Source organism: Bombina bombina, chromosome 4 (assembly GCF_027579735.1).
Source record: "Bombina bombina isolate aBomBom1 chromosome 4, aBomBom1.pri, whole genome shotgun sequence".
Classification (NCBI taxonomy): Eukaryota; Metazoa; Chordata; class Amphibia; order Anura; family Bombinatoridae; genus Bombina; species Bombina bombina.
The window spans coordinates 19,127,210-19,199,298 of NC_069502.1; the positions used below are offsets into that span (position 1 = coordinate 19,127,210).

Consider the following 72,089-nt stretch of genomic DNA (forward strand, 5'->3'; position numbering starts at 1 on the left):
TTCCTGCAAGGACCTACACCTTTGTCTTGTTTACTTTTGTTGCTTATGTCATATTTCAGCTAGGTTGGCACTGATGGGGTTAAACCCATGTAAAATATAGACGTTCATGTCAATCAGGCCATAAGAGTAATAATTCCTTTACCTTGAATTTTACTTGACATAAGAGTGACATTTTTTGATAACCTTAGGTTCTAATAGGCTACTCAGTATACCTGTGCTGAAGCAGATCTGTTCCATTGCAGGAAGTAATTTAGCTAAAGGCTTTATAAATAGGAGCCTAAATCTATGAGTTTCTGAAATGCTATATTAAAATAAAAAATAAGAGGCGGAGCCAGCCCTGAGCCTGAATGGTCGCACGATACCATAGCTCCGGCTACCTATTGCTAAAAAATTATATATTTGACCGTTCAGCTCAGTGGAATCGATCATTACAGAGTGCCTGATAACCCATAGCTCTTGCTGGAGCAGCCTGAAGATTGTGGGACATATCTATGTAAAACTACTCAACGAGATCTTGATGTGTTGTTTCCCAGGGCCCATGATGGTAGCCATCTTTTAGCTTCACCAAGGGATTCACGCAGGAGAGAGTGGTCATTAACAGCACTCGCTAGCAACTATAAACCACTAACTATGAGCTTTTACGCTAGACATACTTGGCAATGCTGGTATGGCAGCTTCTTACCACATGAGTCTTGGACCTCCACACCGTTCTGACTGCATAACAACAATGACAAGCTGTGAATGAATAGTAGCTTGCTTGCATCTAAAACGATAGTCTTACAATTAGACTACTCTAGCTCAGCAGCCGATTCAAAATAGCGTCAAACTACTCTCAGTAGAGCAACAACACCCACGACACCAGCATGGGGACCTACAGTGAACATATAACTACCGATAAATATCTTGACATCAAGGACCATCTCAGGATCCTAGCTGAAGAAGTGGATGCACTTTTTGCACCTAGCTGTGTTATACCCATGGTGGCTAATTATTTACCATTGAGCCAGAAGCTGCAAGACAAGGACTCGCTTTCCCAGATGGGAGGTTCTGAGCATCTGGATACCAGGTCTTACATCTCTACCAGAACCGTTCAGTTGAGCATACCAAATTTAATGAATAAGAGTAGTGACACCCACCCGCCCTCGCCTCCAGCCGACATCATGGTTCTCACTGAGAGTAGACCCTTCCGTATCTACAATCCATCAGAATGGATAGTGGATAAATCACATTGCAATGGCCTTCATAATGCATACCCAGCATCACCAATACCCAGTGCAGATAATAGAAGGTACAATCATGCAATCAAGTGCTTTGGCATCTTCCTGGCCTGCGAACTGGAGTACTCCCTGGACTGGAGATATCCTGAAGTGGGTCTCATACAGACTGGGATTGTTTAAGAGATCTACGGTTCATATTATCCAGGACTTTCCTTGACGAATATGCCATGTATATACTGATCTCATGCCATGACCGATATCACAGTATGTAGTAAGTTCTCCTTAGAAGTGTCTCTCCACATGAAGATGTTTTCTGATACTCTCGAGACACTTAATGATCTTGTCCTTTACTCAGGGGAATATGCTTATCCCGTTATCAGTGCGAAAGTTGGAGTAAGCTAAAAGACATAGCACATAAGCACTAGTATCATGAACGGTACTGTGATCTGTCAGCATTTAGCGCTAAGCTATATTTTTGAAATGTATTATTAATAACACTCCCTTCACCTCACCCACTTAAGTTTATTACCCTATCTAATATCTCTCGCAATATAGGTTTCAAATTCCACTAATAACGGCACCAAGCCTGATGTCTGGAGGACCTTGAGCTGTTAATTGCTAATACTCTTTTTCTCTGTTTCACATTGACAACAGAGGAACGATTACATGCTCTCATTATACTTACATTGATTCCCAGGAGTATATAAATGGTGGGTAGCAAGCTCTTTCTCACTTGGAAGTGAATGTGTTATTATAAGCATTAACGTGTTAGATAAACCTCTGTTGCTCATCTTAAGATACTGAAGTAAAGAGGCATGCTATATATATAGTGTTATAGTCTTGACATTATGCATGTGTTCATAATCTGATACCACATTACTTAGCTCATTGCTTATATTGCTTAGTATAGTCTCAGATACCAGAGTTTTTGTTCTTAACACACAACTCTTAATGCAGCATACCATAAGCATATGTTTAACTACTCATACAAATGATAATTGCAACCCAGTCACACTGTATATTTGTCTGTTAACTTGATTGCCTATGTGGTGTAATGCTATGATGGTACAGCCACTCACAGAAAATGGAATTATCTGAAATGATTGATATCTCTTGTTATCTAGTATTCCCCGCATTTGTACCGCTATGCTCACTGGCCTGTAGACACGCTCTCACTACATGGGCTCACTTGCTGAGTATCTCATAGTTGCCCGTCATTATATGGTCCTTTCACCTTGTACCAGAAACGTTCTTCATACAGGGGCTGCACTATTATTTCTGCTTTATATAGATAGATTGCAGCCAGAAAAGTAAACTTGTCTCAGACATACTTAGGTGTGTTGTAGTGAGCTGCCTTTTTAGCCATAATTACGCTGGATCGTTACATATCATGAGATTAACATAGCTACATGAAGGTACAATCCTATACTCATACATACTATTTTATCGAAAGTGATCCAAAAGCTAGTCACTCAGGATGTACATAGGAGCCTTACTATAGTATAACCTAGACAGCCTTCTCAATCCCTACTTAAACCTGAAAGTTCACCATATGCTATGTTCATATTGTTTTTATTACTTTTCTTACTTGTAACTGGACTCTTATTATTGTGTTATCTTTAAATATCTCAATAAAAAAAAATGTATTAAACTTGCACGGTTTAAGCACAAAAAAACCCCAATTTAAATAATTTATTGTCAGTTACCCACTCTTCCTTGTTTCTTGAAGTGCAGGCCTGTTTCTGGCTTCTCTTGCAGTGTTTCTGACACTGTGTGTTCCTCCCACACGACCTCTTATGGGCAAACTTGTGAACATCAGCACTCTGCAACTACAGTCAACTTCCTGTCTCACAGTGATGATGTAACGCCTGTTTACTGTATAACCATCGCCCTGTCCACTCTGTCTTCACCTTTGCATGAGTCCAGATTTACCAAGTGCACTTCTGTTTATTGTTTGCATTCTCCGTGTTGACCCTGGCTTTGGCTGGCCTTGTTCCTGACTCCGGCTATTGTATCTGTTGTTTCTGCTGTGTTCCCTGACCCAGTTGACTACCTGCTTTGGCATCTGACCCCTGGCTTAGTACTGACTACATTCTGGATTTACCTATTGTTGTTTTTCATTTTGTTTATTGTTAATTTTAATAATCTATTATTTAAACAGCCTCATGGGAGCTACTGTCATTTCCAAGCTTGATCTAAGGGGTGCATATATTCTCATGACGATCAAGTAGGGCCACGAGTGGAAGACAACATTTAACACCAGGAGCAGTCATTACAAGTATCTGGTAATGCCCTTTGGATCGTGCAATGCACCCGCTGTCTTCAGGGAGTTCATCAATAATGTCCTCTGCAACATGTTACAACAATACGTGGCACTCTATTTAGATTATATTTTATTACTCTCCTTCTCCTTTAATTTGAACATTCTGGACATCAGAAGCATTCTCCAATGTTAACATGAGAATGGGGTTTTCTGTAAGCTTGAGAAATGTGAATTTCACCAGTCCCAGGTTACCTTTTTGTGCTACGTTATCTCCTCTGAGGGGTTTTCCATGGTTACCCAGGTGTCAGCTGTTTTACAATGGACTCCTCCTGCTAGCCTCTGCTCCATCCAATGTTTCCTTGGTTTTGCCAACTATTATCGAAAATGTATCAGAAAATGTTCCTCACCTTTAAAACCTATCACTGACCTGACTAAGAAAGACAGTGATCTACACCATTGGTCTTCCCCTGCTATTAAGGCTTTCGAAGCTCTTAAGTCTGCTTTTGCTACCGCTCTGATACTGTCTCACCCCAACCCTGCTTTACCTTTTATCCTTGAGGTTGATGCATCTGAGACAGGAGTAGGCACCCTCTTGTCTAAATGTCCTATGCCAGATGGACCCCTACACTCTTGCAGGTTCTATTGCATAAAGCTATCTCCAGCAGAGTGCAATTTTGAGATTGGAGATAGAGAATTATTGGTTATAATTCAAGACATTTGCTTGAAGATACTACCGTTCTTGTTATTATTCATCATAAGAACTTAACCTGATGGGCTCCTGTTTCTTTCATGATTCAATTATTTAGTCTCGTATTTGCCCGGGTCATAAAATTTGTAGGCTAATGCATTGTCTCATCAATTTTCTGAGTTGTCCATTGAAGACTCCATTCCTATTCTGGTTATTCCTCCAGATCATATCCTGGCTACTATGCACACTAATTTAGCCTCTCCCTTGGGAAACCAGATTCTGTCCACTCAACCTATGGCTCCTCCTGAGAATTTGAGCATCATACTATTGCAAACCTACTATAACTCCAAAATTGCTGCTCACCCTGGTAAAACTCATATGACTTGTGCCATTTCCATACTGATGCCACTGCTTATGTGTCTGCCTGTTAATTTGTGCCCAAAGCAATTCCCCTCTGCACCTTCCTGTGGACCTACTTCAACCTGTTCCTAATGTGGGAGCACCCTTATGGGACACCTAGCCATGGACTTTATCGTTATACCATTATCCTCATGGTTGTCAACTGTATTTCCAAAATGTCCCATTGCATACCATTAAAAAAGTTGCCCACAATATTCCTAAGGAGATAGTTTTGGAACGGGGTAGCAAGTTTGTCTCTAGGTTCTGGCGGGCCATTTGCACTCAGTTTGGAATTTGACTCTCCTTCTCCTCTGCCTACCATCCACAGTCTAATTGTGCCGCTGAGTGTGTCCAACCAGGCCCCTCTGCTGCTATGTTTCAGACCACCACGAAAATTGGGCTGATCTACTACCCTGGGTAGAGTTTGCTAGGAACAATGCAAACAACTCGTCCTCCCAAATGTCCCCCCATTCATGGCCATTTGTGGGTTTCAGCCATCAGTGTTACCCAATTCATTTATGCCTCAGAACATTCCGGCTTTGGATGATCATCTTCAGGTGCTCCACTTCACATGGATACAGATTCAGAATTCCTTTCATGCCTCTATGCATCGCCAAACGCTTCAGGCGGATCGAAGGAATCTTCACGCTCCTTCCTACTAGGTCAGGGAGAGAGAGTAGTTGTCTTCCTGTAACCTCAACCTCGAAGTGCCTTCTCCAAAATTGGCACCTTGTTACATGGGGCCTTTTCATATTTTCCATATGGTTAAACTGGTTGCCTACACCCTTGATCTCCCTGCTAGCATGTGTATCTCCATTTTCAATGTATCGCTCCTTAAGCTGCTAGTGTGCAATTGTTACACTACCAATCCCTCTCTTACATTCCAGTTGGCAACAATGAGGAGTACAAAATATGCAACATCCTCAACTCCCATCTTCCTGACATTGATAGACAGCTTGTCTCTGAGCACATTTCACCTGTGATGATGGATTAAGATTCTGCTACTTTTCTATGAAGATAAAAAAGCAGCAAACAGTGCCCTGATACTGATTTGATATCACATGTTCTAGGACATGTAAATCTTTTTAAAATTATTCAAATGTTTTGTTTTAACAGGAAGTCATGAGATACATGACTGTACGGAACCACTTACTGCAAGTCCCATGCTTTTCCTTGTGTACTTTAGTTTCATGTTTGGGATTGGCATTCATGGGCTTTTAAAGGGATACCCCAAAAAAGTATATGTGTGCTTGTATGCGCATTGAGCGTGTATTTGTGCTTGTATGCGCATTGAGTGTATATTTGTGCTTGTATGCGCATTGAGTGTATATTTGTGCTTGTATGCGCATTGAGTGTATATTTGTGCTTGTATGCACATTGAGTGTATATTTGTGCTTGTATGCACATTGAGTGTGTATTTGTGCTTGTATGCGCATTGAGTGTGTATTTGTGCTTGTATGCGCATTAAGCGTGTATTTGTGCTTTTTGTATGTGCATTGAGTGTGTATTTGTGCTTGTATGCGCATTGAGTGTGTATTTGTGCTTGTATGCGCATTAAGTATGTATTTGTGCTTGTATGCACATTGAGCGTGTATTTGTGCTTGTATGCGCATTGAGTGTGTATTTGTGCTTGTATGCGCATTGAGTGTGTATTTGTGCTTGAATGCGCATTGAGTGTGTATTTGTGCTTGTATGCGCATTGAGCGTGTATTTGTGCTTGTATGCGCATTGAGCGTGTATTTGTGCATTTTGTATGCGCATTGAGTGTGTATTTGTGCTTGTATGCGCATTGAGTGTGTATTTGTGCTTGTATGCGTATTGAGTGTGTATTTGTGCTTGTATGTTCATTGAGTGTGTATTTGTGTTTGTATGCGCATTGAGTGTTTATTTGTGCTTGTATGCGCATTGTGTGTGTAATTGTGCTTGTATGCATATTAAGTGTGTATTTGTGCTTGTATGCGCATTGAGTGTGTATTTGTGCTTGTATGCGCATTGAGTGTGTATTTGTGCTTGTATGTGCATTGAGCGTGTATTTGTGCTTGTATGCGCATTGAGTATGTATTTGTGCTTGTATACGCATTGAGTGTTCATTTGTGCTTGTATGCGCATTGTGTGTGTATTCGTGCTTGTATGCACATTGAGTATGTATTTGTGCTTGTATACGCATTGAGTGTTCATTTGTGCTTGTATGCGCATTGAGCATGTATTTGTGCTTGTATGCGCATTGAGTGTTTATTTGTGCTTGTATGCGCATTGAGTGTGTATTTGTGCTTGTATGTGCATTGAGTGTTCATTTGTGCTTGTATGCGCATTGAGTGTGTATTTGTGCTTGTATGCGCATTGAGTGTGTATTTGTGCTTGTATGTGCATTGACTATGTATTTGTGTTTTGATGCGCATTGAGTATGTATTTGTGCTTGTATGCGCATTGAGTGTGTATTAGTGCTTGTATGCGCATTAAGGGGGGTAGTTATCAACGTGTCAACTTTCCTGCCTTCGCCGCCGCGGACCTGAAAACATACGCCTAAGTTATCAAATAAAGCTGTAAAAAAGCTGCGGGGCAATGAGCAGCGGACTGTGAGAGTTATCACTCATCCGATCTCGCTGCTCTTCGGCTGTTTGACAGCTTTCTTGCTAGCCTGTCACTAAGCAACCACACTAAACTACACTGTTCTACCCCCTATACCGGCGCCCCCAGAGCCCCCCGCAACTAAATAAAGTTACTAACCCCTAAACCGCCGCTCCTAGACCCTGCCGCAAGTCTTATAAATGTATTAACCCCTAAACCGCCGCTCCTAGACCCCGCCGCAAGTCTTATAAATGTATTAACCCCTAAACCGCTGCTCCCGGACACCGCTGCCACCCACATTATACCTAGTAACCCCTATCCTGCCCCCCCTATACCGTCGCCCTCTATAATAAAGTTATTAACCCCTATCCTGCTGATCCCGCACCTCGCCGCAAATAAATAAATAGTTTAACCCCTACACCGCCGCTCCCTGAACCCGCCGCAACCTATATTAAATTTATTAACCCCTATCCTGCCCCCCCTACACCGTTGCCACCTGTAATAAATTTATTAACCCCATCCTGCCCCCCACTACACCGCCACCACTGTAATAAAATTATTAACCCCTAAACCTAAGTCTAACACTAACCCTAACACCCCCCTAACTTAAATATTAATTAAATAAATCTAAATAATATTTCTATTATTAACTAAGGCCTAGATTTGGAGTTTGGCGGTAGCCGTGAAAACCAGCGTTAGAGGCTCCTAACACTGGTTTTAGGCTACCTCCGGTATTTGGAGTCAGTCAAAAAAGGGTCTCACTTTTCAGCCGCGACTTTTCCATACCGCAGATCCCCTTACGTAAATTGCGTATCCTATCTTTTCAATGGGATCTTTCTAACTCCGGTATTTAGAGTCGTGGCTGAACTGAGCGTTAGAAATCTAACGACAAAAGTCAGTAGTTAAGAGCTTTTTGGGCTAACGCCGGTTCATAAAGCTCTTAACTACTGTGCTCTAAAGTACACTAACACCCATAAACTACCTATGTACCCCTAAACTGAGGTCCCCCCACATCGCCGCCACTCGATTAAATTTTTTTAACCCCTAATCTGCCGACCGCCACCTACGTTATACTTATGTACCCCTAATCTGCTGCCCCTAACACCGCCGACCCCTATATTATATTTATTAACCCCTAACCTGCCCCCCACAACGTCGCAGCCAGCTACCTACAATAATTAACCCCTAATCTGCCGACCGCAAAGAGCCGCCACCTACATTATAGCTATGTACCCCTAATCTGCTGCCCCTAACACCGCCGACCCCTATATTATATTTATTAACCCCTAATCTGCCCCCCACAACGTCGCCGCCAAGTACCTACAATAATTAACCCCTAATCTGCCGAGCCGACCGCACCGCTACTCTATTAAATTTATTAACCCCAAAGCTAATTCTAACCCTAACCCTAACACCCCCTAAGTTAAATATAATTTTATTCTAAATACTTACCTGTAAAATAAACCCTAATATAGCTACAATATAACGAATAATTACATTGTAGCTATTTTAGGATTCATATTTATTTTACAGGCAACTTTGTAATTATTTTAACCAGGTACAATAGCTATTAAATAGTTAAGAACTATTTAATAGTTACCTAGTTAAAATAATAACAAAATTACCTGTAAAATAAATCCTAACCTAAGTTACAATTAAACCTAAGACTATACTATCATTAAATTAATTAAATAAAATACCTACAATTACCTACAATTAAACCTAACACGGGGGCTGGCGATCCATCATCCGGCGGCTGAAGAGGTCCAGAAGAGGCTCCAAAGTCTTCATCCTATCCGGGAAGAAGAGGCGATCCGGACCGGCAACCATCTTGATCCAAGCGGCATCTTCTATCTTCATCCGATGCCGACCGGCTCCATCTTGAAAACCTCCAGCGCGGATCCGTCCTCTTCTTCCGACGACTTCCCGACGAATGACGGTTCCTTTAAGGGACGTCATCCAAGATGGCGTCCCTCGAATTCTGATTGGCTGATAGGATTCTATCAGCCAATCGGAATTAAGGTAGGAAAATTCTGATTGGCTGATGGAATCAGCCAATCAGAATCAAGTTCAATCCGATTGGCTGATCCGATCAGCCAATCAGATTGAGCTCGCATTCTATTGGCTGATCGGAACAGCCAATAGAATGTGAGCTCAATCTGATTGGCTGATTGAATCAGCCAATCGGATTGAACTTGATTCTGATTGGCTGATTCCATCAGCCAATCAGAATATTCCTACCTTAATTCCGATTGGCTGATAGAATCCTATCAGCCAATCGGAATTCGAGGGACGCCATCTTGGATGATGTCCCTTAAAGGAACCATCATTCTTCAGTTGGACATTGCCGGATGAAGATGGGTCCGCGGTGGAGGTCTTCAGGATGGAGCCGGTCCTCATCGGATGAAGATAGAAGATGCCGCTTGGAAGATGATGGTTGCCGGTCCGGATCTACTCTTCTTCCCGGATAGGATGAAGACTTTGGAGCCTCTTCTGGACCTCTTCAGCCACCGGATGATGGATCGCCAGCCCCCGCTTGGGTTGGATGAAGATTTTGGAGCCAGGACGGATCGGTGATACCTGGTGAGGTGAAGACAAGGTAGGATGATCTTCAGGGGCTTAGTGTTAGGTTTATTTAAGGGGGGTTTTGGTTAGATTAGGGGTATGTGGGTGGTGGGTTGTAATGTGGGGGGGGGGGTATTGTATGTTTTTTTTTACAGGCAAAAGAGCTGAACTTCTTGGGGCATGCCCCACAAAGGGCCCTGTTCAGGGCTGGTAAGGTAAAAGAGCTTTGAACTTTAGTAATTTAGAATAGGGTAGGGCATTTTTTATTTTGGGGGTCTTTGTTATTTTATTAGGGGGCTTAGAGTAGGTGTAATTAGTTTAAAATTGTTGTAATATTTTTCTTATGTTTGTAAATATTTTTTTATTTTTTGTAACTTAGTTCTTTTTTATTTTTTGTACTTTAGTTAGTTTATTTCATTGTAGTTATTTGTACATATTGTATTTAATTAATTTATTGATAGTGTAGTGTTAGGTTTAATTGTAGGTAATTGTAGGTATTTTATTTAATTAATTTAATGATAGTATAGTGTTAGGTTTAATTGTAACTTAGGTTAGGATTTATTTTACAGGTAATTTTGTTATTATTTTAACTAGGTAACTATTAAATAGTTCTTAACTATTTAATAGCTATTGTACCTGGGTAAAATAATTACAAAGTTGCCTGTAAAATAAATATTAATCCTAAAATAGCTACAATGTAATTATAATTTATATTGTAGCTATATTAGGGTTTATTTTACAGGTAAGTATTTAGCTTTAAATAGGAATAATTTATTTAATAAGAGTTAATTAATTTCGTTAGATTAAAATTATATTTAACTTAGGGGGGTGTTAGTGTTAGGGTTAGACTTAGCTTTAGGGGTTAATACATTTATTAGAATAGCGGTGAGCTCCGGTCGGCAGATTAGGGGTTAATAATTGAAGTTAGGTGTCGGCGATGTTAGGGAGGGCAGATTAGGGGTTAATACTATTTATTATAGGGTTAGTGAGGCGGATTAGGGGTTAATAACTTTATTATAGTAGCGGTGCGGTCCGCTCGGCAGATTAGGGGTTAATAAGTGTAGGCAGGTGGAGGCGACGTTGTGGGTGGCAGATTAGGGGTTAATAAATATAATATAGGGGTCGGCGGTGTTAGGGGCAGCAGATTAGGGGTACATAGGGATAATGTAAGTAGCGGCGGTTTACGGAGCGGCAGATTAGGGGTTAAAAATAAAATGCAGGTGTCAGCGATAGCCGGGGCGGCAGATTAGGGGTTAATAAGTGTAAGGTTAGGGGTGTTTAGACTCGGGGTACATGTTAGGGTGTTAGGTGCAGACTTAGGAGGTGTTTCCGCATAGCAAACAATGGGGCTGCGTTAAGAGCTGAACGCGGCTTTTTTGCAGGTGTTAGGTTTTTTTTCAGCTCAAACAGCCCCATTGTTTTCTATGGGGGAATCGTGCACGAGCACGTTTTTGAGGCTGGCCGCGTCCGTAAGCAATTCTGGTATCGAGAGTTGCAGTTGCGTTAAAAATGCTCTACGCTCCTTTTTGGAGCCTAACGCAGCGATTCTGTGGACTCTCAATACCAGAGTTATTTTAAAGGTGCAGCCAGAAAAAAGCCGGTGTTAGCTACGCGGGTCCTCACCGACAAAACTCCAAATCTAGCCGTAAGTGTGTATTTGTGCTTGTATGTGCATTAAGGGCGCGATCCGATATAGGTCGTAGTTTTCGGCGCAAGCGAGGTAACCCGCGTCGCCCGCAGTTTCAGCTCGCAACTCGAGCTATCCAATATTCACCGCCGTCAGATGCTAAACTGGCGTAAGTCATGAAAACCGACGAGCAGCCAAAATGTGCGCAAATACACCTTTTAGTCGTCGCAAGTACTTGCGCCTGTTTTTTGTTCACGTAAAGTCTCAATAAAGTGTAGTTTTATGCAAATTTGCCTACGACTCGTAAAAAATAACGCCAGTTCTAAGAGATGCGCCACGTAATGACGAGATTCAAAAATCATACTTAAACCCCTGCGCAGCCGCCATTTCTTTAGTGTGTTTGGTTGGTTCTTGGAGCTACAGCACACTACAGCGAGTAGAGAGATTAGTGGTAAGAGTAGTGAGAAAGGAGCATCATCAAAAGTTAGTTAGGTCGGATTGTTGGTTGGATTGTTAAGCCAGTACATTTACTTACACTTTTTTTCATATTGCACACATTTTGCATACACACATATACAAAATACACAACACTTTTTTTTGATAACACCCAACACTCTTTATTTATCTTTTACAGTTTGAAAGGCTGAGTTTCTGGTTGTGATTGTGTGTGATTGAAGTGGGAGTGAGTGTGAGTGTGTGAGTGTGTGTAGTGTGAGGATGTCAGGGAGAGATAGGGCTGGGGGGAGGATGGAAGGGGAGTCGCAGGGAGAGGATTATGTACAGGAGGAGCAGCAGGGTCCCCGTCAGGGAGTGAGCGGAGTGGGGAGAGGGAGAGCCAGAAGGGAGGATGGGAGTGGGGTTGCCCAAAGGCCAGGCACACTGAGAAGAGGGATAGAGGGTGCACATGGGGATAGAAGGGGGGAGGAGGGAGAGGATAGGGAGGAACCCACACCAGGGACATCCCAGGGAGGGAGCCAGGCAGCCCAGGACGAGGAGCGTATGAGGTGTCCCAATTTCAGTTTTGCCGAAAACCTCGCTCTCGTCCAGGCTGTCCTGGAGAACCATAATGCCCTCTTTGGACAAGAGAAGGGCAAAGGAGTTGCCCGGAGGCGTAAGGATGCTTGGCAGAAGGTGGTGGAGGCCGTCAATGGAGTGTCCCAACAGAGGAGGAATGTTGACGGGCTTAAGAAGAGATGGAATGATTGCAAGAGGAGGGTCAAGGAGAGGATGGGCCAGGAAGCAATCTCCCAGAGGGCAACTGGAGGTGGGCCTCACTATGAGGCAGAATACAATGAGTGGCAGGAGCTCATTCGTCAGTCCCTGAGCCTCACAGCAGTCCGTGGCCTTCCAGGGGCTCGTGACTCAGGGACTGCAACATCAGCACAGCATGCTGGTGAGTAACATCCCACACACTAGTATTATATGTATTTGTGTTATAACATCCTATATTGTCACACATTCATGTACACAATGAGGATCATGGTATTTTGATTACTAACAACTAAATATACAATGATATTTAACATTAAAGGGACATGAAACACAAAGATCTTTTTTCATTATTCAGATAGAGAATATACTTTTAAACAACATCCATATTTACTTCCATTATCTATATTTAATTATTATTTTGAACATCTTAGTTTATTAAATATCAATGCACCTGGGTGAGGCAATCACACGAGGCATTGATGTACAGCCACCAATCAGCAGCTTCTGAGCCTATCAATAAATGCATATCAGCTAAGAATATCAAGATAATGAAGCATATTAGCTACTGGAGGTCAATTACAATATTTTTCGAATTCCATGCTTGTCTAGCTGAATCATTAAATAATCAATATGTTTTGCATGTCCATTTAATGTGACTTAACACATTGAAATTCATGATCTGAGGTAGAATAGTGAAATACTAACATGTCTCAGAGTAACACAGGCCACAAGCCACATGTAGACCTTTCAGTAAATGGACACCATAGTCATCACAACCATAGTGTCACTTAAAGAACACATTTTCTCCATCACTGACATGTACACAGAACTATTGTATGAAACACATACATGTATAATTAGCATATTACAAACCCTCATATCACAAATCTCAATGTGCACAAGCATGTTATAGAGTTAGACATGAGAATGTGGATAGGCCCTAGCATGTAAATTGTATGCCCACATGGATAGATATGTGACTGTACTAATCACTCTCATCATTTGACTCCTTCACAGAACCTCCAGTCACCAGGGTGCCTATGCCCATGAATCCCCCAACACCGGTTCTAAATATATGTCCACCACAACCACCGGTACAGATACGACAGCAGGAGTATGCCAGGCATGAGATGTCTTGGACTGCGTCCATTGAACATCCACATATCATGCCACCTGCATTAGAGGAGGATACCTGGCAGGACCCGTGGCAGGAGGAATATTCCTATGGCTTGGAGGGGGAGCCCCACCAGCCCCAAAGGGTAGATGTATTTCCCCCCCCCCCCAAGAATATCAGGGAACCACAGGAGTATACCAGCAGGCTGAGTGGATGCACACCAGCGGACATTGGGACTATCGGTCCATCCCGACATCTGGACCATCATCTTCAGTTGGAAGGGCTCCACCAACTGTAATACATCGCCCTGCACCTCCAGCTCATATCCCTGTTGCTGCACCTCCTGCTGAGATATCTCTTCCTGCACGTCCAGCTGCTGTTTATGTTCCGGCACCTCCAACAGAGGTTATTGTTGCTGCACCTCCATCAGAGGTTATTGTTGCTGCACCTCCATCAGAGGTTATTGTTGCTGCACCTCCATCAGAGGTTATTGTTGCTGCACCTCCATCAGAGGTTATTGTTGCTGCACCTCCATCAGAGGTTATTGTTGCTGCACCTCCATCAGAGGTTATTGTTGCTGCACCTCCATCAGAGGTTATTGTTGCTGCACCTCCAGCTGAGGTTATTGTTGCTGCACCTCCATCAGAGGTTATAGTTGCTGCACCTCCAGCTGAGGTTAATGTTCCGGCACCTCCAGCTGAGGTTGTTGTTCTGGCACCTCCAGCTGAGGAACACGTCATTGAAAGAGAGCATATTGTCCCTGCTGATGAAGAGCCCATGGATAATTTGACTTCTGCCATGGGTGATGAATATATCTCACTACAGAGGAGGCAAACTTTGACCTGTGAGACTCTAACAGAAACATGTCAGAATATGCAGAGGGAACAACACAGGTTCCATAGAACACAACACCGTTTGCAACAGAGGTCGAATGAGCTGCAGAGGGACATGGCAGCATCGCTATCAGCTATGGTCCAAAATCAGAACCAAATGCTACGTGTAATCTCGGACATGCAAATCCAAAGTGACCAAAGATGGAGGGAACAGAATCAACTGTTGGGGGCTTTGGTGGAGCATTTCACCCAACAGCAGGACATGGCATCAAGTATCTCCTCTGTGACCAGCACTCCTAGTGTATCCACACAACCCAGGAGAGGCAGAAGACCCACACCAGGCCCCTCATCTAAGAGGCCTAAAAAAAAAAAAAAATATATTCTATTTCTTTGAAATTCTTGTCCTCTGTTATTTACTATCTAATTGTCATACACATCCATGTGAGTTGTGTTTTAGTACAGTAATATTGTTAAAACATATAATAATACCTGTGTTGAAATGGACCAAAAAGGTATTATTATAATGTTTATGACATATTCATGCTCAATAAACAACATGACATGGTTGTGTCTCAACGGTACATATAGTAATATTAACTTCTAAGATGTACATCAAGGTTTCTCACATCCAATATAAATTTACATGTTGGTATATATAACTAATAATATATTTAAAGAATGTGTGAACATAAGGTATAAATATCCATTATCCTCATTCTTAATGATAGTGAACTAAACATGAATTAAACAAATTATAAATATACAGTAATTAGGGTTGTTAAAGGGACATTAAAGCAAATTATTTGACTTCATGATTTTGAAGGTGAAGATAATTTCTAAATTAAACTATAATTTCATTCTATTATTTCTGTAGCTTCATTCTATTGATATTCTTTGCTGTAAAAAATATCAATATGTGTTTGGTAGCTGATGATTAGTAGCTGTATATAGATGCCTCCTGCAATTTCTTCACTGTGTGCATTTCTATGTCTTCATTAAAGTATATCTAAATTAATAATGAAAATAGGTAATTGATGTCAATTATAAGGTTTGTTATAATTTATCTTCTCTATCCTTAATCATGAAACAATATGTTTGGGTATAGTGTCCCTTTAAGGGAAGGGGGTTGGGATGTAGTACTTTCACTTACATGCAGTGGAAATCCAAACCTTTACATTCTGCAAGACATGATATATACACATGCAATGGTTGGTGAGGTACTGTCAAACATCATAATACATGTGAATGTTACGGTTTACTGTAATTATGAATAAGTAACTTACAGGTGAAGTATTCCTGGATGACATAATCCCTCACTTCATTCCCCCTCAGTGTCCCCCTGTCCACATCCTCAGGTACAGGAACCAGCTGCTGCTGCTGCTCTGGGTCAATGTCCCCCAACAAACGTGTGTCCACAGCAATGTTGTGTAGAATACAGCAAGCATTGACAATGGAACACACTTTGTTGGGGTTATACTGTAGTGCTCCGCCTGTAACATCCAGACACCTGAACCTGGTTTTTAATAGGCCAAAGCTCCTTTCAATGACATTCCTTGTTCTTATGTGTGCCTCCTGGTACCTGAGTTGTGGCTCTGTAATGGGGTGCACCAAGGGGGTTAATAGCCATGGTCTGCAGCCGTACCCTGCGTCACCTGTCATGTAACATATGTGTTTGGATTACTACAGGTACATCATGTGCTTTAAAAAGGGACACAACATGAATCACATATAAAAGATACATTTCAGCAAAATATTAATGGAAGTAATCAGGATAGTTAATTAAAATTAAAAGGCCTATCTGAATAATGGAAGAGAGATTTATACTAGACTGTCCATTTAATAAGAACCTGCAATTGTGAGCAGCTTGATAATTAACTTTTATTAGATCATTTTCTCCATTCTATAGATAACTCTTGATGACAAGCATATTAGATATGCTCAATTGCTGCTGATTGGTGGCTGCACATTGAAGCCTCATATGATTGGCTCATATATGTGAATTATAATTTATAAAATAAATATATTTAAAGAATGAATAAAATGATATAAGAGAAGTGAATTATAATGCTGTTTAACATTGTATTCTCTATCTGACACATGAGATGACAATATGTGTTTAGTGTCCCTTTATTAGAAATATACAGACAGAATGAAGGTACTCACCAAGCAGCCATCCTCCCGAAAGTGTTCCATTTTCAAACATATTGAATAAGGAGGTCTGGCGCAGGATGTAGGAATCATGTGCACTCCCTGGGAAGCCTGCATACACATGTAAGAATTTCAGATTGGTATCGCAGACCATCTGGCAATTCAATGAGTGAAACCCTTTCCTGTTAATATAGAGGATTGTCTCCTCATGTGGGGCCACAATACGCACATGTGTGCAATCAATTGCCCCCATGACATTAGGAATACCCCCCAGTCGATAGAAGCCTTGTTTAAGACGGTTCCATTCCTGGGGGGTATGGGGGAAATGAATGTATCGTTGTGTCTGGTTATCTAGAGCAGTCAGAACCTCCCCTAGAATCCTGGAGAAGGTAGACTGCGCTAGGCCAGACACAAGCCCCTCTGTTGACTGGTATGAGCCAGTTGCCAGGAAGTGTACAACACACAACAGCTTCTGCATACCAGTCAGAGCTCGGTTCCTATACGCTTGAGGGTCAATTTCATCCTTCAACACCTCATATAGGTTAATGAGGCTTGCAGATGTCAAGCGATATTTTTCCCTGACCTCCACTTCTGTCATCCCAAACAGGGTGACCCTAACCCTGTGTACCCTTGGTGCTCTTCCCCTCTGCTGATGCCTTCGTCTTATAGGCCCTGCTGGCCTATGGGCAGCTGCAGCAACAGCAGCATGGGGAGCACCAGGAACAGGGACAACAGCAGGAGGATCAGGGAGGGCAGCAGCAGCAGCTGGAGCAGGGACAGCTACAGCACCATGACCAGGGACCTCAGCAGCAGGGATACCATCCAAAACTGGGGCTTGTAGGGGTTCCAGCACCCCTTGTGCCCCACGACGCTGTCTCACTCTAAATGCTATATACTGCAAGGGAAACATGGTGGCTAATGAGGGTGTGCATTTGCAGGTGTTTTAAGGTTGCAGGTGAGGGGTTGTGCTGTTTGTGATTGGTTTGACACACTTGCAGGGGCAGGAATAATAAATGCTTTTAAGAGGTTAACTATTTGTGAACAAGCTGCTGCTATGTATATTGTTAGGCATGCATTTGTTAGGCCTTCTGAGAGTTACGTTGGTTTCTAAGTCAGTGCAAGGGTACCTGCGCCTTCAATTTGTGGCGAGCTGAGAATGGCGTAGATTTAGAAAAATCTGTGCGCGTAAGTCCTTACGCCGTATATAGGATAGCAAATTGCGCGTGTTTTATATGTCAGTCTATGGGCCAAAAAACTACGGGCGACGCCAGAAATCTACGCGCGTAACTTCTAGCTTACGCCGTATATAGGATACCAAATCCGCGCAATTCTTGGCGTCGCCGGCTTTTGCGGGCGACGATTTTTATCGGATCGACCCCTAAGTATGTATTTGTTTTGTATGCGCATTAAGTATGTATTTGTGTTTGTATGCGCATTAAGTATGTATTTGTGCTTGTATGCGCATTAAGTATGTATTTGTGCTTGTATGCGCATTAAGTGTGTATTTGTGCTTGTATGCGCATTAAGTATGTATTTGTGCTTGTACTGTATGTGCATTGAGTATGTATTTGTGTTTGTATGCGCATTAAGTATGTATTTGTGCTTGTATGCGCATTAAGTGTGTATTTGTTCTTGTATGCGCATTAAGTATGTATTTGTGCTTGTATGCACATTGAGTGTGTATTTGTGCTTGCATGCGCATTAAGTATGTATTTGTGATTGTATGCGCATTGAGTGTGTATTTGTGCTTGTATGCGCATTAAGTGTGTATTTGTGCTTGTATGCGCATTAAGTGTGTATTTGTGCTTGTATGCGCATTGTGTGTGTATTTGTGCTTGTATGCGCATTAAGTGTGTATTTGTGCTTGTATGCGCATTAAGTATGTATTTGTGCTTGTATGAGCATTGAGTGTGTATTTGTGCTTGCATGCGCATTAAGTATGTATTTGTGCTTGTATGCGCATTGAGTATGTATTTGTGCTTGTATGCGCATTAAGTATGTATTTGTGCTTGTATGCGCATTAAGTGTGTATTTGTGCTTGTATGCGCATTAAGTATGTATTTGTGCTTGTATGAGCATTGAGCATGTATTTGTGCTTGTATGCGCATTAAGTATGTATTTGTGCTTGTATGCGCATTAAGTATGTATTTGTGCTTGTATGCGCATTGAGTGTGTATTTGTGCTTGTATGCGCATTAAGTATGTATTTGTGCTTGTATGTGCATTGAGTATGCATTTGTGTTTGTATGCGCATTAAGTATGTATTTGTGCTTGTATGCGCATTAAGTATGTATTTGTGCTTGTATGCGCATTAAGTATGTATTTGTGCTTGTATGTGCATTGAGTATGCATTTGTGTTTGTATGCGCATTAAGTATGCATTTGTGCTTGTATGCGCATTAAGTGTGTATTTGTGCTTGTATGCGCATTAAGTATGTATTTGTGCTTGTATGAGCATTGAGTGTGTATTTGTGCTTGCATGCGCATTAAGTATGTATTTGTGCTTGTATGCGCATTGAGTATGTATTTGTGCTTGTATGCACATTAAGTGTGTATTTGTGCTTGTATGCGCATTGAGTGTGTATTTGTGCTTGCATGCGCATTAAGTGTGTATTTGTGCTTGTATGCGCATTAAGTATGTATTTGTGCTTGTATGCGCATTGAGTGTGTATTTGTGCTTGTATGCGCATTGAGTATGTATTTGTGCTTGTATGCGCATTAAGTGTGTATTTGTGCTTGTATGCGCATTAAGTATGTATTTGTGCTTGTATGCGCATTAAGTATGTATTTGTGCTTGTATGCGCATTGAGTATGTATTTGTGCTTGTATGCGCATTGAGTATGTATTTGTGCTTGTATGCGCATTGAGCGTGTATTTGTGCTTGTATGCGCATTGAGTATGTATTTGTGCTTGTATGCGCATTGAGTGTGTATTTGTGCTTGTATGCGCATTAAGTATGCATTTGTGCTTGTATGAGCATTGAGTGTGTATTTGTGCTTGCATGCGCATTAAGTATGTATTTGTGCTTGTATGCGCATTGAGTGTGTATTTGTGCTTGTATGCGCATTGAGTATGTATTTGTGCTTGTATGCGCATTAAGTATGTATTTGTGCTTGTATGCGCATTGAGTGTGTATTTGTGCTTGCATGCGCATTAAGTGTGTATTTGTGCTTGTATGCGCATTAAGTATGTATTTGTGCTTGTATGCGCATTGAGTGTGTATTTGTGCTTGTATGCGCATTGAGTATGTATTTGTGCTTGTATGCGCATTAAGTGTGTATTTGTGCTTGTATGCGCATTAAGTATGTATTTGTGCTTGTATGCGCATTAAGTATGTATTTGTGCTTGTATGCGTATTGAGTGTGTATTTGTGCTTGTATGCCCATTGAGCGTGTATTTGTGCTTGTATGCGCATTGAGTATGTATTTGTGCTTGTATGCGCATTGAGTATGTATTTGTGCTTGTATGCGCATTGAGCGTGTATTTGTGCTTGTATGCGCATTGAGTATGTATTTGTGCTTGTATGCGCATTGAGTGTGTATTTGTGCTTGTATGCGCATTAAGTATGCATTTGTGCTTGTATGCGCATTAAGTATGTATTTGTGCTTGTATGCGCATTAAGTATGTATTTGTGCTTGTATGCGCACTAAGTATGTATTTGTGCTTGTATGCGCATTAAGTATGTGTTTGTGCTTGTATGCGCATTGAGTGTGTATTTGTGCTTGTATGCGCATTAAGTATGTATTTGTGCTTGTATGCGCATTGAGTATGTATTTGTGCTTGTATGCGCATTAAGTATGTATTTGTGCTTGTATGCGCATTAAGTATGTATTTGTGCTTGTATGCGCACTAAGTATGTATTTGTGCTTGTATGCGCATTAAGTATGTGTTTGTGCTTGTATGCGCATTGAGTGTGTATTTGTGCTTGTATGCGCATTAAGTATGTATTTGTGCTTGTATGCGCATTGAGTATGTATTTGTGCTTGTATGCGCATTGAGTATGTATTTGTGCTTGTATGCGCATTGAGTATGTATTTGTGCTTGTATGCGCATTAAGTATGTATTTGTGCTTGTATGCGCATTGAGTATGTATTTGTGCTTGTATGCGCATTGAGTATGTATTTGTGCTTGTATGAGCATTGAGTGTGTATTTGTGCTTGTATGCTCATTGAGTGAGTATTTGTGCTTGTATGCGCATTGAGTATGTATTTGTGCTTGTATGCGCATTGAGTGTGTATTTGTGCTTGTATGCGCATTGAGTGTGTATTTGTGCTTGTATGCGCATTAAGTGTGTATTTGTGCTTGTATGCGCATTGAGTGTGAGAAGAGTTGAGGTTTCTACACTTGAAATCAGGAATTTCCTTAATGTTTGTGCTGAGTACTTAAATTCTGGCATGAAGAGTAAATAGCTACTAGAACTTATTGCAGTAAATTAAGGTTGGATTTTTTCTCTATTTGAAAGATAAAGTCAGCATTACCAGTTTTATTCAGCTGACATTTTACACTCTGCCCCTGTTGTTCCCAGATCCCTCGTTCTGTCTGCTCTGAGAGCTGCATCCCGGGATACAGACGGGTCCCACAGGAAGGACGACCCAAGTGCTGCTATGACTGTGTCCCATGTGCAGAAGGCGAGATCACTAACGTACCTGGTAGGTCATATGCAGCGTATGATGTCTACACATGAAAATAGCATCAAACAAAATGTAGAAAATGAAAAAATAAAATACAATTTGACAAACATATAATCATAAAATAAACCAAGTGACTATCTTAAGTCTCTTATATTTAAATGCTCATGCACGGGATAGAGTAGGGTCAATTACCCAGATAAATAACATATAAATCCCAGCAAATGAGTCTTAGGTAAATAAAGATTTCATTTTATCCCAGCTTAAACAAATTCCACCATAGTAGATAGAACAACTCAGATACTGATACTGGAAGATCCCAAATGTCAGTCAATCCACATTCACACAAACCCCAGCCACCAAACAGATCCACTGACCGGAGCTCAAAGTTACAAACATTCCAAATCATTCAACAACATGATATAGAAAACAATAATGCACAGGAAAGTATGGATAAAATATACACTTTCCAAATATGAGCAAAAACACCCCCCGGCATGCCAAGGGGGTGATGAGACCACACCAGCTGCTGTGTGGAAAAAATGGAGAGTCTCTGAATTTGATAAATCCCCAGAGGGGTCTCCTTAAGAGTAAAAAGACACACCAGTCTTGTCAAACAATGTGATCATCAGTTCTTATGATGCAATGAAAAAACTGTATATTCACACCTGCGCAAGTGACAGGATGTATCTTTAAAAGAATGAATATGACTTGCAACAGTTGCTATTTGAAAAGCCAAAGACTGAGCCACGTGTGAATCATATGTATCTATATAGCTGTATACACTCTTGAAAGGCTGCTGAATCTCAGTCCTTCATATATCAACAGTATAATTCTTCTCAAGCTTTTTGAAATTCAGTCGTTCAAAGCAGACCATTAAAAAATGACAACCCTTCTTTTTCACAGTTGTGTATATTTGATATGATATTAACCGCAGTCTTTGCATCTGTGTATGTCGCTAGTTGCAACTAGTAATATATTCAACCTTACTCATGGTCATTATAATCTAAGTTATCTCAGAGTTGAAACTGCAGTGTCTGTGCCAACAGAAGAAAATAAAGTTCCAATTTCAACCGGCTATGACTTATCAAGAAACTGTTCGGCCACAAAACCAACCTCACACTGATCTACTTCACTCACAGCGTACACCTTACTTCAGTCGATCTGATTTATAACACAATTCAGTTGTTAGAAATTAGTAACCATGTTACCTGATATGTCCAGTGTCTCTATGAGACTTCAGTGTCGCTGTGAGACTTATTCCTTTATCAAGTGTGGAAATGGAATATATTCAGACCACTTCGGTCTCTTACCTCATCGTCTTAGTCATACCGGGATATAGGCATAAAGGCACTCGTTTGTAACTCCAGCTCTGGATACCAGCAGGTACAGGTGATGGCGTCTCGGTTATCCGACGCGCATTTTGGGAGTCCGCCCTTTGTCAAGGATTATGCAGGTGTCTGTGATAGGTGCTTACTTAACAGATAGAGGTTCAACAGGATTGGTTAACTCCACAAACACCTCTCCTACGTCACACCCCATTCACAGCACCAACAATTGCGCAAATGTACTTTGAAGCTCCGCTGTGGATCTGCCTTTTGCCTACAATAATCCACATATATATCGTAATACAAAGTTCCACTATCCCACAGTCATTCATTTTAAACAAAACACCACAGAGTATAATTTAAGTACTAACCGCAATACTTAATATTTTAACCCGTCTTACATATCATCTCTGATTCAACCTATGTTAGTCTAGATTGACTGCTCTAACACATTGAAAAATCCCCTCTCCATTTTTTCCACACAGCAGGTGGTGTTGTCTCATCACCCCCTTGGGATGCCGGGGGGTGTTTTTGCTCATATTTGGAAAGTTTATATTTTATCCATACTTCCCTGTGCATTATTGTTTTCTATATCATGTGTTGAATGATTTGGAATGTTTGTAACTTTGTTCTCCGGTCAGTGGATCTGTTTGGTGGCTGGGGTTTGTGTGAATGTCGATTGACTGACATTTGGGATCTTCCAGTATCAGTATCTGAGTTGTTCTATCTACTATGGTGGAATTTGTTTAAGCTGGGATAAATTACAAGTCTATTATAAAACAGATTTACCATGGAAGGTTTAGCGCGGCTGACATCCCTTTAATGTTGGCTTTACAACTGCATTAAACATTGCTTATATTACAAGTTGATGCCACCTTCAGCTTTAGCACAGTTGACCTAGTGCACCTTCCGTTTTTAGTGCTTGAGAGAAAAAAGAGAAGGCTTTTTTAGTGCTCCCCATAGAAGTCTATGAGGAAATAAAGTTAGCATGGGTGCAAAATCAAACCTCCAGATGTTCCGCTCGCATGCTATCTTTTTACTTTCAACTTACCAGATGAAACGTAGGAGTGCTACTGATTTACCTTGAGCAAAGTTAGAGCTCAAGAGCAATAAAAAAATGTATCGCTCCACTTGTAATCTAGATATTGTAAACAGGTCTTGTCCCTAATTGTAGTTCTCCAAATAATTTGTTCTGAGCAGGTAGTGCCTCCTTGTTCCAAACCTTTTTTTAGTTCTCTAATCTCTCATCAATAGTATAAATCAGAGACAAAAACAATGCAGACATTACCAACAGAACCTCAAAGAAAAAACAAATACAGAGCAACACAAAGCGGCCTATCTATCAAGCTCCGAACGGAGATTGATGCCCCGTGTTTGGCTCGCCAGAAACAGCAGTTATAAAGCAGCGGTCTAAAAACCGCTGCTCCATAATCCTGCCCGCCTGCTCTGAGCAGGCAGACAGACATCGCCGGAATTCAAGCCGATCGAGTACGATCGGGTTAATTGACACCTCCCTGCTGGCTGGCCGCGAGTCTGCAGGGGGTGGCGTTGCATCAGCAGCTCTTGTGAGCTGCTGGTGCAATGCTGAATACGGAGAGCAAGACCTATGATAAATAGGCCTCATACACTTAATCTAAATTTACATCAACAAAGTCCCACGTCTTTCTTATGTCCCCATATTATTTAGGAGCCAGTTCTAGTTAATAAAACCACATAACTATTTGTAATTGACCTGTTAAATGCTACAGTGTAAGAGACGGTAATCAAACCAAGGATGAGTTTTATGCTGTTTGTTTATAATGTTTGATTTAGAACAGTTGTAATTATGGGGAAGGGAGTTAAAGGGACACTAAACCCAATTAGTTTCTTTCATAATTCAGATAGAGCATCCATTTTTAACAACTTTCTAATTTACTCCTATTGTCACATTTTCTTTGTTCTCTTGCTATCTCTCGGCTAGATTATGAGTTTTGCGGTAAGAGCGGCTCGGTACTAACTTGCAAGTTATTGTCACCACTCACCTCCCTATAGCGCTGCTATTACAGGTTTATAAAGACCCGGCGTTAGCAGGCAATATGTGAGCCTCGAGCAAAATTGAGCTTCATACCGCACTCCGATACCAGCGCTGCTTTTAGCTGGTTTTACGTGCTCGTACATGATTTCCCCATAGACATCAATGGGGAGAGCCGGCTAAAAAAAAGCCTAACACCTGCAATAAAGGAGCGTAAAGCTCCGTAACGCAGCCCCATTGATTCCTATGGGGAAACAAAAGTTATATTTACACATAACACCCTAACATAAACCCCGAGTCTAAACACCCCTAATCTGCACCCCCTCGACATCGCCAATACCTACATTACACTTATTAACCACTAATCTGCCGCCCCCACCTACCTACACTTATTAACCCCTAATCTGCCACCCTCGCCACCGCCGCCAACTACCTACACTTATTAACGCCTAAACTGCCGCCCCTGACATCGCCGCCACCTACATTACACTTATTAACCCCTAATCTGCCGCCCCCAGCTACCTACACTTATTAACCCCTAAACTGCCTCCCCAACATCGCCGCCGCCTACATTACACTTATTCACCTCTAATCTGCTGTCCCCGACACCGCCAACACCTACATTACATTTATTAACCCCTAATCTGCCGCTCCAATGTCACTGCCACCTACCTCCACTTATTAACCCCTAATCTGCCGTCCCCATTGTTTTTGAAACCTACCTACACTTATTAACCCCTAATCTGCCACTCCCAACGTTGCTGCCACTATACTAAATTTATTAACCCCTAAACCTAACCATAAGTCTAATACCCCTAACTTTAATATAATTAAAATAAATCTAAATAAAAAATACTATCATTAACTAAATAATACCTATTTAAAACTAAATACTTACCTGTAAAATAAACCCTAAGTGTAACATACCTGTACCTTTAAATCCTAAATACCTCCCATTCTCCTCTCTCCCTTTAAATTCCCACTTCCTGCTAATCAAATTACTTGGTTATTGAGTCTACCTTGTGCCTAGCAGTGCTCTCTATCTCTTGTGCCTAGCAGTGCTCTCTATCTCTTGTGCCTAGCAGTGCTCTCTATCTCTTGTGCCTAGCAGTGCTCTCTATCTCTTGTGCCTAGCAGTGCTCTCTATCTCTTGTGCCTAGCAGTGCTCTCTATCTCTTGTGCCTAGCAGTGCTCTCTATCTCTTGTGCCTAGCAGTGCTCTCTATATCTCTTGTGCCTAGCAGTGCTCTCTGTCTCTTGTGCCTAGCAGTGCTCTCTATATCTCTTGTGCCTAGCAGTGCTCTCTATCTCTTGTGCCTAGCAGTGCTCTCTATCTCTTGTGCCTAGCAGTGCTCTCTATATCTCTTGTGCCTAGCAGTGCTCTCTATCTCTTGTGCCTAGCAGTGCTCTCTATCTCTTGTGCCTAGCAGTGCTCTCTATCTCTTGTGCCTAGCAGTGCTCTCTATCTCTTGTGCCTAGCAGTGCTCTCTATATCTCTTGTGCCTAGCAGTGCTCTCTATCTCTTGTGCCTAGCAGTGCTCTCTATCTCTTGTGCCTAGCAGTGCTCTCTATCTCTTGTGCCTAGCAGTGCTCTCTATCTCTTGTGCCTAGCAGTGCTCTCTATATCTCTTGTGCCTAGGAGTGCTCTCTATCTCTTGTGCCTAGCAGTGCTCTCTATCTCTTGTGCCTAGCAGTGCTCTCTATCTCTTGTGCCTAGCAGTGCTCTCTATATCTCTTGTGCCTAGCAGTGCTCTCTATCTCTTGTGCCTAGCAGTGCTCTCTATATCTCTTGTGCCTAGCAGTGCTCTCTATCTCTTGTGCCTAGCAGTGCTCTCTATCTCTTGTGCCTAGCAGTGCTCTCTATCTCTTGTGCCTAGCAGTGCTCTCTATATCTCTTGTGCCTAGCAGTGCTCTCTATCTCTTGTGCCTAGCAGTGCTCTCTATCTCTTGTGCCTAGCAGTGCTCTCTATCTCTTGTGCCTAGCAGTGCTCTCTATCTCTTGTGCCTAGCAGTGCTCTCTATCTCTTGTGCCTAGCAGTGCTCTCTATCTCTTGTGCCTAGCAGTGCTCTCTATATCTCTTGTGCCTAGGAGTGCTCTCTATCTCTTGTGCCTAGCAGTGCTCTCTATCTCTTGTGCCTAGCAGTGCTCTCTATCTCTTGTGCCTAGCAGTGCTCTCTATATCTCTTGTGCCTAGCAGTGCTCTCTATCTCTTGTGCCTAGCAGTGCTCTCTATATCTCTTGTGCCTAGCAGTGCTCTCTATCTCTTGTGCCTAGCAGTGCTCTCTATCTCTTGTGCCTAGCAGTGCTCTCTATCTCTTGTGCCTAGCAGTGCTCTCTATATCTCTTGTGCCTAGCAGTGCTCTCTATATCTCTTGTGCCTAGCAGTGCTCTCTATCTCTTGTGCCTAGCAGTGCTCTCTATCTATTGTGCCTAGCAGTGCTCTCTATCTCTTGTGCCTAGCAGTGCTCTCTATCTCTTGTGCCTAGCAGTGCTCTCTATCTCTTGTGCCTAGCAGTGCTCTCTATCAGTGTTCCCTCTAAGGACAGTTTTGTGTGCAGCCCAGCGGTGAAACAGTTAACAAGAGAACCATACCTCGCCATCTGCATTGTGCAGTGCTTGCTAATTGCAGGGTGTGGTTACCTAATTAACTGTTTCACTGCTGGGCCGCACACAAAACTGGCCTTAGAGGGAACACTGCTCTCTATATCTCTTGTGCCTAGCAGTGCTCTCTATCTCTGAGAGTTGTTTCTGCTTATTGATCTTTGTTTCCATTGAATCACTGGAAGTTACTTCATCTGCACACAGACACTGTCAGTATACAACCAACTTTCTACTTCTTATTGTTACCAGCAGTCCGGAATTCATCTCCCCCTTTCACAGACACTGTCAATGCACCTCCAGATCAAGTCATTTCCCCTGCACGCTGTTCAGTCTCTCAAAGACACTGTCAGTGCACCTCCAGCTCAAGTCATTTCCCCTGCATGCTGTTCAGTCTCACGCAGACACTGTCAGTGCACCTCCAGCTCAAGTCATTTCCCCTGCCTGCTGTTCAGTCTCCCACAGACACTGTCAGTGCACCTCCAGCTCAAGTCATTTCCCCTACATGCTGTTCAGTCTCCCACAGACACTGTCAGTGCACCCCCAGCTCAAGTCATTTCCCCTGCATGCTGTTAAGTCTCCCACAGACACTGTCAGTGCACCTCCAGCTCAAGTCATTTCCCCTGCATGCTGTTCAATCTCCCACAGACACTGTCAGTGCACCTCCAGCTCAAGTCGTTTCCCCTGCACGCTGTTCAGTCTCCCACAGACACTGTCAGTGCACCTCCAGCTCAAGTCGTTTCCCCTGCACGCTGTTCAGTCTCCCACAGACACTGTCAGTGCACCTCCAGCTCAAGTAATTTCCCCTGCATGTTGTTCAGTCTCACACAGACACTGTCAGTGCACCTCCAGCTCAAGTCATTTCCCCTGCATGCTGTTCAGTCTCCCACAGACACTGTCAGTGCACCTCCAGCTCAAGTCATTTAGCCTGCATGCTGTTCAGTCTCCCACAGACACTGTTAGTGCACCTCCAGCTCAAGTCATTTCCCCGGCATGCTGTTCAGTCTCTCACAGACACTGTCAATGCACCTCCAGCTCAAGTAATTTCCCCTGCATGCTGTTCAGTCTCCTACAGACGCTGTCAGTGCACCTCCAGCTCAAGTCATTTCCCCTGCATGCTGTTCAGTCTCCCACAGACACTGTCAGTGCACCTCCAGCTCAAGTCTTTTCCCCTGCACACTGTTCAGTCTCTCACAGACACTATCAGTGCACCTCCAGCTCAAGTCATTTCCCCTGCACGCTGTTCAGTCTCCCACAGACACTGTCAGTGCACCTCCAGCTCAAGTCATTTCCCTGCATGCTGTTCAGTCTCTCACAGACACTGTCAGTGCACCTCCAGCTCAAGTCATTTCCCCTGCATGCTGTTCAGTCTCCCACAGACACTGTCAGTGCACCTCCAGCTCAAGTCTTTTCCCCTGCACGTTGTTCAGTCTCTCACAGACACTATCAGTGCACCTCCAGCTCAAGTCATTTCCCCTGCACACTGTTCAGTCTCCCACAGACACTGTCAGTGCACCTCCAGCTCAAGTCATTTCTCCTGCATGATGTTCAGTCTCCCACAGACACTGTCAGTGCAGCTCCAGCTCAAGCCTTCTCCCCTGCACGCTGTTCAGTCTCTCACAGACACTGTCAGTGCACCTCCAGCTCAAGTCATTTCCCCTGCATGCTGTTCAGTCTCCCACAGACACTGTCAGTGCACCTCCAGCTCAAGTCATTTCCCCTGCACGCTGTTCAGTCTCTCACAGACACTGTCAGTGCACCTCCAGCTCAAATAATTTCCCCTGCATGCTGTTCTGTCTCCCACAGACACTGTCAGTGCACCTCCAGCTAAAGTAATTTCCCCTGCATGATGTTCAGTCTCCCACAGACACTGTCAGTGCACCTCCAGCTCAAGTAATTTCCCTGCATGCTGTTCAGTCTCTCACAGACACTGTCAGTGCACCTCCAGCTCAAGTCATTTCCCCTGCATGCTGTTCAGTCTCCCACAGACACTGTCAGTGCACCTTCAGCTCAAGTCTTTTCCCCTGCACGCTTTTCAGTCTCTCACAGACACTATCAGTGCACCTCCAGCTCAAGTCATTTCCCTGCATGCTGTTCAGTCTCCCACAGACACTGTCAGTGCACCTCCAGCTCAAGTCATTTCCCCTGCACGCTGTTCAGTCTCTCACAGACACTGTCAGTGCACCTCCAGCTCAAATCCTTTCCCCTGCATGCTGTTCAGTCTCAAAAAGAAATTATAACATAGTAACATAGTAACATAGTAGCATAGTAACATAGTAACATAGTAGATAAGGTTGAAAAAAGACTGAAGTCCATCGAGTTCAACCTATACAAATCTAAAATACTTACAAAAAGCTCCAGTTAAGCTTAAATAACCCCATTAAAATGTGACCCATTTAATACTAGCAATCATATCCATGAATTTTTTTTATATACAGAAATTTATCCAGACTATTTTTAAATGTATCTATGGTATTGGCATTCACTACCTCCTTTGGTAATGAGTTCCACAATTTTATTGCTCTTACAGTGAAAAAACGTTTCCGTTGCAGGAGATTAAATCTCCTTTCCTCCAACCTTAAATTATGACCTCTTGTCAGAAACTATTTTCTTGGAATAAACAGAGCTTCTGCCATCTCTGTATATGGGCCTTGAATATATTTATATAAAGTAATCATGTCACCTCTCAAGCGCCTTTTTTCTAAAGAAAACAGACCCAGTTTGGCTAGCCTCTCCTCATAGGTTAATTTCTCCAATCCCCTTATTAGCTTTGTGGCCCTTCTCTGAACTTTTTCTAGTTCTGCAAAATCTTTTTTAGCAATTGGTCCCCAGAACTGCACTCCAAACTCAAGGTGAGGTCTTACCAGGGCTTTATATAATGACAGAATTATGCTTTCCTCCCTTGAATCAATGCCTCTTTTAATACATGCTAGTATCTTATTAGCCTTTGAAGCCGCTGCCTGTTCAGTCTCCCACAGACACTGTCAGTGCACCTCCAGCTCAAGTCTTTTCCCCTGCACACTGTTCAGTCTCTCACAGACACTATCAGTGCACCTCCAGCTCAAGTCATTTCCCCTGCACGCTGTTCAGTCTCCCACAGACACTGTCAGTGCACCTCCAGCTCAAGTCATTTCCCTGCATGCTGTTCAGTCTCTCACAGACACTGTCAGTGCACCTCCAGCTCAAGTCATTTCCCCTGCATGCTGTTCAGTCTCCCACAGACACTGTCAGTGCACCTCCAGCTCAAGTCTTTTCCCCTGCACGTTGTTCAGTCTCTCACAGACACTGTCAGTGCACCTCCAGCTCAAGTCATTTCTCCTGCATGATGTTCAGTCTCCCACAGACACTGTCAGTGCACCTCCAGCTCAAGCCTTCTCCCCTGCACGTTGTTCAGTCTCTCACAGACACTATCAGTGCACCTCCAGCTCAAGTCATTTCCCCTGCACGCTGTTCAGTCTCCCACAGACACTGTCAGTGCACCTCCAGCTCAAGTCATTTCTCCTGCATGATGTTCAGTCTCCCACAGACACTGTCAGTGCACCTCCAGCTCAAGCCTTCTCCCCTGCACGCTGTTCAGTCTCTCACAGACACTGTCAGTGCACCTCCAGCTCAAGTCATTTCCCCTGCATGCTGTTCAGTCTCCCACAGACACTGTCAGTGCACCTCCAGCTCAAGTCATTTCCCCTGCACGCTGTTCAGTCTCTCACAGACACTGTCAGTGCACCTCCAGCTCAAGTCATTTCCCTGCATGCTGTTCAGTCTCTCACAGACACTGTCAGTGCACCTCCAGCTCAAGTCATTTCCCCTGCATGCTGTTCAGTCTCCCACAGACACTGTCAGTGCACCTTCAGCTCAAGTCTTTTCCCCTGCACGCTTTTCAGTCTCTCACAGACACTATCAGTGCACCTCCAGCTCAAGTCATTTCCCCTGCACGCTGTTCAGTCTCCCACAGACACTGTCAGTGCACCTCCAGCTCAAGTCATTTCCCCTGCATGCTGTTCAGTCTCCCACAGACACTGTCAGTGCACCTCCAGCTCAAGTCATTTCCCCTGCACGCTGTTCAGTCTCTCACAGACACTGTCAGTGCACCTCCAGCTCAAGTCATTTCCCCTGCATGCTGTTCAGTCTCAAAAAGACACTGTCAGTGCACCTCCAGCTCAAGTCATTTCCCCTGCATGCTGTTCAGTCTCCCACAGACACTGTCAGTGCACCTCCAGCTCAAGTCTTTTCCCCTGCACGCTGTTCAGTCTCTCACAGACACTGTCAGTGCACCTCCAGCTCAAGTCATTTCCCCTGCATGCTGTTCAGTCTCTCACAGTCACTGTCAGTGCACCTCCATCTCAAGTCATTTCCCCCGCATGCTGTTCAGTCTCCCATAAACACTGTCAGTGCACCTCCAGCTCAAGTCATTTCCCCTGCATGCTGTTCAGTCTCTCACAGACACTGTCAGTGCACCTCCAGCTCAAGTCATTTCCCAAGCATGCTGTTCAGTCTCCCACAGAAACTGTCAGTGCACATCCAGCTCAAGTCATTTCCCCTGCATGCTGTTCAGTCTCCCACAGACACTGTCAGTGCACCTCCAGCGCAAGTCATTTCCCCTGCACGCTGTTCAGTCTCCCACAGACACTGTCAGTGCACCTCCATCTCAAGTCATTTCCCTGCATGCTGTTCAGTCTCCCACAGACACTGTCAGTGCACCCCCAGCTCAAGTCATTTCCCCTGCATGCTGTTCAGTCTCTCACAGACACTGTCAGTGCACCTCCAGCTCAAGTCATTTCCCCTGCATGCTGTTCAGTCTCCCAGAGACACTGTCAGTGCACCTCCAGCTCAAGTCATTTCCCCTGAAGGCTGTTCAGTCTCCCACAGACACTGTCAGTGCACCTCCAGCTCAAGTCATTTCTCCTGCATGATGTTCAGTCTCCCACAGACACTGTCAGTGCACCTCCAGCTCAAGCCTTCTCCCCTGCACGTTGTTCAGTCTCTCACAGACACTATCAGTGCACCTTCAGCTCAAGTCATTTCCCCTGCACGCTGTTCAGTCTCCCACAGACACTGTCAGTGCACCTCCAGCTCAAGTCATTTCCCCTGCATGCTGTTCAGTCTCCCACAGACACTGTCAGTGCACCTCCAGCTCAAGTCATTTCCCCTGCACGCTGTTCAGTCTCTCACAGACACTGTCAGTGCACCTCCAGCTCAAGTCATTTCCCCTGCATGCTGTTCAGTCTCAAAAAGACACTGTCAGTGCACCTCCAGCTCAAGTCATTTCCCCTGCATGCTGTTCAGTCTCCCACAGACACTGTCAGTGCACCTCCAGCTCAAGTCTTTTCCCCTGCACGCTGTTCAGTCTCTCACAGACACTACCAGTGCACCTCCAGCTCAAGTCATTTCCCCTGCATGCTGTTCAGTCTCTCACAGTCACTGTCAGTGCACCTCCAGCTCAAGTCATTTCCCCCGCATGCTGTTCAGTCTCCCACAAACACTGTCAGTGCACCTCCAGCTCAAGTCATTTCCCCTGCATGCTGTTCAGTCTCTCACAGACACTGTCAGTGCACCTCCAGCTCAAGTCATTTCCCAAGCATGCTGTTCAGTCTCCCACAGAAACTGTCAGTGCACATCCAGCTCAAGTCATTTCCCCTGCATGCTGTTCAGTCTCCCACAGACACTGTCAGTGCACCTCCAGCGCAAGTCATTTCCCCTGCACGCTGTTCAGTCTCCCACAGACACTGTCAGTGCACCTCCATCTCAAGTCATTTCCCTGCATGCTGTTCAGTCTCCCACAGACACTGTCAGTGCACCCCCAGCTCAAGTCATTTCCCCTGCATGCTGTTCAGTCTCTCACAGACACTGTCAGTGCACCTCCAGCTCAAGTCATTTCCCCTGCATGCTGTTCAGTCTCCCAGAGACACTGTCAGTGCACCTCCAGCTCAAGTCATTTCCCCTGAAGGCTGTTCAGTCTCCCACAGGCACTGTCAGTGCACCTCCAGCTCAAGTTATTTCCCCTGCACGCTGTTCAGTCTCTCACAGACACTGTCAGTGCACCTGAGGCTCAAGTCATTTCCCCTGCATGCTGTTCAGTCTCTCACAGACACTGTCAGTGCACCTGAGGCTCAAGTCATTTCCCCTGCACGCTGTTCAGTCTCTCACAGACACTGTCAGTGCACCTCCAGCTCAAGTCATTTCCCCTGCATGCTGTTCAGTTTCCTACAGACTCTGTCAGTGCACCTCCAGCTCAAGTCATTTCCCCTGCATGCTGTTCAGTCTCCCACAGACACTGTCAGTGCACCTCCAGCTCAAGTCATTTCCCCTACATGCTGTTCAGTCTCTCACAGACACTGTCAGTGCACCTCCAGCGCAAGTCATTTCCCCTGCATGCTGTTCAGTTTCCCACAGACACTGTCAGTGCACCTCCAGCTCAAGTAATTTCCCCTGCATGCTGTTCAGTCTCCCACAGACACTGTCAGTGCACCCCCAGCTCAAGTCATTTCCCCTGCATGCTGTTCAGTCTCCCACAGACACTGTCAGTGCACCTCCAGCTCAAGTCCTTTCCCCTGCAAGCCGTCAGTGCACCTCCAGCTCAAGTCATTTCCCTTGCACGCTGTTCAGTCTCTAACAGACACTGTCAGTGCACCTCCAGCTCAAGTAATTTCCCCTGCATGCTGTTCAGTCTCTCACAGACACTGTCAGTGCACCTCCAGCTCAAGTAATTTCCCCTGCATGCTGTTCAGTCTCCCAGAGACACTGTCAGTGCACCTCCATTTCAAGTCATTTCCCCTGAAGGCTGTTCAGTCTCCCACAGGCACTGTCAGTGCACCTCCAGCTCAAGTCATTTCCCCTGCACGCTGTTCAGTCTCTCACAGACACTGTCAGTGCACCTCAAGCTCAAGTCATATCCCCTGCATGCTGTTCAGTTTCCCACAGACACTGTCAGTGCACCTCCAGCTCAAGTAATTTCCCCTGCACGCTGTTCAGTCTCCCACAGACACTTTCAGTGCACCTGAGGCTCAAGTCATTTCCCCTGCACGCTGTTCAGTCTCTCACAGACACTGTCAGTGCACCTGAGGCTCAAGTCATTTCCCCTGCACGCTGTTCAGTCTCTCACAGACACTGTCAGTGCACCTCCAGCTCAAGTCATTTCCCCTGCATGCTGTTCAGTTTCCTACAGACTCTGTCAGTGCACCTCCAGCTCAAGTCATTTCCCCTGCATGCTGTTCAGTCTCCCACAGACACTGTCAGTGCACCTCCAGCTCAAGTCATTTCCCCTACATGCTGTTCAATCTCTCACAGACACTGTCAGTGCACCTCCAGCTCAAGTCATTTCCCCTGCATGGTGTTCAGTTTCCCACAGACACTGTCAGTGCACCTCCAGCTCAAGTCATTTCCCCTGCATGCTGTTCAGTTTCCCACAGACACTGTCAGTGCACCTCCAGCTCAAGTCATTTCCCCTGCATGCTGTTCAGTCTCTCACAGACACTGTCAGTGCACCTCCAGCTGAAGTCATTTCCCCTGCATGCTGTTCAGTTTCCCACAGACACTGTCAGTGCACCTCCAGCTCAAGTCATTTCCCATGCATGCTGTTCAGTCTCTCACAGACACTGTCAGTGCACCTCCAGCTCAAGTAATTTCCCCTGCATGCTGTTCAGTCTCTCACAGACACTGTCAGTGCACCTCCAGCTCAAGTCATTTCCCCTGCATGCTGTTCAGTCTCTCACAGACACTGTCAGTGCACCTCCAGCTCAAGTCATTTCACCTGCACGCTGTTCAGTCTCTCACAGACACTGTCAGTGCACCTCCAGCTCAAGTCATTTCCCCTGCATGCTGTTCAGTCTCTCAAAGACACTGTCAGTGCACCTCCAGCTCAAGTCATTTCCCCTGCATGCTGTTCAGTCTCTCACAGACACTGTCAGTGCACCTCCAGCTCAAGTCATTTCCCCTGCATGCTGTTCAGTCTCTCACAGACACTGTCACTGCACCTCCAGCTCAAGTAATTTCCCCTGCATGCTGTTCAGTCTCTCACAGACACTGTCAGTGCACCTCCAGCTCAAGTCATTTCCCCTGTATGCTGTTCAGTTTCCCACAGACACTGTCAGTGCACCTCCAGCTCAAGTCATTTCCCCTACACGCTGTTCAGTCTCCCACAGACACTGTCAGTGCACCTGAGGCTCAAGTCATTTCCCCTGCACGCTGTTCAGTCTCCCACAGACACTGTCAGTGCACCTGAGGCTCAAGTCATTTCCCCTGCACGCTGTTCAGTCTCTCACAGACACTGTCAGTGCACCTCCAGCTCAAGTCATTTCCCCTGCATGCTGTTCAGTTTCCTACAGACTCTGTCAGTGCACCTCCAGCTCAAGTCATTTCCCCTGCATGCTGTTCAGTCTCCCACAGACACTGTCAGTGCACCTCCAGCTCAAGTCATTTCCCCTACATGCTGTTCAATCTCTCACAGACACTGTCAGTGCACCTCCAGGTCAAGTCATTTCCCCTGCATGGTGTTCAGTTTCCCACAGACACTGTCAGTGCACCTCCAGCTCAAGTCATTTCCCCTGCATGCTGTTCAGTTTCCCACAGACACTGTCAGTGCACCTCCAGCTCAAGTCATTTCCCCTACATGCTGTTCAGTCTCTCACAGACACTGTCAGTGCACCTCCAGCTGAAGTCATTTCCCCTGCATGCTGTTCAGTTTCCCACAGACACTGTCAGTGCACCTCCAGCTCAAGTCATTTCCCATGCATGCTGTTCAGTCTCTCTCAGACACTGTCAGTGCACCTCCAGCTCAAGTCATTTCCCCTGCCTGCTGTTCAGTCTCTCACAGACACTGTCAGTGCACCTCCAGCTCAAGTCATTTCCCCTGCACGCTGTTCAGTCTCTCACAGACACTGTCAGTGCACCTCCAGCTCAAGTCATTTCCCCTGCATGCTGTTCAGTCTCTCACAGATACTGTCAGTGCACCTCCAGCTCAAGTAATTTCCCCTGCATGCTGTTCAGTCTCTCACAGACACTGTCAGTGCACCTCCAGCTCAAGTCATTTCCCCTGTATGCTGTTCAGTCTCCCACAGACACTGTCAGTGCACCTCCAGCTCAAGTCATTTCCCCTGCATGCTGTTCAGTCTCCCACAGACACTGTCAGTGCACCTCCAGCTCAAGTCATTTCCCCTGCACGCTGTTCAGTCTCCCACAGACACTGTCAGTGCACCTCCAGCTCAAATCTTTTCCCCTGCATGCTGTTCAGTCTCCCATTGACAGTCAGTGCACCTCCAGCTCAAGTCATTTCCCCTGCACGCTGTTCAGTCTCCCACAGACACTGTCAGTGCACCTCCAGCTCAAGTAATTTCCCTGCATGCTGTTCAGTCTCCCACAGACACTGTCAGTGCACCTCCAGCTCAAGTCATTTCCCTGCATGCTGTTCAGTCTCTCACAGACACTGTCAGTGCACCTCCAGCTCAAGTCATTTCCCCTGCATGCTGTTCAGTCTCTCACAGACACTGTCAGTGCACCTCAAGCTCAAGTCATTTCCCCTGCATGCTGTTCAGTCTCCCACAGACACTGTCAATGCACCTCCAGCTCAAGTCATTTCCCTGCATGCTGTTCAGTCTCTCACAGACACTGTCAGTGCACCTCCAGCTCAAGTCATTTCCCCTGCATGCTGTTCAGTCTCTCACAGATACTGTCAGTGCACCTCCAGCTCAAGTAATTTCCCCTGCATGCTGTTCAGTCTCTCACAGACACTGTCAGTGCACCTCCAGCTCAAGTCATTTCCCCTGTATGCTGTTCAGTCTCCCACAGACACTGTCAGTGCACCTTCAGCTCAAGTCATTTCCCCTGCATGCTGTTCAGTCTCCCACAGACACTGTCAGTGCACCTCCAGCTCAAGTCATTTCCCCTGCACGCTGTTCAGTCTCCCACAGACACTGTCAGTGCACCTCCAGCTCAAATCTTTTCCCCTGCATGCTGTTCAGTCTCCCATTGACAGTCAGTGCACCTCCAGCTCAAGTCATTTCCCCTGCACGCTGTTCAGTCTCCCACAGACACTGTCAGTGCACCTCCAGCTCAAGTAATTTCCCTGCATGCTGTTCAGTCTCCCACAGACACTGTCAGTGCACCTCCAGCTCAAGTCATTTCCCTGCATGCTGTTCAGTCTCTCACAGACACTGTCAGTGCACCTCCAGCTCAAGTAATTTCCCCTGCATGCTGTTCAGTCTCTCACAGACACTGTCAGTGCACCTCAAGTCATTTCCCCTGCATGCTGTTCATTCTCCCACAGACACTGTCAGTGCACCTCCAGCTCAAGTCATTTCCCTGCATGCTGTTCAGTCTCTCACAGACACTGTCAGTGCACCTCCAGCTCAAGTCATTTCCCTGCATGCTGTTCAGTCTCTCACAGACACTGTCAGTGCACCTCCAGCTCAAGTCATTTCCCTGCATGCTGTTCAGTCTCTCACAGACACTGTCAGTGCACCTCCAGCTCAAGTCATTTCCCCTGCATGCTGTTCAGTCTCTCACAGACACTGTCAGTGCACCTCAAGCTCAAGTCATTTCCCCTGCATGCTGTTCAGTCTCCCACAGACACTGTCAGTGCACATCCAGCTCAAGTCATTTCCCTGCATGCTGTTCAGTCTCTCACAGACACTGTCAGTGCACCTCCAGCTCAAGTCATTTCCCCTACATGCTGTTCAGTCTCTCACAGACACTGTCAGTGCTTCATCAGATCATCACATATGGCTCTCCGGTGTTACCGCAAGTACTTTGTATAACAAACTGCTTTGTCAAACCTCTCACATATTACAGTGTGAAACATCTAATAATGTACTGAACTATATATACTGTACCTCGCAAATCAATGTGTTTAACCCTATCCGCTCTAAACCGTTACTTTGCTACCAACGTTATTTCAGCTATCACTTGATTATCAACTATAACTTTATTGTAACCCTGCTTCTCACACTGAAATGAACTAACTCTGACTTGTGATTATCAGGGAGTAGTTTTCCAAGTGAAACTTTGTTTCTTTCTATTCAGTATCACTGCTACATTTCAGGCACTTGCTCATTAACCAATTCAATAGTGAGCAGAGTTCACCTGTATCGAGTAGCTACAAACTCACATTTATTCACTCACTGAATAGTTCTAGTCTAAAAAATATGTTGTATCGTGACACTAAGCTAGCTACAATATAACAGTTACATTGTAGCTAGCTTAGGTTTTATTTTTATTTTACAGTCAAGTTTGTATTTATTTTAACTAGGTACAATAGTTAGTAAATAGTTATTAACTAGTTACTAACTACCTAGCTAAAATAAATACAAATTTACCAGTAAAATAAAACCTAACCTGTCTTACACTAACACCTAACCTTATACTACAAATAAATAAATTACATTAATTAAATACAATTAACAATATTACACAAAATAAAAAAGAAATTATAACATAGTAACATAGTAACATAGTAGCATAGTAACATAGTAACATAGTAACATAGTAGATAAGGTTGAAAAAAGACTGAAGTCCATCGAGTTCAACCTATACAAATCTAAAATACTTACAAAAAGCTCCAGTTAAGCTTAAATAACCCCATTAAAATGTGACCCATTTAATACTAGCAATCATATCCATGAATTTTGTTTATATACAGAAATTTATCCAGACTATTTTTAAATGTATCTATGGTATTGGCATTCACTACCTCCTTTGGTAATGACTTCCACAATTTTATTGCTCTTACAGTGAAAAAACGTTTCCGTTGCAGGAGATTAAATCTCCTTTCCTCCAACCTTAAATTATGACCTCTTGTCAGAAACTATTTTCTTGGAATAAACAGAGCTTCTGCCATCTCTGTATATGGGCCTTGAATATATTTATATAAAGTAATCATGTCACCTCTCAAGCGCCTTTTTTCTAAAGAAAACAGACCCAGTTTGGCTAGCCTCTCCTTATAGGTTAATTTCTTTAATTTATCTAGTCACATCTTAACCAATGAGGAGATCTGTATTTTAAGCAGAGGACTTTCATTTTGTCCTTCAAACAAACATAATATGTTTGAGTTGTTTGTTGACCTCAATAGGTTTATCAGAAAGTTAAATTTACAAAGATATTTTTGTGATAAAAAATTAAAGTCATCAAATCAATTGCCTATCATTACAAATGACATGCCTGAAAGACCTACTAGAGATATTGTTTATTGTGAACCTGAAGAATTTTGTGAATCACTGTTCGATGATTACATACATTCTAATCTAGCACCCAGTTCCAATTTTAATCCCCCAACTACATGTCCCAATATTACTCTTTTTCAAAATCTAGTGTTAGAAGAGTTCGGAACTATGAACCTTGAAATAAATAACTATAATTTGAATAAATTTGAATACAAGGCTCTAGCCAATTTGGCAAAGAATAAAGATATAGTCATTAGGCAGGCGGACAAGGGGGGAGGGGTGGTTCTACAAGATATGTCAGATTATATTGCAGAAGCCGATAAAATTCTGTTAGATCCTTGTTATTATAGGGAATTGAGTTTTAATCCCACATTAACATATCTGGCTAAACTCACCAAACTAATAGATAAAGGCTTTACAGAAGGAATTCTAAATAAAAAAGAGAGAGATTATTTGATACCCATGTCACCCAATTTGGCTTATTATTACCATCTTCCGAAGATACACAAAGACCCAAAGTGTCCACCAGGGAGACCTATTATTTCTGGTATCGGAAATCTTACTTGCAATTTATCCGAGTATGTAGACACCTATCTGAAAAAACCGGTTATGGGTCTAGAATCTTATATCAAAGATACTCCAGACCTTATATCGAAGATCTCTAAAATTGAAAAAGCAGGGCGAGATCTCATCTGGTGTACATGTGATGTATCCTCTTTATATTCAAACATCTGTCACAATCTAGGCCTAGAAGCAATAGATAAGTTTTTAAAAAGAGATCAATATCTACCGTCTAAACAAAGACAGTTTCTACTAGAGGCCATTTCTTTTGTGTTAAAACACAATTATTTTGTGTACCAGGAAAGGTTTTTTTTACAAATCAAGGGAACGGCCATGGGCACCAGGTTTGCCCCCAGTTTTGCGAATCTTTTTATGGGGGTATTTGAGGAGAATTATATATACAAGTCTCCTTTGGGGGCAGGCCTGGTGTACTATGGCCGTTTCATTGATGACCTGTTACTGATATGGGATGGCACTGAAGACTCCGCAAAGGAATTTATTATATCTTTAAATAACAACAATATGGGCCTTAAATTAACATCAAATATTAATAAGAACTCCATAGAATTTCTGGATCTAATATTGAGCTGGGATGCAAATGGACGAGTAACCACCAAAACATATTTCAAATCAGTTGATACAAATAGCTATTTAAACTACAAAAGCAATCATTACAAAGCCTGGGTTAAAAATATACCGTATAACCAGTTTTCCAGGATACGTAGAAATTGTACTACTTTAAATAGTTATGATGATCAGGCAGAGACTCTAAGATCAAGATTTCTAGAAAAAGGATACCCAAGAGTCCTAATTGAAGAAGGTTATAGAAAAGCTAGGATTAAAGATAGAGAGGAATTTTTTAAAAAGAAAAATGAAGGCATTATGAATATTAATGGCAATAGTGTTAATAAATCCACAAATACACAGCCCAAATCTAACAATTTAAGATTTATCACCAAATTCAATAGTAACCACCATAGAATTAAACACATTTTGTGTAAACACTGGTATATTTTAAGAAATGACTGCATTCTTAAAAACATTTTAGAAGAGTTCCCTATCTGCACTTTCAAGAGAGCTCCTACACTAAAAAATAAATTAGCACCAAGCAAGGTGGTAATGAAGAAATATATTAAAGGGAGCAACACAAGAACCACCACAAATAGTTGGCCAATGGGCAAAAGGGGTTTTTACAGATGCAATCGACCGAACTGTGGTCTTTGCAAATATACTTCAGGTAATAGGATTAAATTTCAATCTGCTTCCACAAAGGAAGAATTTGAAATTAATTCTAGATTCACTTGTGATTCAAGTTATGTGGTATATCTCCTTGAATGTCAATGTGGAATTCAGTACATTGGTAGGTCCTCAAGACCCCTAAAGAAGAGATGGGGGGAACATAATAGAAATATAAAGAATGGGGTGGCCAACCATAGTGTTCCAAGACACAGTAAAAACTGTCACGACGGACAAACTGATCTTTTTAATATTTTTCCATTAGAACAGATTGCTCCTAAATGGGGTAGGAATAGGTTAACCCATCTAAGACAGAGAGAGACTTTTTGGATTTGGAAGCTTAAGACGCTCCAACCCCATGGCTTAAACGAAAATATAGACATGGCCGCTTTTAATTAATATATAAGACCTATATATTAATAGTTGCAGTATTTGTCAATGATAGCAACAGTCATGTTATAATTTATTCGATATATATTATTTGATTTATGTTTATACTTTAGAATAATTTATATTTTATGTTATATTATTAATTTTTATTAATTTTTATTATCAGTCTAGTATATGGTTATCTGTCCGATCACAGCGGTGTCAAATTCAGATAATGCATATAGATGTTTAGACAAGAGTGATAACATTTGTATTTTGAGTATGTTTTTATATTAATTATTATATGTAAATGCATGATCAACTAACTCTAGTAAATTGGTGCCAAAAATAGGTAATACTATAAATACGTGAGAAACAGTACTACTTGGTAATACAATACTCACGATTTTTTTTTACACGTCAGTTTAAAACTATCATGTGTACGGAAAATATACATCACACAGACGATAGCGGGCACGTCATTAACCAAGCCCCCTAGTGAGAACCTATTACATCTGAGACAAATCGAACTTAGGCACTGATTGGCTAAGGTTTTTGTAGTTGCTCACGCATGCGCCCTGGGTCGGGATAGACGCCGATATGGGGCTATAAAATTTTGCTACTTTGTATCTGAAATTACACCTGAGGAAGCGGTCTAAGTAACCGAGAAACGCGTAGTGTAACATTGTTTTTAATAAATATACATTTTTAACTAATCAGTACAAGTAGCACGGCTATTTCTAGCAACTTTGTATATCCAATATTGGCAGCCAGACTTGCACTCATCTGAACACTGAGCTGCAGGGAGATCTAAGTGTGCTGTATTGGAGCCCATGTGTAAGCCGAACAAGTGAACCTGGGATCGAAGCTATCAGTGAGCTGGACAGCTGACAAGTGTCCAGGAGGCTCTTGTGGCACTTCTCAAGTGCCTTACATCTTGTGAGTACATTTCATTTGTTGCGCTATATCAAATGATCACACTGATACACACTATTGTGGCACTTTTGTGTTTTTTTGTCTTAAACAGCACAGTATAGACGCAGTTCTGATACATTTCAGCTAGCTGGACGGCTGCTAACAGTTCAGAAGGCATGTGTGGCACTTCTCAAGTGCTGGAAATTTTGTAAGTAGTTTTTATTTGGGGGCAAGGCCTACTGAATTCAAAACGATACACACCATTTGGCGCCTCTTCTTTCTTTTCTCTAATTTCTCCAATCCCCTTATTAGCTTTGTGGCCCTTCTCTGAACTTTTTCTAGTTCTGCAATATCTTTTTTAGCAATTGGTCCCCAGAACTGCACTCCAAACTCAAGGTGAGGTCTTACCAGGGCTTTATATAATGACAGAATTATGCTTTCCTCCCTTGAATCAATGCCTCTTTTAATACATGCTAGTATCTTATTAGCCTTTGAAGCCGCTGCCCTGCATTGTGCACCCATCTTTAGCTTGTTATCTATTACTACTCCCAAATCCCTTTCCTCCTGTGTTTGGCTAAGTCTTGTCCCATTTAAAAAATACGTAGCCTGCTTATTTTTACTTCCAAAATGTAGAACCTTGCATTTTTCCGTATTAAATCTCATTTTCCATTCACTTGCCCATAGTTCTAATTTTAGCAAATCCCTTTGTAAAGAGAGTTCGTCCTGCTCTGACCTTATGACCTTACTTAACTTAGTATCATCTGCAAAAATAGAGATGTCGCTATTTAATCCTTGCTCCAAGTCATTTAAAAATATTAAAAAGAACAGGGCCCAGTACTGATCCCTGGGGGATGCCACTGATTACCTTTGTCCAATCTGAGTATGATCCATTTACTACTACTCGTTGCTCCCTATCTTTTATCCAGTTATTTATCCATGAGCTAACATTTTCAGCTATTCCCAGTCCCTTAATTTTGTGCATTAATCTCTCATGTGGCACTGTATCAAATACCTTTGCAAAATCTAAGTATATCACATCAACTGATTCCCCTTTATCTATATTTTTACTTACTTCCTCGTAGAATCTAATTAGATTAGTTTGACATGATCTATTTCTCCTAAAGCCATGCTGATTAGAACTCATAATCTTGATTACACGAATATGCTCATCAATATAATCCCTTATAATCCCTTTCAAATATCTTCCCCACTATTGATGTCAGACTAACTGGTCTATAGCTTCCTGGATCATCCCTGCTTCCCTTTTTGAAGAGTGGCACACACAGCTTTACGCCAATCCTGGGGTACCATGCCTGAGGATAATGAGTCTTGAAAAATTAAGAGTAAAGGTTTGTCTATAACAGTGCTAAGTTCCCTTAACACCCTTGGGTGTATTCCATCTGGGCCTGGAGTTTTATTTACCTTAATATTTTCCAGTTTTTTCCTGATATCCTCTAAACAAAACCCAGTTAGTGGTATGGACTGGCATGTTCTATTCTGTTCCAAAGTATCATTCAATGGTTCCTCTCTTGTGTATACTGAAGAAAAAAACTGGTTTAGTACCTCAGCCTTCTCCCTGTCATTATTTATCATGCTACCCTCCACACATTTTAATGTACCTATATTATCCTTCTTAGATTTTTTGCTATTTATGTACTTAAAGAACCTTTTAGGGTTAGACTTAGAATCCTTGGCAATTAATTTTTCATTTTCAATTTTGGCTAATTTGATTGCTTTTTTGCATGCTTTGTCACATTCCTTATAAATATTGTATGCTGAGTCTGTACTATTTTCTTTTAATAATTTAAATGCCCTACGTTTTTTCCTAATTTCTCTTAACACATTTTTATTTAGCCATAACGGCTTTGTTTTTTTATTTTTATTTTTATAACCATATGGTATGTGTTGATATGTATATTTATTTAACAAATTTTTAAATATTATCCATTTATTCTCTGTATTTTTATTAGAAAATACATTGTCCCAATTTATATTATTTAATGATTTCCTTAAATCGTTGAATTTTGCTTTCTTGAAATTAAAAGTCTTAGTTAAGCCTTTAAAACACTGCATTTGAAAATAGATTTCAAATGTGACCATGTTATGATCACTGTTACCCAAATGTTCTTTGACTTCTATCTTTGATATTATATCTGTATTGTTTGATAGCACTAAATCCAATATAGCTTTACTCCTAGTTGGCTCCTCTATTAATTGTGACAAGAAGTTATCCCTGAGAACATTTAAAAATCTATCCCCCTTAGCTGAATTACTAGTTTCATTGGCCCAGTTTATATCAGGGTAGTTAAAATCTCCCATAATTACAGCACTGTTATTAGCAGCCTTACCTATTTGGATAAGTAGTTGAGTTTCCTCCGAGTCACTAATGTTGGGAGGCTTGTAGCATGTTCCTAGTAATATTTTTTTAGGATTTTCCCCCCCACTCTTTATTTCAACCCACAGGGTCTCTACATTGTCACTTGTATCATAAATATCTTCCCTTATTGTAGGTTTAAGGTTAGGTTTAATATACATGCAGATTCCTCCACCCCTTTTATTATTCCTGTCCCTCCTAAATAATGTATACCCCTCTAAGTTAACTGCCCAGTCATGTGAATCATCCCACCAAGTTTCAGTTATACTGATAACATCATAGTCCTCTTCTGCAACTAAGAGCGTCAGCTCCCCCATTTTACCTGTCATGCTTCTTGCATTTGCTGTAATACATTTCATTTTCATGTGCTTTCTGCTGCTACTTGGTGTACTTTCCTCTATACTTTCTAATGTGACATTTCTTAAGTCATCCCTTCCTTGAGATATTAAGGGAGTGACATATTCAGAGACTGATCTCTCTGTTCTATTTTGTTCTAACTGACCCTCCCCCCCTTTGCCTAGTTTAAAAGGTTCTCTAAACGTGCTACCATCCTTTCCCCCAACACACCTGCACCCATGTCATTCAGGTGCAATCCATTCTTACTGTACAAATTGTACCCTAGTGAAAAATCAGCCCAGTGTTCTAAAAAGTCAAACCCCTAATTTTTACACCATGTTTTTAGCCATGAATTAACAGACCTTAACTCCTTCTGCCTTACTGAGTTAACACACGGCACTGGTAATATCTCAGAAAATATTACTTTGGAGGTCCTTGCTTTAAGCTTGCTACCTAACTCCCTGAAGTCATTTTTTAGGACTCTCCATCTCCCGCTGATTCCTTCATTAGTACCAATATGCACCATGACTGCAGGATCAGACCCACATCCCTCTAACAATCTATCAATACGTTCCACAATATGCCTAACACGAGCCCCTGGAAGACAGCAAACTGTTCTATGTAAAGGGTCTGGATGACAAATTACCCTATCAACCTTCCTAATAATAGAGTCTCCTAACACCAACATCTGCCTCTGGCCCTGACTTGTATGCCCCTCTTCCATGACTGAAGGACTGCCCACCATAGTATGCTCCTCTTCCACAGCTAAAGGACTGTTCACTATACTAGGCAACACAGCACTATCTGACACTGCCACCCCTGAACTGATATCCCCAACATCTTCACTTAATCTGGCAAATCTATTGGGGTGTACCAGCTCAGAACTGGCCTGTCTCTTCCCCTTACCTTTACTTCGCCCTCTAACTGTGACCCAGCTACATCCTGGAGTCTCCTCATCTGAATCCTCCCCATTTCCACCTCTGGAACCATTAACAACCAGCTCAGTCCTATCCATTTCCCTTTCAAGTGTCTGAATTTCATGTAGTGTTGCAATTCGTTCCTCCAGATCCCCAATACGAGTTTCTAAAGAGACCGTATGCTCACACTTGCCACAAACATATAATCCCAGAAGCGGCTGCTCCAGTGATGCAAACATGTGGCAAGCTGTACACTAAATGAGATTCTCACACATTCTTAATAAAAGGTTTAACTTAAAAGTATAAAATAAATATATTTCCCCTTGGTTACCCCAAAACCTTGTTTGCCTAACTACCTTGTTTAGCTAACTGCTTACTTAAACAGACAATCTTACTTTAACAGAGAATCAATACAGCAAGCCTGAAAGAGCAAGCTCCCAGAGTAAATGTGCTAAATTTATAATCTAGCTAGGCCCAAACAGCTGAAAAAAAATCCCACCCCTAATTACCCACACAGGAAACAAGAAAAAAAAAAGAAAAAAAATGTTTAGATACAAACCAACAAACAGTTATTTTGTTTTATAAAATGGAACCCTTGCAAAGCAAAATATTTATGAATTAGCTTTGTTAGCTAACTATAATACTTAAACAGACAATCTTACTTTAACAGAGAATCAATACAACAAGCCTGAAAGAGCTTATATATCAAATATTTAAACTAATTACATCTAATCTATTAGCCCTATCAAAATAAAAAAGCCCCCCAAAATAAAAAAAAACCTAGCATAAACTAAACTGACAATAGCCCTTAAAAGGGCCTTTTGTGGGGCATTGCCCCAAAGAAATCAGCTCTTTTACCTGTAAATAAAAATACAAACAACCCCCCCAACAGTAAAACCCACCACCCACACAACCAAACCCCACAAATAAAATCCTATCTAAAAAAAACTAAGCTCCCCATTGCCCTGAAAAGGGCATTTAAATGGGCATTGTCCTTAAATGACATTTAGCTCTTTTTCAGCCCAAACCCTAATCTAAAAATAAAACCCACCCAATAACCCTTAAAAAAAAAATAACACTAACCCCCGAAGATCCACTTACAGTTTCTAAAGAGCCGACATCCATCCTCAACAAAGCCGGCAGAAGTCCTCATCGAAGCCGGCAAAAGTCTTTATCCAAGCGGGCCGAAGTCTTTATCCAAGCTGGCTGAAGTCTTTATCCAAGCTGGCTGAAGTCTTTATCCAAGCTGGCTGAAGTCTTCATCCCGACGGCATCTATCTTCATCCATCCGGCACTGAGCGGCTCCATCTTCAAGACATCCGGCGCGGAGCATCCTCTTCAATCGACGGCTCTTCCAGAATGAAGGTTCCTTTAAGGGACTTCATCCCAGATGGTGTCCCTTTAATTCCGATTGGCTGATAGAATTCTATCAGCCAATTGGAATTAAAGGGTAAAAAATCATATTGGCTGATGCAATCAGCCAATAGGAATGAGCTTGCATTCTATTGGCTGATTGGAACAGCCAATATGATTGAAGCTGTGGTAGTTACGTTGCTTTACGGCCAAAAAAGTGTGCAGGACAGCTAGACCTGCAAGACTTGTAATACCAGTGGTGGTGAAAAAGAGCCTTAACGCTGATTTTTCACTCATACCGCAAAACTCGTAATCTAGCCGTTTATTTGAAAAAGAAGGCATGTAAGCTAAGGAGCCAGCCAATTTTTGGTTCAGTACCTTGGAGAGAATTTAATCACCAATCAGCAAGCACAACCCAGGTTGTGAACCAAAAATGGTCCAGCTTCTAAACTTACATTCTTAATTTTCAAATTAAGATATCAAGAGAATGAAGAAAAAATAAATATGAGTAAATTAGAAAGTTGCTTAAAACTGCATGCTCTATCTGAATAAGGAAAGATAAAATTTGCCTTTAGTGTCCCTTTAATGTTGTCTTATAGCACTCATATTCATAGAATACAGATATAAGGTTATTCTTCAGAAATAATCAGGGATGTAGGTTGTTTTGTGGTTGATATGATTTAAAAAAAATAGGGTGAACAAAAAAAAAAACACGTTGCATATTAAATTAAATCAGGATATTTAACACACATAGGTGGAGATTTTTATGTAATACCGTGTTTTATAAGATGTTTTATTTCTGCAGATATGAAGAGTTGCATCAGATGCCCTGATAACCAGTGGTCCAACCCTAGAAGAGATAAATGTGTCCCAAGGATCATAGAGTTCCTCTCGTATCATGATCCCCTTGGTACGGTGTGTGCTGCATTTGCTATTTCACTCTCCGCTGTGACTGTAACCGTATTTGTGATATTTATTAGACACAAGGAAACTCCAGTCGTAAGAGCCAACAACCAGAACCTCAGCTATGTGCTCCTCACCACCCTCATGATGTCATTTCTCTGCTCCTTCCTATTCATTGGACGTCCCACAAAGATTTCCTGTCTTCTTCGACAAGCAGCTTTCGGAAATATTTTCACTGTTGCTGTGTCTTGTGTGTTGGCAAAAACAGTCATTGTTGTCTTTGCTTTTAGGGCAACAAAACCTGATGGTAGAATGAGGAGGTGGTTTGGTAAAAATATCTCAAGCTCCCTGATACTTATCTGCTCCTTTGGGGAGGTTTTCATATGTGTTGTATGGGTCATATACTCTGCTCCATTTCCAGAATTTAATACCCAGGTAGAGATTGCCAAGACAATACTACAATGTAATGAAGGGTCTATAACGGCATTCTACTTTAGTATTGGTTACATGGGGCTGTTGGCTTTATTTAGTTTTATTGTAGCATTTTTAGCCAGAAAACTGCCGGACACTTACAATGAAGCTCAGTACATTACCTTCAGCATGCTGGTCTTCTGCTGCGTTTGGGTCACATTTATCCCAGCCTACCTCAGCACCAAAGGCAAATACATGGTGGCTGTAGAGATATTCGCTATCCTGGCATCTGGTGCTGGACTCCTGTGTTGTATCTTTATGCCCAAATGTTATATTATACTAATGAGACCTGATCTAAATGTGAGGGTCAGTATAAAGATGGAAAGAAAAGGCAAACTTGTAATGAGATAAATAATACTCTACTCTTATTTTCTCTGTACCATCGTGCTGAATAAACCCATTTTTTTTGTCTGTCAGAATTGTCCCTAACAGCCATATACCAGTAAAGTCCCTCTACTTAAAGGGACAGTTTACCCAATTATTTTTCTTTCCTTTAATTTGTTCCCAATTATTCATTTTACCTGCTGGAGTGTATTAAATGGTTTACAAGAAGCTTAATTACCCTTATTTTGGCATTTGAAATAGCTGATTTAGCCTGTGGTGTCCCCACCTATACTGAAAGTTTCTGGACTTAAAGGGACAGTACACTGTAAAATTGTTTTTATATGAATGTATTTTTAATGACTTGTTATACCAGCTGCAGGTATAAAACATTTGAAAAATTGCACTTTCAGCTTTATTTGTGTATATGAAGTAGCTGGGTTTGTGCTTTTAAACCACAGCCTATTGCAATGGGTTGAGCTTCAGGTAATATCAGATCTCATTATGTTATCACTTTGTGTACACAGACTTGCTTCCTTATCTTATATTTGTCTAGAAAACCAAAGCGAAAGAACAATGGAAAAATATAATTTTATTACTTAACTATCCTGCATCCCACTGAGAGTGTAACTTATTCTGCTTGCTGTGTTTACTTAGGCTATTCAATAGAATATACTCCAGTATAGAAACTTTCAGTATAGGTTGGGATACCACAGGCTAAATCAGCTATTTCAAATGCCAAAATAGGGGTAAAGGAGCTACTTGTAAACCATTTAAAACACACCAGCAGGTGAAATGAACCATTGGGAACAATTTAAAGGGGAGAACATTTTGGAGTGAGCTGTCCCTTTAAGTCAATGCTATTGACAGACTATGTAAACACAGCCAGCAGAAGAAATTGCACTCCCAGTGGGGTGTAGAAGAGATAACTAATAAAATGATTATTTCATTGTTTTCTATAAGTATTTGGCTTTGATTTACAATCAGATATAAGATAAGGAAGCAAGTGTGTGTACACAAAGTGATAACATGAGATCTGATATTACCTGCAAGCTCAACCCATTGTAATAGGCTGTAGTTTAAAAGCACAAAACCAGCAATAAACATGAGAATGCATTTCTCATACATTCTATAACAAGTCATTCAAAATACATTAAGGGGGGCGTGTCCAAGCCGCGTCCATGCTAAGACCCTAAACTAAAAAGCTCTGCCGAATCGAGAATTAATATGATGACTATCTCACGCATAACATATTATATTACACATAAGCTGAGAATATCTATTACCAAGTGTGGCCAGAACATGGTGACACCACTATTGTTGCACTAATGCACTCAGAAGATTCAATTCCGACCGATCAAGCTTGCTGGCGGCGGCCTTTCATCATACATCTAACACCCTCTCGCCAGTTAGCAAGGAAACCAGATAAAGTTTGCTGTAAATAATACATAATACTGGCTAAACCCCTAAAAGGCTAAAGTGAGTGACGTGATAGATACCAACGAAGCATGAAAATATTACATAATAGAGACTTCCGCTAATGCCTTACTGCAAATGGTGGCCAGCAAGATGGAGGATCACTTTAACTCACACGTGAGGGTCCTGATAGAGAAGCGAAACGGTAACCCTGAAGAGGAAAGGGATCGTAAACTAGCACAAGTACACTCCAGACCACATGCCGCAGAAGATGACAAGTGCTCTGCTGCTGAATCAGAGGCACAAGCAGTGCTTGAAGGGCTACGTGATAATAGTGAAACACCAGTCATAGTAGAGAAGATGTCAGAGAGCCACTCAATATGAATAGCTAGCGCCAATTGTGTCTTGGGCTTGGAGAAGCTATACCTTGGTTCGCCTGGCGATGCGGCCAGTCGTTGGGGGACACAGGGCCGAGTTGCAACTAGACAAAGTTCTCCTTGCACCTATTGATTACCCAGATATCTTGGACTATAACAAGGGAAGAAGTGACGCTAGTACACCATTACACACAGATAGGGATAGACATCTTTTAGAAAATGCCCACACTTTTGTCCTGAACCCTGACTGCTGCCTTTTGATCCTTCAGCTTACCTTAAGAGGCATCATAGTGACCGCAGCAACAGAGCCTGGCTCAGCATTCCTGTGTTGCGGGATAGGGTAATGTAGGAAGCGGCCCTATGAAGCTAGTAGGGAGAACTTGCATAGATCTGATACACCATTGGAATTCCCATGTTAAAGTTGTCCCCCACATATCCCCAGATGGTGCGATCAGACGGAACACTCTCCTCTCAAGCAGGAAATATCTAATGTGGTTACATTTATGTTGTGTTTTGTGTGGTACCGAGGTAGAAGGCTGATGGTGCTTGTTATTTTTTGTTTGCTGGCTTTGTGCTTTTAAAACGTATATCTTACACATATATTCCTTTCTCAGCTAAGCGCTGTGCAAAATCAGACCCTCCGTAGGGACCACTAAAGGTTTTCATTAAATCACATTATATTTTCTAGCTAGTTACCTAAATGTATAATGGCACAACTTTACATATAGACCCCGTATTTGTGATTAAGTAATGATCTCCATTTTATCTAAGAGGGTTCCAAAGAAGTTTGCTCTAGTTTGACATCACACCTGTATAAATGGGAGTTAAGCCATTTCCTTTACTAATCCAATATACCTCATATATATATTAAAGCCCATGTGGTTATTATTTACAATGCAGCACTATATTATACTCTGTGCTCATCTGTGCTCATCCGCTGAATACTAAATAGTGTCTTGCTACTACATTTAGATACTGGGGCCTAAAGATGGGGTCCCAATTCTTTTTTTTCCTTTGTTCTATGATTTAGGTCCACTTGGGTTCAAAAAGCAGCTATTATGTATATATGTTTTATCCTACATCTGAGGCCTTGTCGAAATCAGTTACCTCACAGGTGATTAGTTTGTGCTCTATAAGTACCCAATAGATAGATAGATAGATAGATAGATAGATAGATAGATAGATAGATAGATAGACAGACAGACAGATAGATAGATAGACAGACAGACAGACAGACAGACAGACAGACAGATAGATAGATAGATAGACAGACAGACAGACAGACAGACAGACAGACAGACAGACAGACAGATAGATAGATAGATAGATAGATAGATAGATAGATAGATAGATAGATAGATAGATAAATAGCTATCAACTTAAGCTATTGTTTGTCTATAAAAATGAGGAGTCAAGACAACATAGACAGACAGCATTTAGTACAATTGCTCTTACTCTGTAAACAACTAGGTTTTGCCTGATTTCTGTAACAATATGAACATGTATTCCTTGCCAGTATGCTATGTGTTTGTTTGTCATTCCTCAATAAAATAATATTTGAAAACATTAAGAGAAAACAATTTTACAGTGTACTATCTGTTTAATTGTGCACAAACATATCTTTCCTGTTAATTTCACATCACATTTAAACAGTGTATTGTTAACCAATCTCATGCAAATAATACATTTAACGTGTTTACCAGCTTCTTTTTCATCTACGTGACAGAATTGTTTGAGTAAAAGAGACTGTAAACCTTTCTGTAATAGCTCATTATGTTGCATTTAGAATGTATATTAAAGTTGCTTCATTTAAAAAAAAAATTGTTGATATTTATTATTATTATTATTATTATTATTATTATTATTGATCGGGGGGCATATTAGCTACACTTAAGGTTGCATAACGGCCTGTTTTTCACCAAAAACGTAATAATAATTTTTTAAAAAGCCAATACGGAGCCAGGCGGATTACCAGACACTAGGATTTACACGTAAAAGCGGTAATAACAGTCACCTAGATTATAAGTTTTGCGTTCGGGTTATAACGCTGAAAAAATGGCCATTTCAGTGTAAAAAATGGAACGCAGCCATTACGAGTCTTGTCGGTATAGCTATACCCCACGCATTTTAGCCTGTAACGCAACGTCAGTCCCGCACTCAAACAAATGACTTTTATGGGTTGGACTTCCATAGCACTGCCATTACAAGTTTTGCGGTGATGCTAAAACCGACACAATCCGTTTCACAATCTTAGAGCAGTAGTTATGAGTTTCACATCATAAAACTGTTACACAAAACTCATAACTAAAGTGTTATAAAGTACACTAACACTAACATCCATAAGCTACCTATTAACCCCTAAACTGAGGCCCTCTCTCATCACAAACACTATAATAAAATTATTAACCCCTATTCCGCCGCTTCCTGACATCGTCTCCACTATAATAATAAAGTTATTAACCGCTATTCCGCCGCTCCCCAACATCGCCCACACTATAATATAGTTATTAACCCCTATTCCTCAATTCCCCAACATCACCGCCACTAAATAAAGTTATTAACACCTTAACCTCTGGCTTCCCACATCACTGCCACTAAATAAACCTATTAACCCCTAAACCTACAGCACCCCCACATCGCAAAAAACTAAATTAAACTATTAACAGCCCCAAAACCAAAACTACCCACTAAATTTGAAAATTAAAATTACAAGATCCCTATCTTAAAATAAATGAAAACTTACCTGGGAAATTAAAAAAAAAACTAAGTTTAAACTATAAATTAAAGTTACATTACTATTATACCTATTATACTAAAATTAAAATAACTATCAATTAAAAAAATTAAATTACACATTAAAAAATCCTAACACTACTAAAAAAATTAAAATCTACAATTACAAAAAATACTAAATTACATAAATTAAAAAATACTAAATTACAAAAAATAACAAACAAAATTATCCAAAATAAAAACAATTACACCTAATCTAATAGCCTTATAAAAATAAAAAAGCCCTCCCAAAATAAAACAAACCCTAGCCTACAATAAATTACCAACAGCCCTTAAAAAGGCTTTTGTAAGCATTGCCCTAAAGAAATCAGCTTTTTTACCTTAAGAAAATACAAAGACCCCCCTAACAGTAAAATCCACCACCCAACCAACCCCCAAAATAAAAAACCTAACTCTAACAAAAACCTAAGCTACCCATTGCCCTGAAAAGGGCATTTGTATGGGCATTGCCCTTAAAAGGGCATTCAGCTCTTTTCCTTGCCCTGAAAAGGGCATTTAGCTCTTTTAAGAACGCCCAAACTCTAATCTAAAAAAAAAAAAAAACACCCCAAAAAAGTTTAAAAAAACCTAACACTTACCTCCGATGATCCACTTACAGTTTCTGAAGTCCGGAGATCCAGGCGGCGAGGTCTTCATCCATCCAGGCGGCATCTTCTATCTTCATCCTGGCAGCGCGGAGCGACTCCATCCTGAAGACATCCGGTGCAAAACATCCTCTTCATACGGTCGCCGCCGTATACTGAATCTTCAATGCACGGGAGCCTTTTCAAAATGGCGTCCCTTGCATTCCTATTGGCTGATTTGATTTTTGAAATTCAAATCAGCCAACAGGATGAGAGCTACTGAAATTCTATTGGCTGATTTGAATAGCCAATAGAATTTCAGTAGCTCTCATTATATTGGCTGATGTGAATTTCAAAAATCAAATCAGCCAATAGGAATGCAAGGGATGCCATTTTGAAAAGGCTCCCTTGCATTGAAGATTCAGTATATGGCGCCGACCATATGAAGAGGATGCTCCGCGCCGGATGTCTTCAGGATGGACCTGCTCCGCGCCGCCAGGATGAAAATAGAAGACGCTGCCTGGATAGATGAAGACCTCGCCGCCTGGATGAAGACTTTGCCTCCTGGATGTCCGGACTTCAGAAACTAAGTGGATCGTCAGGGGTTAGTGTTAGGTTTTTTTAAAACTTTTTTGGGTGGATTTTTTTTTAGATTAGGGTTTGAGCGTTATTAAAAGAGCTAAATGCCCTTTCAAGGGCAAGAAAAATAGCTGAATGCCCTTTTAAGTGCAATGCCCATACAAATGTCCTTTTCAGGGCAATAGATAGCTTAGGTTTTTGTTAGAGTAAGGTTTTTTATTTTGGGGGGTTGGTTGGGTGGTGGGTTTTTACTGTTGGGGGGGTCTTTGTATTTTTTTCAAGGCAAAATAGCTTATTTCTTTAGGGCAATGCTTACAAAAGGCCCTTTTAAGGGCTATTGGTAGTTTATTGTAGGCTAGGTTTTTTTTATTTTGTGGGGGCTTTTTCATTTTTATAGGCCTATTAGATTAGGTGTAATTCTTTTTATTTTGGATAATTTTGTTTGTTATTTTTTGTAATTTAGTATTTTTTATTTTTTGTAATTGTAGATTTTAATTTTTTTAGTAGTGTTAGGTTTTTTTAATGTATAATTTAATTTATTTAATTGATATAGTTATTTTAATTTTAGTATAATAGTAATGTTAGTTTAATTTATAGTTTAAAGTTAAGTTTTTATTTATTTTAAGATAGGGATATTGTAATTTAAATTTAGGGGGTTGGTAGGTTTAGGGGTTAATAGTTTAATTTATTTATTTGCGATGTGGGGGGCTGTTGGTTTAGGGGTTAATAGGTTTATTTAGTGGCAGTGATGTGGGAGGCCAGAGGTTTAGGGGTTAATACTTTATTTAGTGGCGGCAATGTTAGGGAGCACTATCTTTATTATAGTGTGGGCGATGTTGGGGTGTGGGGGAATAGGGGTTAATATCTTTATTATAGTGTGGGCGATGTTGGGGTGCGGGGGAATATGGGTTAATAACTTTTATTAGTGGCGGCGATGTCAGGAGTGGCAGATTAGGAGTTAATAACTTTATTTAGGTGTCGGCGATGTCAGGGAGTGGCAGATTAGGGGTGTTTAGACTTGGGGTTTATTTTAGGGTGTTAGGTTTAAACGTAACTTTTTGTCCCCATAGACATCAATGGGGCTGCATTACGGAGCTTTTCATTCTGCAATCACAGGTTTTAGTTTTTTTTTCTAACTCTCTCTCCCCATTGATGTCTATGGGGAAAGTGTGCACGAGCATGCCAAAACAGCACTTGGATTTTGTGCGGTATGGAGCTCATCGCCACCATATCGCACGCACAAGGCAGCTTTTATAAACTTGTAATGGCAGCGCTATGGAGGGTGAAATAATAACTTTTGTTGCAGTCGTTTCGCACCCTCTATAGTGCAGATCTTGTAATCTAGGTGACTATTAGTAAGAAATCAAGAACCGATGAATGAAAGTCCTTGTTATCTATAGCCCTTCATTACATTACCCTAGTTATCTATAGCCCCTCATTACATTACCCTAGTTATCTATAACCCTTCATTACATTACCCTAGTTATCTATAACCCTTCATTACATTACCCTAGTTATTTATAGCCCTTCATTACATTACCCTAGTTATCTATAACCCCTCATTACATTACCCTAGTTATCTATAGCCCTTCATTACATTACCCTAGTTATCTATAACCCCTCATTACATTACCCTAGTTATCTATAACCCTTCATTACATTACCCTAGTTATCTATAACCCTTCATTACATTACCCTAGTTATCTATAACCCTTCATTACATTACCCTAGTTATTTATAGCCCTTCATTACATTACCCTAGTTATCTATAACCCCTCATTACATTACCCTAGTTATCTATAACCCTTCATTACATTACCCTAGTTATCTATAGCCCTTCATTACATTACCCTAGTTATCTATAACCCTTCATTACATTACCCTAGTTATCTATAACCCTTCATTACATTACCCTAGTTATTTATAGCCCTTCATTACATTACCCTAGTTATCTATAACCCCTCATTACATTACCCTAGTTATCTATAGCCCTTCATTACATTACCCTAGTTATCTATAACCCTTCATTACATTACCCTATTAACTTTAACCCTTCATTACATTACCCTAGTTATCTTTAACCCTTCATTACATTACCCTAGTTATCTATAACCCTTCATTACATTACCCTATTAACTTTAACCCTTCATTACATTACCCTAGTTATCTTTAACCCTTCATTACATTACCCTAGTTATCTATAGCCCTTCATTATATTACCCTAGTTATCTATAGCCCTTCATTACATTACCCTAGTTATCTATAACCCTTCATTATATTACCCTAGTTATCTATAGCCCTTCATTACATTACCCTAGTTATCTATAGCCCTTCATTATATTACCCTAGTTATCTATAGCCCTTCATTACATTACCCTAGTTATCTATAACCCTTCATTATATTACCCTAGTTATCTTTAACCCTTCATTATATTACCCTAGTTATCTTTAACCCTTCATTACATTACCCTAGTTATCTATAACCCTTCATTATATTACCCTAGTTATCTATAGCCCTTCATTACATTACCCTAGTTATCTATAACCCTTCATTATATTACCCTAGTTATCTATAACCCCTCATTACATTACCCTAGTTATCTTTAACCCTTCATTACATTACCCTAGTTATCTATAACCCTTCATTATATTACCCTAGTTATCTTTAACCCTTCATTACATTACCCTAGTTATTTATAGCCCTTCATTACATTACCCTAGTTATCTATAACCCTTCATTACATTACCCTAGTTATTTATAGCCCTTCATTACATTACCCTAGTTATCTATAACCCTTCATTACATTACCCTAGTTATCTATAACCCTTCATTACATTACCCTAGTTATTTATAGCCTTTCATTACATTACCCTAGTTATCTTTAACCCTTCATTACATTACCCTAGTTATCTTTAACCCTTCATTACATTACCCTAGTTATCTATAACCCTTCATTAAATTACCCTAGTCATCTATAACCCTTCATTACATTACCCTAGTTATCTATAACCCTTCATTACAAACTGTTTTCCAGATGTGTCAAGTTTACAATCACTTTAATATTCAGTTAATATTAAAAAAAACAAAAAAACAGCTGAAACATTTGTGTTGATTTAAAGGGACAGTCTACACCAGAATTTGTATTGTTTTAAAAGATAGATAATCCCTTTATTACCCATTCCCCAGTTTTGCATAATCAACACAGTTATAATAATACACGTTTTACCTCTGTGATTACCCTGTATCTAAGCCTCTGCAGACTGCCCCTTATCTCAGTTATATTAATATACTTTTTACCTCTGTGATTACCCTGTATCTAAGACTCTGCAGACTGCTCCTTATCTCAGTTATATTAATATACTTTTTACCTCTGTGATTACCTTGTATCTAACCCTATGCAGACTGTCCCTTATCTTAGTTATATTAATATACTTTTTACCTCTGTGGTTACCTTGTACCTAAGCCTCTGCAGACTGTCCCCTTATTTCAGTTCTTTTGACAGAATTGAAAGAAACACAAGGAAAGAGGCGCCGTATGTGTGAATCTGTAACAACCAGTCTCAGAGATAGAGCAAGTGCAGGGTACTCACAATATGAGAAGGGACTCAGATGTGCCTGTAGACGCAGACTGGTATTTGCAGCAGACCAGCTAGCTGTACAAGGCACTCCAGGGTCCCAGGATGGAGATCTGTATGTCTTGGCAGATTGTGAGTGGAAGGTCCAGCAATATAGAACACAGGGGCTAGGTACAAACAAAAGCACATGACTGTGTGAATCTGTAAGGTTACAATGGTTAATCTACAACCTGTGCAGGGTACCCACATTTTAAAGTGGCACTCAAATGTACCAATAGAGGCAGGCTGGTTTTCACAGCAAACCAGCTGGCTGTAAAGGCTAAAAAACAGGAAGCTCCACAGCAGACAGGATCAACAGGTAGCTCAGAATATGGAATGATCAGCGGCAATGAGGATATGTGATGTTAAAAGAATTTAATAATAATAAAAACAATCATAAAATATATATATATATCACTCATGCATCATGAGTACAAAACATGCAACGCGTTTCTCGGTATACACTGTTTCATCAGGCATGTAATATGTTCTGAATACACATCTTAATTAAGCCTGAGCTACCTGTACACTTCCCCACCCAAAAAACAGTAAGAACCAATCACAATAGCCCTTTGTTTAATTGCTCTTTAGTTGAAGCACCTGAACACTTCTCATCAATTCCCCCTCTAGGAGACCATAATAACAATTAAATGAATTAGTAATAATGTACCCCAATGGGAAAGATTAATATGATAGATACATTTAGAATATACCCCAATGGGAAAGATTGATAAAACACCTAGAATCATATTATGGATACACAGTGAACTAGCTTCGCATATCTAAATAAATGTATCAATAATCCATCTAGTGCTTAACCCACTTTACTATTTTAAATAAAGCAGTCCTACCTATCAGTCTGCTACATTTACTATGAGACACAATCGTACATCTTGTATTTTCATATATTCATATTATAAGGAATAAATCCTTTTGAGGAACACAACTGCTGTACCTTTAAATTATGATTTGTATCACTGTATAATGTGAAAATCCTTTATTGGTAAAAAGGATTCAGTAAAAATAAAGTGAAGTTAGTAGTAGATTAGTTCTGTATATTACTTCATATACTAAGAACTTTTGTTTACACTCCTAAACCAGAGGTAAATAACAGAATCCTAAGTTTAAGGAATAATGCAGCAATAGGAATTAAACTTAGGTATTTTTGTAATAGTGCAACTTTAAACCTTGAGGAAATAATCTTGAGGAAATACAGTCCTGAGAATTTATATTTATATACAATCCAAAAACTTAGCGAGCACAGTCTTTGTTATAAATTCACACAATTCTGATACTTACCTTGCTTGTTGTTTAGTTTCAGCTGAAACCGCTGCAGTGTCAGATCTGCCGCTGTTAGCAAAGTGCTGTATCCTATAGAGAATTGGAGACTCTGTATGTGAAGATTCCTTCGGTAATTCAGGTAAGAGCCGTAGCGGTGTCTCTGTGAGAGGAGGGAGAGAGATGTTATTCTTACCGCGGTCCGGTAGCGTCTGATGTCATAGATGGGAGGAGTCAGGAGAGCCGTTGGTCCGGTCTGTTTGACTGATTCCTTACTTGGAACAACAGGTCAGAAGTTTAGCGCTGACTTGTCAGAGGATTCCTTGCTGAGGATAAAGGTAAGAAGTAGTTAAATGGATAAGTTGTGATATCCGGCAGTTCCCCAGTCTTGATATAATGACTTCAGGCACTATTAAACAAGCAGGTAATATTGCTGTTGCAAGTTGAAGATAAACAACTAATTCTTAGTTATCAGGATCGAGTTGGTGAGGCTTTAGTACTTTCAGTTAGGTTCAGGAAACCTGGTGCAGCTATGCTGTATGAAAAATTAGTAAGCAATGAGTAAAAGGAAGTGGTAGGGATTTAAAGGCATTGCTACCAATCAGATTGCTGTTATAACTTAAAGGGACAGTGTGGAATCCTGACATGACCCCCCCCTTCAAGGCAGCTGTCCCACAGCTGTGGGTCTATGATGGTCAGGATATCTGCGATGAAAAATAGAGAGTAACCTAGGGGCTCTGAGGTTGGAAGCCGGTTCCCATGTATCATCGTCAGGAGAATAGTTCTTCCACCGGACTAGATATTGTAGTTCACCCAAATTATATTTAGAATCGAGTATCGAGTGGACTTCATACTCATCGGGGTCCAAGGTCTGTGGAATTGGAGGTAGAATATTAGTAATCTGTCAAGTTTTCATATAAGGTTTTAGAAGGGACACATGGAAAGTGGGATGAACTTTGATACTGTTTGGTAGTTGGAGGGTTACAGCGTTGTCATTCACAACCCGTATGATGGGAAAAGGTCCAAGGAAGAGAGTTGCCAACTTTTTACTGGGTATCTGTAATTTTAGATTTTTGGTAGATAACCAAACCTTGTCTCCGATCTTATAGGAAGGAGGAACCCTCCTACGAAGATCATAATAGGATTTCTGTTCGGTTTGTGCTTTTTTGATGTTGTTATAAATAAAGGAAAAATTGTCCAAAAGGGAATTCTGAAAATCTTCAACAAGGGGAGAATTGGTTATTTCTTGAGAGATTATATTGAGTGGTGGATGAAATCCATAATTTGCGTAAAAGGGAGTGAGTTTCGTTGAGGAATTTAAGGAGTTGTTATAAGCAAACTCAGCCATTGCAATAAATTTCATCCAATCGTTTTGGTGGTAAGAGCAGAAACACCTTAGGTATTGCTCTAACCATTGGTTAAGACGTTCAGCTTGTCCGTTTGTTTGAGGGTGAAAAGCTGTGGTGTATCTATGTTCGATGCCTGTTATTTTGCAGAAGTTCTTCCAGAAATGTGAGGTGAATTGAGAACCCCTGTCGGTTGTTAAAATTGGAGGAATACCATGAAGCTTGATGATGTTATTGATGAAAAGATGAGCTGTTTCAGAAGAAGTCGGAAACTTATGATACGGGATAAAGTGAGCCATTTTTGAGAAGATGTCTATTACTACGAATATGGTATTTTGATTATTCGAGATAGGTAAGTCAACTATAAAGTCCATTGACAAGTGGTGCCAAGGTCTAGTGGGGGTAGGTAATGGCATGAGCAGACCGTATGGAGGTCTTTTCTCTGATTTTGAGGTGGTACAGATCAGACAAGTTTGGATGTAATCCTGTATAGTATTCTGCATATTTGGCCACCAAAAATTCCTTTTTATCAATTCAGTTGTACGTAAGATTCCTGGATGTCCTGCTAGGGGTGTGTCGTGGAATGTCTTGAGTATGCGTGATCTCATTGCTTCTGGAACATAGAGTTTCTCTCCATGATAGTAATCGTCTTCTCTCTTAATGAGTGATTGATGAGGAGGATCTGGTTCTTGATTTGTAAACTTCCTTATGTCTTCAAGGAATTGGTTAGTGAAACCAATGAACTGTTTAGTATGTATGATGGGGTAATTGTTGTTAAGGTCTTGAGGTTTTTCTGGTAATCGTGACAGGGCATCGGCTTTGCCATTTTTACTTGCTGGTCTATAAATGATATTAAAATTAAACCTAGCAAAATAGAGGCTCCAACGGACCTGTCTTGCAGATAGAGTTTTATTGCATTTTAAAAATTGAAGGTTTTTGTGGTCATTATAGACTTTAATAGGGTATTTGGTGCCCTCTAAAAGATGTCTCCAATGTTCGAAGGATTGTTTAATGGCTAAAAGTTCTTTTTCACCAATTGGGTAATTTCTTTCTGCCGGAGTCATCATTTTGGAAAGAAAAGAAACAGGATGAATAGGGCTTTTGAGTGTTTCTTGTTGTGAGAGGACTGCTCCTAAAGCAAAATCTGAGGAATCTACTTCCAGGATATAAGGTAGATTTGAGTTTGGAAATTTCAATATGGGAGCGGTGGTGAACCGTTTTTTTAATGTTGCAAAAGAAGTAGTAGCATCGGTATCCCAATGGTAAGGAATTAAAGTGCTGGTTAAACATGTAAGAGGTTTTGCGATTTTAGAATAATCCTTTATAAATTTTCTATAGTAGTTGGAAAATCCTAAACATTTTTGAAGCTCTTTTTTGTTTCTAGGAGTGGGCCAGTTTTCTACTGCTTCAACTTTTTCTTTCTGCATTTCTATTCCCTGAGGTGAAATGTTGTAGCCAAGGAAAGAAACTTTGTTGGTGTGAAAAAGACATTTCTCCAATTTGGCATATAATTTGTTTTCTCTTAATCTTTGAAGAACCTTACTCACATGTTCTATGTGTTCTGTCTTATTTTTTGAATAAATGAGTATGTCGTCCAGGTATACTACAAGGCAAATATCCAGGAGATCACGGAAAACATCATTAATAAATTGTTGGAAAGTGGCGGGTGCATTGCACAATCCAAAAGGCATGACTAAATATTTGTAGAGTCCATATCTGGTTCTGAATGTGGTTAACCATTCGTGTCCTTCCTTTATGCGTACCAAATTGTAGGCTCCTCTCAGATCTAACTTGGAGTAGATGGTGGCTTGTGACAGACGTTCTATTAATTCCGGTATTAACGGAAGGGGATACCTGTTTTTTTATGGTTCTTTTGTTGAGCTCACGATAGTCTATTATTGGTCTGATTGTTAAATCCTTGTTGCGGATGAAAAACATCCCTGCCCCTGCTGGGGAAGTTGAAGTTCTTATAAAGCCTTTCCTTAGGTTATCGTCGAGATATTGTTTTAGGTATTTTAATTCAGGTTGGCTCATAGGATAGAGATGTCCATATGGGATGCTGGCCCCAGGTTGTAACTCAATGGGACAATCGTATGGTCGATGAGGAGGGAGATTCTCCGCCTCCGTTTTACTGAACACATCTTGGTATTCCCTATATTCTTTTGGTAAAGTTTCTTCTGGAGAATCAATCTGTAGGATTAAAGACTCTGGAATACACTGTTTCCTACAATATGTAAAGGGGAAAGTAATTTTGAAAGGAACCCAATTGATGTGTGGATTATGGAGTTTAAGCCAGGTAATACCCAGGATAATAGGAAAATGAGGTGAAGGAATCATATCGAAAGATAAAAGTTCTGTGTGTCCTAAGAAAGAAACAAGAAGTGGTTCTGTGTGATGTGTAATAGGTCCCGTGGAAATTGTGGAGCCATCAATGACACGTACACAAATAGGTTTCGTTTTGCAAATCAAAGGAATTTTATTAGAAACTACAGTGTGATAATCTATGAAGTTTCCATATGCCCCAGAATCGATAATGCCATCAACCTTCAGATGTCTTTGGTGCCACTGTAGAGAAATAGATAAAATGTTAAAGGAAGATTGATTGGTAGTCTGTATAGAGGTATTAAGATATGTAGACTTACTTCTTTTGGACTTTTGGAGTAATGGACAATCTTGTACCGTATGCAATGGATTTGCGCAATACATGCATAAACTTTTAACTCTCCTGCGTAGCCTTTCTTCGGGAGTTAAAGGTCCTCTGAGCACTCCAATCTCCATTGGTTTGGATGTTGGTTTAGTTGTAGGTGTGAAATTATGAGTCTGGGGATAACTTGATGTCTTGGGACGAACATCTGAGGAGTAGCGTTCTGCTCTGCGTTCTCGTAGTCTACGATCAAGTTGGACTGAGGATTTCATCAGGGCATCTAATGTCTTGGGCAATTCGAAACATGCCAATTCATCTTTAAGGTTGTCAGCTAGTCCAAGACGGAACTGGTTCCTTAGTGAGACTTGGTTCCATTGGGAGTCGGCTGCATACATCTTGAACTCTGTGATGTAGTCCTTCACGGGTCTTTTCCCTTGTTTCAAATTCCTCATGGAGGCTTCTGCTGTTATCTGCACATCAGAGTCTTGATAGAGTTCATCCAATGAAGCAAAGAAATCTTCCAATGAACCTAATAAAGGATTGTCATTCTCACAAAGGTTATCTGCCCAGGTCCTGGGTTCCCCTCTGAGAAAAGAGATGGTACTTAAAACTTTTACTCTTTCAGTGGGGTATGTTCTGGGTCTGAGGTTAAATAATAGTTGACAGGAATTTTTAAACTGTCTATAAATCTTCCTGTTCCCTGAGAAATTATCAGGCATAGATACCTGGGGTTCTGGGGAAATCTCTTGTTGTGAAGTTTTTACTGCAATAGAGTCTCTTATAATGGTTCTTAATGATTGATTTTCAACCTGAACATCACAAACTGCTTGAGCAAGTTGGTCTACCTTTTGGGAAAGGTTATAGACAATTTGAGGGAGGTCAGCTGGTTCCATATTATTTTGTAGGCTGGCTTAGTAATTATATAAGGAATAAATCCTTTTGAGGAACACAACTGCTGTACCTTTAAATTATGATTTGTATCACTGTATAATGTGAAAATCCTTTATTGGTAAAAAGGATTCAGTAAAAATAAAGTGAAGTTAGTAGTAGATTAGTTCTGTATATTACTTCATATACTAAGAACTTTTGTTTACACTCCTAAACCAGAGGTAAATAACAGAATCCTAAGTTTAAGGAATAATGCAGCAATAGGAATTAAACTTAGGTATTTTTGTAATAGTGCAACTTTAAACCTTGAGGAAATAATCTTGAGGAAATACAGTCCTGAGAATTTATATTTATATACAATCCAAAAACTTAGCGAGCACAGTCTTTGTTATAAATTCACACAATTCTGATACTTAATGTGCACAGTCTTTGGTTACCTTGCTTGTTGTTTAGTTTCAGCTGAAACCGCTGCAGTGTCAGATCTGCCGCTGTTAGCAAAGTGCTGTATCCTATAGAGAATTGGAGACTCTGTATGTGAAGATTCCTTCAGTAATTCAGGTAAGAGCCATAGCGGTGTCTCTGTGAGAGGAGGGAGAGAGATGTTATTCTTACCGCGGTCCGGTAGCGTCTGATGTCATAGATGGGAGGAGTCAGGAGAGCCGTTGGTCTGGTCCGGTCTGTTTGACTGATTCCTTACTTGTAACAACAGGTCAGAAGTTTAGCGCTGACTTGTCAGAGGATTCCTTGCTGAGGATAAAGGTAAGAAGTAGTTAAATGGATAAGTTGTGATATCCGGCAGTTCCCCAGTCTTGATATAATGACTTCAGGCACTATTAAACAAGCAGGTAATATTGCTGTTGCAAGTTGAAGATAAACAACTAATTCTTAGTTATCAGGATCGAGTTGGTGAGGCTTTAGTACTTTCAGTTAGGATCAGGAAACCTGGTGCAGCTATGCTGTATGAAAAATTACTAAGCAATGAGTAAAAGGAAGTGGTAGGGATTTAAAGGCATTGCTACCAATCAGATTGCTGTTATAACTTGAAGGGACAGTGTGGAATCCTGACACCTATATATATTTGTAACTTGATTGCTCTATTACATACCAAATTTTGAGAGTGGATCCTTTCACATATAATAGACTAAACTTCACATTTAGACATTTTGTAAACAATTTATCAGAACGATCGTGTGAGAGTATGGGTGATCACTAATTGTATAGCGTCTGACGTATGGACGAATGATAGGCTCACTTGCCTCCGACATCCAGCCAATCCATAACCTCAGAAATCTCACACCCCTATTATCAAGCATACTTAGCATCTTAAGACTCCCAGCTATAATCTAAGAGAGTCCGATGCAGCTCCCCAACATCAGCAGTGCACAGCACATTTACATACGGCTCGAGTTTGTCAGCGCTATCATAGGCATCGATCCATTGTGTCCTATGAAACACCGCCCTCACAACAACCTCTTCACGAACCACTCCCCCTCCTCTCTATGTCACATATCAAACTTTGACAGCTGACGTCTAAAAATCCGTAGATGATCTGATCTAGCGACCCCATTCCCACAAAAAATTATCTCAACAATAACCACCATCCTTCTCCCTCAATGAAATCAACAACGCTAACCCAATATATACGCGCTGATTCCCATAAGAATCAATAGTTGGAACACTTAAAGAGACAACAGTCTCGACACATATGCAACCTCATATCTCAGCCCAACCTCTAACATAAACAGTCCAGCCATTCTTGACTGCATGTCCCATTAGGCAATACTAAACCAATAGGCTCATTCTCTTTACAAATAATACCGGAAGAATAAATATCATCCTCTTTATAGCCATGACTGAATAGCAACAATATTATGAAAAAAAACTCCATTTACACAAAAATCTGTATTAGTATTAATAAAACCGGATATCTATAGTGTCTTAAATAAAAATAAATATTAAATAATGTATTAGACTGAATAAAAAAGATTACTAATAAATACTCATCACAAACACACCTATTAGGGGAAATAATACTATACACTGATATTAAATGAGAATGTAATAAAAATAAACATAAATACCAAATCCCTCTCTCTACTAAACTACAAGGACCCGAAGTCAATATATAAATTAACTAATACAGAAATACTAATGTGAATAAAATAACTATAACAGTGAAAACCCTATTAGTGTACCACGTGAGAGCCAGAAATATTAGGCTCAATATAATAAGTGCCAACCCTACTCCTGGTTGGAATGCAATAATACTAATAAATATACACAAAGATGGTCATAGAACCAATGCTAATAATAAACAACTATATCAATACGGTCCAATAAAATGTGACAACTATGCTATAGTGATATATAATCAATTATAAAGTTATAATAAACAATCCTAATAATGTTCTAGTAGTGATAATGACTACGTGTATCCATAATACTAATAATAAATTATAATGAACTAACCAAATGCCATGTGACCAAAATAATAATCATGAATTATAATTTGTACTACAATCACCAAATACTAGGGTAATATTGGTATATTTGTATATTTAGAGAAGTGGACAGATGTCAACAGTCAATTAAACTCTGGTTCACTGTAATGTGTGTGGGATCAACTATGTCATCCCTACAGCAGTCATAATATCAAAGTTCCCAATATCAAAATCCCAATACATATATGAATGGTCATTCTTAACCTAATGGGAGCTAAAACATCCACCACAAATATTCGTTATACACAAAAATGACCCTCTCACGGCCAAGTGTGGCCATCACAAAAAAACTAGCAGTATCTATCACTTCATTCAGACCTAGTGGAAATAAGGTTTTAAATTTGTAGATCCAATAGGTCTCTCTTTGTCTGAGTCGTGAGAACCTATTGTATGAACGGCTAGATGGAACACTTTCTAATGGAGTGATCTTGACATTACATTTCCCTGCAATATGCTCCTGGCAAACATGCCTAGGTACACTATGTTTCAAAGATTTATTTTTTATGTTTCTAAGGTGTTCGCTCCACCTGATTCTTATTTTTCTGCAGGTTCTCCCAATATATTGGAGCCCACATTCGCAGGTAAGTACGTATATCACATATGAAGAATTGCAAGAAAGTCTAGAAGTTCTTAGATATTGTTCTCCCGTGGTGTTTGATTTAACGCTAGATGCTTTATGGGTAATATAATTGCACATATAGCAGCGGGTCTTCCCACATCTAAAACTACCTTTCATTAGGTGTCGGGTAACTCCAGATTCAGAGTTTTTATTAGCATTCTTCTGTCTTTCACCTTTAGACAACATAACTACTTTGCTGGGTGCTAGTCTTTGTTTTAAGGTAGAAGCCCTTCGATATACGATTTTTGGTCTTGTGGGTAATGTTTTTTTCAAAATAGGGCCTCTCATAAGTAGGGGCCAATGTTTTTCTAAAGTTTTTCCTATAGCTTTATAATTGGAATTGTATTGGGTCACAAAAAGAGGAATCTCTTTATAGGGATCCACATTATTTTTCTCCTCATCATTTTTTTGTTGATGCAAAACGTTTCATACGGTTGAGTTTTCTAGCCCTATTATAACTATTGGTAACTAATTGTAATGGATAACCTTTCTCTATGAATCTTGACTTTAATGTCTCCGATTGCTCGTCATACTTATCTATAGAGGAGCAATTGCGTCTTATTCTGCAAAACTGGCTAAAAGGTATATTTTTCTTCCAGTTTGATAGATGATTACTGCCAAAATGTAGAAAATTATTACAATCAACTTGTTTAAAATAAGTTGCAGTACATACATTACCATCGGTATCCCAAGAAAGGCTTAAATCCAAGAACTCTATCGTTGATTGCTGAATATTAGAAGTAAACCCAATGCCCATGTTATTATTGTTGAGATGTGATACAAAATGTTTTGCCTCATCTAGAGGACCATAAAAAATAAACAAAAGATCATCTATGTACCGGCCATAGAACACCAGATTGCCCCACCAGTTTGAGTCATAGATATATAACTTTTCAAAATGACCCATAAAAAGATTAGCAAAACTGGGGGCAAATCTGGTGTCCATGGCCGCACCCTTAATCTGCAAATAAAATTCATCCTGAAACTGAAAATAATTATGATGTAAAATAAAATCAATCAATGTGAGTAGATATTCTTTTTGCGTCTTTGGCATGTAAATATCTCCCTCCAGATAGAGACTAGTGGTAAAAAGACCTATTTCATGTGCAATATTGGAATAGGTGTTTTTGTGATGAGTATTTCTTAGTAATCTTTTTTATTCAGTCTAATACATTATTTAATATTTATTTTTATTTAAGACACTATAGATATCCGGTTTTATTAATACTAATACGGATTTTTGTGTAAATGGAGTTTTTTTTCATAATATTGTTGCTATTCAGTCATGGCTATAAAGAGGATGATATTTATTCTTCCGGTATTATTTGTAAAGAGAATGAGCCTATTGGTTCAGTATTGCCTAATGGGACATGCAGTCAAGAATGGCTGGGCTGTTTATGTTAGAGGTTGGGCTGAGATATGAGGTTGCATATGTGGCGAGACTGTTGTCTCTTTAAGTGTTCCAACTATTGATTCTTATGGGAATCAGCGCGTATATATTGGGTTAGCGTTGTTGATTTCATTGAGGGAGAAGGATGGTGGTTATTGTTGAGATTATTTTTTGTGGGAATGGGGTCGCTAGATCAGATCATCTACGGATTTTTAGACGTCAGCTGTCAAAGTTTGATATGTGACATAGAGAGGAGGGGGAGTGGATCGTGACGAGGTTGTTGTGAGGGCGGTGTTTCGTAGGACACAATGGATCGATGCCTATGATAGCGCTGACAAACTCGAGCCATATGTAAATGTGCTGTGCACTGCTGATGTTGGGGAGCTGCATCGGACTCTCTTAGATTATAGCTGGGAGTCTTAAGATGCTAAGTATGCTTGATAATAGGGGTGTGAGATTTCTGAGGTTATGGATTGGCTGGATGTCGGAGGCAAGTGAGCCTATCATTCGTCCATACGTCAGACGCTATACAATTAGTGATCACCCATACTCTCACACGATCGTTCTGACAAATTGTTTACAAAATGTCTAAATGTGAAGTTTAGTCTATTATATGTGAAAGGATCCACTCTCAAAATTTGGTATGTAATAGAGCAATCAAGTTACAAATATATATAGGAGTATATGAAAATACAAGATGTACGATTGTGTCTCATAGTAAATGTAGCAGACTGATAGGTAGGACTGCTTTATTTAAAATAGTAAAGTGGGTTAAGCACTAGATGGATTATTGGTACATTTATTTAGATATGCGAAGCTAGTTCACTGTATATCCATAATATGATTCTAGGTGTTTTATCAATCTTTCCCATTGGGGTATATTCTAAATTTATCTATCATATTAATCTTTCCCATTGGGGTACATTATTACTTATTCATTTAATTGTTATTATGGTCTCCTAGAGGGGGAATTGATGAGAAGTGTTCAGGTGCTTCAACTATAGAGCAATTAAACAAAGGGCTATTGTGATTGGTTCTTACTGTTTTTTGGGTGGGGAAGTGTACAGGTAGCTCAGGCTTAATTAAGATGTGTATTCAGAACATATTACATGCCTGATGAAAAAGTGTATACCGAGAAACACGTTGCATGTTTTGTACTCATGATGCATGAGTGATATATATATATTTTATGATTGTTTTTATTATTATTAAATTCTTTTAAAATCATATATCCTCATTGCCGCTGATCATTCCATAATCTGAGCTACCTGTTGATCCTTTCTGCTGTGGAGCTTCCTGTTTTTTAGCCTTTACAGCCAGCTGGTTTGCTGTGAAAACCAGCCTGCCTCTATTGGTACATTTGAGTGCCACTTTAAAATGTGGGTACCCTGCACAGGTTGTAGATTAACCATTGTAACCTTACAGATTCACACAGTCGTGTGCTTTTGTTTGTACCTAGCCCCTGTGTTCTATATTGCTGGACATTCCACTCACAATCTGCCAAGACATACAGATCTCCATCCTGGGACCCTGGAGTGCCTTGTACAGCTAGCTGGTCTGCTGCAAATACCAGTCTGCGTCTACAGGCACATCTGAGTGCCTTCTCATATTGTGAGTACCCTGCACTTGCTCTATCTCTGAGACTGGTTGTTACAGATTCACACATATGGCGCCTCTTTCCTTGTGTTTCTTTCTAGATTGACTGACCTTTGGAGGGTGAAGATTGAGTGCGGCCTGGATTTTCACAGAATTGACACATCTTGGAATATACTGGACTATTTTTGGAGTCTGATCTCCATCTTCTTTTTGGGACTCTGGTATTTAACTGTGTATTGATACTGTTTTGCCATTTAATATCCTGTATATGTTGATTTCTATTAGGGAACTGTGTGTATATATCTTTCTATACGGTCGTGTGTACACTCTTATATATATATATATATATATATATATATATATATATATAGATATATATATATATATATATATATATATATATATATATATAGATATATATATATATATATATATATATATATAGATATATATATATATATAGATATATATAGATATATAGATATAGATATAGATATATATAAATATATATAGATATATATATATATATATATATATATATATATATATATATATATATATATATATATATATCTTTATTGATCCAACATTGGCCTTGCCAGACTATAACTATACTGGGAGTATACACACACACACACACACACATATATATATATATATATATATATATATATATAAATATATATATATAGTATTATACACACTTTAAGCCTTAGCGCCTCCTATTGAGTGTTTTACCCTAGTTAACCTTTTGACAGACTTGCATTTTAGCCAATCAGTTCTTGCTCCTAGGTAACTCCACGTGCGTGAGCACAGTGTTATCTATATGATTCACATGAACTAACGCCCTCTAGTGGTGAAAAACTGTCAAAACGCATTTAGCTTAGAGGCGGCCTTCAAGGTCTTAGAAATTAGCATATGGTTTAGCTTTCAACTAAGAATACCAAGAGAACAAAGCAAAACTGGTGATAAAAGTAAATTGGAAAGTTGATAAAATGGCATGCCCTGTCTGAAGCATGAAAGTTTATTCTGGACTAGACTGTCCCTTTAACAATAGTTTGGTAAATAAAATATGAAGCACTTTTTGATTAAAATATGAAATTTTGAATATTGAAACTCTCTTGGCACAATTCCATCTTAATTCAAGAATGTGGTCATAGATTCCATCAAAAACAGATCTTCCTTTGTTTTCTCCCGTTCCTCTAGCCATAAAGTAATGAGGACAATAAGGCTACATGCATCTTACTCACTTTTAACTCCAACTTGCAACCTGAGCCAATAAATTCATAGAAATCAACACTTCCTAGTTACAATTAAAAGAACCGATGGGTAAAACTACTGAAGCAAGTCACTTTTACCTGGGTAAAATACAATTAATTTGCA

The 72,089-nt window shown here is 40.7% G+C and overlaps 1 protein-coding gene across 1 annotated transcript; it reads left to right on the forward strand.

Annotated features, from left to right (window-relative positions):
- The first annotated feature begins 14,516 nt into the window (after window positions 1–14,516).
- Window positions 14,517–49,132, forward strand: LOC128656801 (vomeronasal type-2 receptor 26-like). Its single transcript, XM_053710960.1, has 3 exons — window positions 14,517–14,546; window positions 21,158–21,281; window positions 48,213–49,132. Exons 1-3 carry the CDS (start codon window positions 14,517–14,519, stop codon window positions 49,130–49,132), a joined length of 1,074 nt encoding a protein of 357 aa, XP_053566935.1.
- Window positions 49,133–72,089: the final 22,957 nt, after the last annotated feature.

Coding starts and splice junctions, on each gene's coding strand:
- LOC128656801 (XM_053710960.1), top strand. CDS start 14,517: ATGTCAGAATATGCAGAGGGAACAACACAG. Junction 14,547..21,157: donor ATGCAGAGGGAACAACACAG/GTTCCATAGAAC, acceptor TGTTGTTCCCAG/ATCCCTCGTTCTGTCTGCTC. Junction 21,282..48,212: donor CGAGATCACTAACGTACCTG/GTAGGTCATATG, acceptor TTATTTCTGCAG/ATATGAAGAGTTGCATCAGA.